Source organism: Natator depressus, chromosome 10, assembly GCF_965152275.1.
Source record: "Natator depressus isolate rNatDep1 chromosome 10, rNatDep2.hap1, whole genome shotgun sequence".
In the NCBI taxonomy this organism is placed as follows: Eukaryota; Metazoa; Chordata; order Testudines; family Cheloniidae; genus Natator; species Natator depressus.
The window spans coordinates 46,727,852-46,799,156 of NC_134243.1; the positions used below are offsets into that span (position 1 = coordinate 46,727,852).

At 47.8% G+C, this 71,305-nt stretch overlaps 2 protein-coding genes across 3 annotated transcripts; one reads left to right on the forward strand and one right to left on the reverse strand.

Moving 5' to 3' along the window:
• The first annotated feature begins 26,365 nt into the window (after positions 1 to 26,365).
• C10H15orf39 (chromosome 10 C15orf39 homolog) lies at positions 26,366 to 56,389 on the forward strand. 2 transcript variants are annotated; one of them, XM_074966021.1, is made up of 4 exons: positions 26,366 to 26,764; positions 39,534 to 43,178; positions 49,572 to 49,605; positions 52,686 to 52,825. In XM_074966021.1, the coding sequence occupies exons 2-4, from the start codon at positions 39,593 to 39,595 to the stop codon at positions 52,687 to 52,689; spliced, it is 3,624 nt and encodes a 1,207-aa protein (XP_074822122.1). In that variant the 5' UTR covers positions 26,366 to 26,764; positions 39,534 to 39,592; the 3' UTR covers positions 52,690 to 52,825. The 2 variants fall into 2 exon arrangements, with proteins under 2 accessions (XP_074822122.1, XP_074822121.1); XM_074966020.1 differs by lacking the exon at positions 49,572 to 49,605 and having other exon boundaries at positions 52,686 to 56,389.
• Positions 33,410 to 33,721, reverse strand: LOC141994492 (histone H4-like). The gene has a single exon (XM_074964726.1). The coding sequence runs from the start codon at positions 33,719 to 33,721 to the stop codon at positions 33,410 to 33,412; it is 312 nt and encodes a 103-aa protein (XP_074820827.1).
• Positions 56,390 to 71,305: the final 14,916 nt, after the last annotated feature.

Genomic DNA, 71,305 nt, shown 5'->3' on the forward strand with positions numbered 1-71,305 from the left:
CTTCCGGGGGGCCTGGTTCCATGCACACCCACCCAGTTCTGAGAGCTACTCTCCTTGGAAGACTTGCCACCAGGAATTCTTACTCAAGCCTTAAACAGTGAGAGGAGGCTTGTGTTTCCCACTGGCAGGTTCAGTTACCAGACCTCACAGCCTCCCCGGTCGCTGAGCCCTCCCTGCCTTGGGCCTCCATGCTCTGAGCGCTTGCGGGTAATGCTGCTTGGTTACTCAAGGAAAGCAAAAGATGGCTGCCAAGAACCTGCGCCATTTACTGATGCGACAGGAAAGTCCTGTCACAACCCTCGGCAGTAAGAATCACTTTTCACTGCCACGTTGCTATGAGCTGTCCACCAACCAGCAGAAGCCATGCTTCCAGCTTGCCCTAAATCCCCTGCCCCTCCCCAAACTCGCCTTCCAGCCTTTCACAAATAGCAACAGGGACACAGAATGAAAAGGGAAGGAAACCAGAGGGAGTTACCTCCAGGTTTCTGATGAACTGTCAGGGTGAAACCAGTGATCAGAAGGCTTTCTATAAGGGCTTGGTGTTGAAGCGTGGGAGCCGGTGCAGGGATGAGCTTGTTGTGTTTTAGTGTGTCCACTGTCCTTGGGAAACTTGAAATAAATGCTGGAAGCAGGAAGAAATATGTTTCATTTCATTAAACCCTTGTGAGTTCAGGGCGATCAAGGTGCAGTGATAACCATCGGTAACCTCTCCTCCCCACTGTAATCTGGGCATGTGCTGACATTAGGGTGACCATATTTCCGAAAGGGAAAATGGGACACCATGCAGGGCTGGCTCGAGCCCCCTCAGCTGATCGGCCGAGGTGTCGTTCCCCCCCCGGCGAGACTGTTGCTGGTTGCTCAAGGGCCCCCCACCCCTGCGAGGCTGTCACTAGTGGCTCAAAGCCTGCCAGCCGCTCGCTCAAGTCTGTTGCTGGTCACTTGAGCCCTGCCTGCCTCCGCATGCTGGAACCCTTCCTGCCACCCTTCTCCCCCAGCCCTGCCTCCTTCCTGCATGGAGCTGGCATCGCTGCTCACCCCTTGCACATTCCTAGGTACTGCATCCCACTTTTCTGGCAAACTGGACAAATGCCCACTTTGGGCAAAAAAGTTGGGACAGCCAGGACAGGGCTTAAAAAAGGGACTGTCCCAGACAAAACAGGATGTATGTATGGTCACCCGCGCTGACCTGGACCTGGCAGCAATGTGTGCATCAGCATGATCACAGGGAGGTGGGGGGAAGGCTCACCTGTACTATACAGTACACCAGCCTTTTGACAGCTGGCTGCTGCCTTTATTCCTTTCGTGCAACCACAGTGAATCCTTTAAGAGGAAAAGGAGTACTTGTGGCACCTTAGAGACTAACAAATTTATTTGAGCAAAAGCTCACGAAAGCTTATGCTCAAATAAATTTGTTAGTCTCTAAGGTGCCACAAGTCCTCCTTTTCTTTTAGCGGATACAGACTAACACGGCTGCTACTCTGAAACCAATTAATTCTTTTAGAGTAACAGCCGTGTTAGTCTGTATTCGCAAAAAGAAAAGGAGGACTTGTGGCACCTTAGAGACTAACCAATTTATTTGAGCATGAGCTTTCGTGAGCTACAGCTCACTTCATCGGATGCATACTGTGGAAATTGCAGAAGACATTATATACACAGACACCATGAAACAATACCTCCTCTCACCCCACTCTCCTGCTGGTAATAGCTTATCTAAAGTGATCATCAAGTTGGGCCATTTCCAACACAAATCCAGGTTTTCTCACCCTCCACCCCCCCACAGACAAACTCACTCTCTTGCTGGTAATAGCCCATCAAAAGTGACCACTCTCTTCACAATGTGTATGATAATCAAGGTGGGCCATTTCCTGCAGAAATCCAGGTTCTCTCACCCCCTCACCCCCCTTCAAAGGAGAACTCCCCTTCTCGCTCTCTCCTTGCTGGTAACGGTGTCTCACTAAAGGGTAGTGAACAAGTACAATCCCTCCAGGAGATGTCTAGGGGGGAGGATCACAGTCTCCCTCTCCGTATTTGGCTTCCTGCACCACTGCAGACTGGGTGTATCCTTGCCCACTCTCTAAACCAACAGACTCCAAGGGCACCAGGAATCTGCCTGGGTGAGATTTCTGGGCATTCTGTGCAGGTTGGGGCAGGTTACAAAAAATCTGTAGTTTGCTGAAGAATTTATGATGTAAATGAAGGGGGGGGGGGAAGCCCTTCTGCATAGAGACCTTCCAGTATAATATGGGGCTATGCTGACTTGCGGTGTGAGGCCAGGGTCTGGTTTGAACTAGTGTAAATGGTGGATTTTCTGTAATCTGAAGTCTATGAATTGAGATTTGAGGACATCAGTAACTCAGCCAGAAGTTAGGGGTCTATTACAGGAGTGGGTGGGTGAAGTTCTGTGGCCTGTAATGTGCAGGAGCTCAGACTAGATGATTATGATGATCCCCTTCTGGCCTTGAAGTCCATGATTTAGAGGCTGATCCAGAACCCATTAAAATTCATTGGCTTCAATGATCTTTGGATCAGGCCCTTCCTGAATCTGCAAAGACTGAAGCAGGGACTTTCAAAAAGGGGCCTGTGAGTGTTAGCTACTCCAAGCCCATTGAGCAGGGGTCCCAGACTCAATTTACCTTAGGGTCAGTGCCAGTCCTCAAATCCTCCCAGCGGGCCAATAATGTCACATGCCGCCCAGAACCTACGCCCCAAAACTCCACCCCCCACCTGCCTAAGGCTCTGAGAGGGAGTTTGGGTGGGGGAGGAGGTCTGGGGTAGGGGATTGGGGAGCAGGCTCTGGGAGGGAGTTTGGGTGCAGAAGGGGTGAGAGCTTGGGCTCTGGGAGTGAGTTTGGGTGGGGGAGGGGGTCTGGAGTGCAGGCTCGGGGATGGAGTTAGGGTCCTGGGTGCAGGCTCTGGGCTGGGGCAGGGGATGAGGGGGCAGGGGGTGAGGGTGCAGGAGGAGGGGGTGGGATTGCAGGCTCTGGGAAGGAGTTTCGGGCTGGGAGGGGGTGTGTGGGAAGGGGGAGGAGGTTCAGGCTCTGTGAGGGAGTTTGGGGGCTGGGGGTGTGTGGGGAGGGGGTGCAGGCTCTGGGAGGGAGTTTGGGGGAGGGAAGGGGCTGGGGGTGCAGGCTTTGGGAGGGGGTCAGAGGGTGCGGCGCTTACCTGGGGCTCCAAGGTGGGGCGAGCTGGGGGGCCTCCGCATGCTGCTGCCCCCAGGCACCGCCCCCGCAGCTTCCCATTGGCTGCAGGGGCGCTCGGGGCGGGGGCAGCACATGGAGGCACAGCCCAGCCCAGCCCTGCCCTGTCCTGTCCTGTCCTGTCCTGTCCTGCCCCGGGGCCGCAGGGAGGGGATGGCAGACACGTGGAGCGAGCAGGCAGGCACCGCTCAGCTCCGCTGTGCTGCCGGGGCTCCGGGCCATTTAAAATCACCTGGAGGGGGAGTGCCCGGGGTTGGCAGGTGGGGCCAAGGAAGAGACCCAGCCCCAAAACTGCTGGAGCCCCTCAGGCCACACTGGGGAGGTTCACGGGTCACAGATGGCCCGTGAGCCGTGAGTTTCAGACCCCTGCCATTGAGTGTCCATGGGAAATTGGGTGCATAACTCCGATAGGCCCTGTTGAAAAAGCCAGCCTGAAACAATAGCCCTGCGCAAGGTGGGCTGTCCCCAATTCCCACCCTGGGATGTTAATGCTAAATTTGAGCCGGTCAGAAACATTTGTGGGGATTTTTTCCCCCTTTTCTCCTCCTCAGAAAATTCGGGAGACGAAATACCTGTTGTTTCAGCAATGAGTAAACAAATCAGCAAGGTAAGTGAGGCAATATCTCTTACTGGACCGACTTCGGGGAAGGGACAAGCTTTCGAGCTTCACAGAGCTCTTCCTCAGGTTTGGGGAAGGCAACCAGGTAGCGTCTGAGCTAATTCCAAGGTGGGACAGATGGTTAAGGATAAAAGGTTCACACATGCTGTAGGAGACTGTTTAATGAAGTGAACAATAGTGGATTAGCAGGCAGCAGGGTATATTACAAATTGTTGTAATGAGCCATAAAACCAGTGTCTCTAAGGCCATGTTCTTCAGTGTCCAGCAGAGTTATGAATTTACATTCTTGTAGGCAGTTGAGCATGGCCCTGTTGGGGAACCAGTGTGAGGTAACTCTCCCTACCCTCCAGACACTCCAACACGCACCCTTCAAATCGGGGCCAGCCTTAGGGGCGGTCCAGTGGTCGTTGTGCACCAGCACAGAGGTGCACGCTGCTGGTGTAGTGTCAGAGACTGCTCCCTGGGGAGCAGTGCGTGGGAGGACCCACAGATTTCTCCCTGCTTCCTCCCAGTGGAGGAACATGGGGGCGGGGGGAGTGGTGACACACAGATACAGCTCATGCCCCTAATGTTCCTCCATGTCCCCCGAGGGGGCTGTGAGGGGGGGAGTGAGGAGCTCTGTGTATCCATGTCACTTTCCCCACCTGGGTTGTGCAGTGAAGCAAGCATCAGAAGCTGCTGCTCTCTCCCCACTTGGGCTGTGTAAGGGGAGGGCAAAGTGACCAGGATGCAGGGAGCCCTGACCTCGCTCCTTGCTCCCCCCTCACAGCTCCCTAGGGAGCTGTGGAGGAGCAGCGTTTGAGGGAGGGAGAGAGCAGCAATGCCATCTGCTCCGTGCATCCAAGTCAGTTTAATCATAGAATATCAGGGTTGGAAGGGACCTCAGGAGGTCATCTAGTCCAACCCCGTGCTCAACGCAGGACCAATCCCCAACTAAATCATCACAGCCAGGACTTTGTCAAGCCTGACCTTGAAAACCTCTAAGGAAGGAGATTCCACCTCCTCCCTAGGTAACCCATTCCAGTATTTCACCACCCTCCGAGTGAAAAAGTTTTTCCTAACATCCAACCTAAACCTCCCCCACTGCAACTTGAGACCATTTCTCTTTGTTCTGTCATCTGGTACCATTGAGAACAGTCTAGATCCATCCTCTTTAGAACCCCTTTTCAGGTAGTTGAAAGCAGCTATCAAATCCCCCCTCATTCTTCTCTTCTGCAGACTAAACAATCCCAGTTCCCTCAGCTTCTCCTCATAAGTCGTGTGCTCCAGCCCCCTAATAATTTTTGTTGCCCTCCGCTGGACTCTTTCCAATTTTTCCACATCCTTCTTGTAGTGTGGGGCCCAAAACTGGACACAGTACTCCAGATGAGGCCTCACCAATGTTGAATAAAGGGGAACGATCACGTCCCTCGATCTGCTGGCAGTGTCCCTACTTATACAGCCCAAAATGCCGTTAGCCTTCTTGGCAACAGGGGCACACGGTTGACTCATATCCAGCTTCTTGTCCACTGTAACCCCTAGGTCCTTTTCTGCAGAACTGCTGCCTAGCCATTCGGTCCCTAGTCTGTAACGGTGCATGGGATTCTTCCATCCTAAGTGCAGGACTCTGCACTTGTCCTTGTTGAACCTCATCAGATTTCTTTTGGCCCAATCCTCTAATTTGTCTAGGTTCCTCTGTATCCTATCCGTACCCTCCAGCGTATTTACCTCTCCTCCCAGTTTAGTGTTATCTGCAAACTTGCTGAGGGTGCAGTCCACGCCATCCTCCAATATCTTCATTAATGATCTGAACAAAACTGGCCCCAGGACCAACCCTTGGGGCACTCCGCTTGATACCGGCTGCCAACTAGACATGGAGCCATTGATCACTACCCATTGAGCCCAATGATCTAGCTAGCTTTCTATCTACCTTATAGTCCATTCATCCAGCCCATACTACTTTAACTTGATGGCAAGAATACTGTGGGAAACCATATCAAAAGCTTTGCTAAAGTCAAGAAATAACACATCCGCTGCTTTCCCCTCATCCACAGAGCCAGTTATCTCATCATAGAAGGCAATTAGGTTAGTCAGGAATGGCTTGCCCTTGGTGAATCCATGCTGACTGTTCCTGATCGCTTTCCTCTCCTCTAAGTGCTTCAGAATTGTTTCCTTGAGGACCTGCTCCACGATTTTTCCAGCAACTGAGGTGAGGCTGACTGGCCTGTAGTTTCACTATGTGGGTGCAGGAGGGGTATGAAGGGGGCAGTGTAGGGGCTAGGAGAGAAGGGGGGGTACAGGGGTTAGGGGCAAAGGAGGAATGGGGAGCTTATGGGGGCTAGTAGCAATGGGGGGCACCCCCCAAGAGTGCCAGGAGCAATGGGGGGGGCGTGCTGCGCCCATGGGGGCCAGGGATGCCAAAATATAAGTAGGCCAAGGGTGTCATTTTCCCTAAGGCTGGCTCTGTCCAGGTGCCTCATCACACCACAGCTTTAATAGCAGTTACTGCTGCTCATGAAATGCCAGCCCAGCCACTGCAGCAAAGTCATAGTAACAAAATGACAATATTACTGATAAAACGAATAAAAATTTAACCCGTGTCACCTTTGATTACTAAGTTGTGCTGTCCCTCCCTCTCCCCCCACCTCCCGCAAAAGGTGCCACAATCCAAAAATCCCTTGATCCAAACACACTCAGAGAACTGGAGCCAAACACCATGGCTCGGGCCCATCTAACTCTGTTTTTAAGATGTGCATTTCAGTTGCAGTCGTGTCCCTAATGGACATGTGTCCCCATCACAAAACCCACCACAAGTGCTTCCCATTGTGCAAGGCACTGTAGACACTCCCAGAAAAGGCAGTACTTGCCCCAAAGAGCTTACCATCTAAACAGACAAGACAGATACACAGTGAGAGAAAGGAAATATTATCCCCAGATGGGGAACTGAGGAATAGAGAGATGAAGTGACTTGCCCAAGGTCACAAGGCAGTCTGTGGCAGACCAAGAATTGAACCCAGATCTCCTGAGTCCTGCCACCCTCTGTGTGTGTTTGTTTGTGTAAACATCCTACATATTTACTCCTTGGGCTCCTCAGTGCATCCTGTCTACGGAGTGTCTGTCTTGCTTGGAATATAAACATCTGGGGGTTGGAACTGCTCATGCTTTGTGTGCTGTGAAGTGCTGAATACATTAGTGTTGAATAAATAATTGAGTAATAATAACCTCTGCTGCCTTTTTTGTACTCTTTATTTGTTTGTATATATTTAGTCTGAGTCTTTATGATGGAGTTTTTCAATAGTCTCCATGCAGTTTGCAGGCATTTCGCCATTGTGACTGTTCCTTTTAATTTCTGTTTAACTAGCTTTTCCTCATTTTTGTATAATTCCCCTTTTTGAAGTTAAATGCTACAGTGATGGGTTTCTTTGGCATTGTTCTCCCTACAGGGATGTTAAGTTTAATTACGTTAAGGTCACTATTATTGAGTGGTTCAGCTATGTTCACCTCTTGGATTTGATGGTGTGTTCCACTTAGGACTACATCAAGAATTACCTCTCTACTTGTGGGTCCCATGACAAGCTGCTTCAAGAAATAGTCATTTATGGTGTCAAGAAATTTTATCTCTGCATCCCATCCTGAGGTGACATGTACCCAGTCAGTATGAGGATAGTTGAAATCACCCATTGTTGTTGCATTTTCTGCCTTTGAAGCCTCTCTAATCTTCCTGTGCATTTCACAGTTATTGTCACCATCCTGGTCAGGTGGTTGGTAGCATATTCCTACTGCTACACTCTTATTGTACAAATATGGAATGTCTGTCCTCACAGATTCTATGGTACAGTTTAAGTCTTCTAGGATTTATGCTTTCTGTCACATATAATGCCAGTCTCCCAGCAGCACAACCTACTCTATCATTCCTATATGTTTGGTTCTCTGGTACTATCATGTCCCATTGATTGCCATCAAGTTCCGTCAAGTTTCTGCAATGCCTATTATATCAATATCCTCATTTAATGCCAGGCATTCTAGTTCACACATCTTCGTATCTAGACTTTAAGCGTTTGTACATGTTATCAATATTCAGTTGCTTGCCTTCATGTATTATATTAAATGAGTCTGTTACATTTGACTGTTCCTCACTAGCTCCTACCTGTACTTTTTGCCGACTTCTTTCCTATCCTCTTTAATAAATTCACCCCTAGGGGATATGTCTGCCCACACCGTGTGCTCCTCTGCACCAGTCAGCTTTCCCCCAGCCCCTAACTTACAAAAATCATCTGCAGTCTTTTTACTTTTACATGCCATCAGTCTGGTTCCATTCTGATTTAGCTGGAGCCCATCCTTCCTGGAGAGGTTCCTCCTTTCCCAGAATGTCCCCCAGAGACAGAGGTTTGCGAACAAGCAAGTAGAAATAATAGAAACAAATAGTTACATATAAAATAAAATGATAAGCTTTCTGGAGCCTAAACTTAACTAACAAGGCACTATCATGTCATATAGCGCAAAAATTCACTGTGACAGTCTGTGCCCCTGTAGTCACCCCTTGCACACTATTGTAATAATCTTTGTACACAGTATGCTTTGTGAGGTATCATTTGAATACTCATAATTTGCTGATCATTATTGTCCTGGTAAAATGTGTGGCAATATTGTACGTAAAGTTATAAGATTCCACTGTATGGTGATACTGTCACACTTCTGATTTGGGTCACAGCTGAGAATGCCAAATTCAGGAGAGACTCTAGGAAACAGGGCAGACACACTCCAAAACTGGGGGTATATTCTATTCTAAGATTTAACCAAGCCAGTAACAAAAGTGAGCTCTTGTAGAACTACACTAGTTCACAGAGAGCCACACAACAGTCCCCTAGGCACTCCATCCCCTGGTTACCACCCAGACAACTGGACTTAGTGATGGGAGGTTATTAAAACCAAACTCTACCATACATTCCAATCCTAAAGAATTATACGCTCACCCCCAGGTCAATATGTACTTTCAGGATATTACCAAATACCACGCTGCAGCCAATCTTTAGTAAACTAACTAAAGATTAATTTTTTAAAAAAAGACAGAGTGTTATTAAATGGTTAAAGGAATCATATACATTACAATAGATTTCAGGGTCTGTAGGTCAGTAAAATAGCAGTGATTGTAATTCTGCTAACTTGCAATAAATGTCTCCGGATCACCCAAAAAGATCAGTCCTTTGTTTAAATCTTCCTTCTTGTTTGAAAATCACAGTCCAGAGAAATGGAGCAGGATTGAAGACCAAGAACGAAGTCATAGTCTGCAATTTATACCTCTTAGTCCAGGTGCATGGAAAGTTGCTGGCACAAACATGGAGTCCTGGGTCACCTGTGCCTTGCTGAGTCATGAGGCATTCATTGCCTATGTGTTGCCTGAAGAGACCTCAGGAGGGGTCCCTGGAAAAGCTGGTTGTCCTTAATGGGCCATCAAGCAGGCTGGCTAGCCTTGATGTAAATCTGTGTTGGGGGTGTTATCCAGAAACACAACAGGTTTGAGATACAAACATCTAGCAACGTTTCATAACATACAATGATGATACATGCATAGAGAAAGGATAATCCTACTTAGCAGATTATAACTTTTCCAATGATACTTCCATGGCATACTTTGTATAAGACTTATCACAACTGTGCAACAGTGTGATGCATCAGTGTCACTTTTCTTTTATACAGATGTGACGATGTGACGCAGCAGGGAGGGGGGAGTGTTGACCTGGGAATGTGCCCTGGGGACGGGAGACCTGAGAGCCTGTCACCTGAGCCAGGAGGGGGAGGGGGAGGTGACACCTCTGCCCAGGAATGTGGATGGAGGCTGCAGCAGGGAACCTGCTCGGTGGGTTTAGTTTCAGTTTGGGGCTGGGTGGAGGAACACAGGGAACCCCAGGGCTGGGGTCTAAGCTCCCTGCTCCCCCAGAAGGACTTCACTGAGGGGTCCTGGGTGTACCCACAAGCTCTGTTTTGGACTGTGTTCCTGTTGTCCAATAAACCTTCTGTTTTACTGGCTGGCTGAGAGTCTCAGTGAATCCCAGGAAGAGGGGTGCAGGGCCTGGACTCCCCCACACTCCGTGACAACTGGTGGCAGCGGTGGGATCTACTGCACCCCGTGAACGGCGCTTCCTGCAGTAAGTGACTGGGGAACAGTAAAACGAAGGGGGATTGACGGGGACCAGGCGTGCTGAAGATTCAGAGAGAGACGGTTTCAGGGGGCGGTTAACCCCTGGGAGTGTGTGACCAGAGAGAAGGACTTTTGCAGTAACAGGGTCCCCCGGGGGATTGCAGCGAGCGGTCCCAGGGGCGGAGGAGTCTGCAGCTCGACCCTGGCAAAGAGGTGGTGACCTCAAGAAGGACTGGCACACTAGGGGCTTTTCCTGGAAACCGTGGACAGCTGCCCGGCCTGCGAGTGGCCAGCCGGGAGATGTACGCTAAACGCCTTAAGAGCGACCTGGTGGAGCTGTGCAGGCAGAGGGGGCTGCGCGTCGGGAGGTCCACCAAGGAACAGCTGATTGCCCAGCTGGAGGAGAGGGATCGCTTGGATGACCCGATCCCTGTCCCTGAGGGAAGCCGCCCGGCGGACGCAGCGTGGGCCCTGGGGCCTGACCAGGCTGGGAGGGGTCAGACTGCTGCCCAGGACACCCCGAGACCCTTCCTACCTATGCCTGGGGGAGGGGTTGTGGGAAGCCCAGCGAATACCGAGGGCCCCCTGACCCCAGCATCCAGCAGGGGATCCTCCCAGCGGAGCTCCCCATCCCTGGAGCGGATGCGGCTGGAATGGGAGAGGGAGAGGAAAATGAGGGAGCTGGAGGATCATGAAAAACAACGTCAACATGAGGAGAAACAACGTCAACATGAGCAGGAGGAGAAGGAGAAACAACGTCAACATGAGCAGGAGGAGAAGGAGAAACAACGTCAACATGAGCAGGAGGAGAAGGAGAGGGAGCGTCAGGAGAAGGAGAGGGAACGTCAACATGAGCAGCAGGAGAAGGAGAAACAAAGACAGCATGAACTGGAGCTGGCCAGGCTGAGGAGCAGTGGGGCCCCGGCTGCGGTGAGTGAGGGGGGACCCAAGACTGCAAGGAGCTTTGATAAGTGCTTCCTGGCCCAGCGGAAGGAGGGGGAGGACATAGATAGCTTCCTGACGGCCTTTGAGAATGCCTGCGAGCTGCACAGGGTTGACCCTGCAGACAGGCTCCAGTTCCTCACCCCCTTACTGGACCCCAAAGCCGTGGAGGTCTACAGCCGGATGACAGGGGCAGAGGCAGGGGACTATGAACTGTTCAAACAGGCCCTGCTCCGTGAGTTTGGGCTGACCCCCGAGATGTACCGGAGAAGGTTCCGGAGTCAGCGTAAAACGCCTGAGGTCACCTACCTACAACTGGTCAACAGGATGCAGGGATATGCCCGCAAGTGGACAGCGGGGGCCCAAACTAAAGAGGACCTGCTTGACCTGTTTGTACTGGAGCACCTGTATGAACAGTGCCCTTCCGACCTGAGGCTGTGGCTGGTGGACAAAAAGCTCGCGAACCCCCAGCATGCAGGGCAGCTGGCCGACGAGTTTGTGAACAGTCGGTCAGGGGGTAGCCGGGAGGAGTCCCAAAAGAACAGGCCCCCCCCGATGCAGAGAGAGAGTCACCATGGGGCCTCCCAGCGGGGAAATAGGGAGAACCCCCTCCAAAGGGGAACGCCGGGTGTCGGGCCCCTCCGACCCGTTCGAGGGGACCAACGTGACCTGAGCTGCTATCACTGTGGCCAGAGAGGCCACGTACGGGCCCAGTGCCCCGGGCTCAGGGACAAACTGAGCAGACCCAACCTACCCAGGGTTAACTGGGTAGGGACTCAGCTGGACGAGGGGCAGGCGACCCAGGAAAGGGGGGCTACCAGTTTGCCACCTGCTCAGGAGGGAAGAGTACCCCCAGCCAGCCCCGCCAGAGGGCTGGAGGCTCTGGACTCAGGGTGCTCGGTTTACAGGGTGGGTGCGGGGCTGTCCCTCCGGAGAGAGTGCCTTGTTCCCCTGGAGGTGGATGGGAGGAAGGTCAATGGATACTGGGATACGGGCGCGGAGGTGACGCTGGCCCGGCCCGAGGTGGTGGCCCCAGATCGGGTGGTGCCCAACACCTACCTGACCCTGATGGGGGTGGGCGGGACCCCATTTAAGGTGCCCGTGGCAAGGGTACACCTGAAATGGGGGACCAAGGAGGGCCCCAAGGATGTGGGGGTACACCACCATTTGCCCACTGAAGTTTTGATGGGGGGAGACCTAGAGGACTGGCCAAGCGACCCCCAGACCGCCCTGGTTGTGACCCGTAGCCAGAGCCGGCGAGGGGCACTGCGACCTGACCCTGGGGAGGGTACCACACTGGAGGCGCGAGACCCTACTCGGGTGGGGAGGGAGCGCCGAGGGGCACGGCTCAGAGAGGCTGCGGCCTCAGACCTGGCCACGGAGGGGGAACCGGGCCCCATCCCTTCCCCAGCCGCTGAGTTCCAGGCCGAGTTGAGGAAAGATCCCTCCTTGCAGAAGCTCAGGGACCTGGCCGACCTCAGTGAGGGACGGACCATGAGGAGAGGCTGCCAGGAGAGGTTCCTGTGGGAGAAGGGGTTCCTGTACCGAGAATGGGCTCCCCCAGGGGAAGGGGAGTCCTGTGGGATCAGGAGGCAGCTGGTGGTCCCCCAGAAGTACCGCCGCAAGCTCCTGTCCCTGGCCCATGACATCCCCCTCGCAGGGCACCAGGGAATCCGGCGCACCCGGCAGAGGTTGCTACAGAACTTTTACTGGCCCGGGGTCTTTACCACCGTCCGGCAGTATTGCCGATCCTGTGACCCCTGTCAGAGGGTGGGGAAGGCCCGGGACAAGGGGAAAGCGGCGTTGAGACCTTTGCCCATCATAGAGGAGCCTTTCCAGAAGGTGGCCATGGACATCGTGGGGCCTCTCAGCAAGACGACCCGGTCGGGGAAGAAATACATTCTGGTGGTGGTAGATTTCGCCACCCGCTACCCCGAGGCAGTGCCCTTAGCTTCCATTGAAGCAGACACCGTGGCAGATGCGCTCCTGACCATTTTCAGCCGAGTGGGGTTCCCCAGGGAAGTCTTGACAGACCAAGGCTCCAACTTCATGTCGGCCCTGCTCCGGTGCTTGTGGGAGAAATGTGGGGTCCGGCATGACTGGGCCTCAGCGTATCACCCCCAGTCCAATGGGCTGGTGGAGAGGTTTAACGGGACGCTAAAGATGATGCTGAAAACCTTTATGAACCAGCACCCGCAGGATTGGGACAAGTACTTACCTCACCTGCTGTTCGCGTACAGGGAGGTGCCCCAGGAGTCTACCGGATTTTCGCCTTTCGAACTGTTATATGGAAGGAGGGTGAGGGGCCCCCTGGACCTGATGAGAGACGAGTGGGAGGGGAAGGCCACTCCCGATGGAGAGTCAGTGGTGGAGTATGTCCTGACCTTCCGAGAGAGACTGGCTGAACTCATGGGCCTGGCCAGGGAGAATCTGGCCAGAGCCCAGAGGAAGCAGAAGGTCTGGTATGACCGCACGGCGCGGGCCCGTGCCTACGCCACCGGGGATCAGGTGATGGTTCTCATCCCCGTGAGAAAGAACAAACTACAGGCCGCCTGGGAGGGCCCGTTCAAGGTCGTCAAGCAGCTCAATGAGGTAAACTATGTGGTGGAGCTGTCGAACCGGACCCACCACCGCCGGGTGTACCATGTGAATATGATGAAGCCATATTATGCCAGGGGGAATGTGGTGTTAGCTGTGTGTGGTCAGTGGGAGGAGCAGGGAGATGACCCTTTAGTAGATCTATTCCCTGGGACCAGAGCTGGTTCCCCCCTGGAAACAATCCCCCTCTCGGATCAGCTCACCCCTGCCCAGCAAGCTGAGGTCAGGGGGGTGCTGCATCCGTACCGACAGCTGTTTTCCAACCAGCCTGGACGCACTAATCTGACTGTCCACCGGGTGCAGACAGGGTCGCACCCGCCGATAAGATGCTCTCCCTTCCGAGTCACAGGGAAAACTGCTCAGGACCTGGAAAGAGAGGTCCGGGACATGCTGGCTTTGGGGGTGATCCAGCCATCGGCCAGCCCTTGGGCCTCGCCGGTGGTGCTGGTCCCCAAAAAGGATGGGTCAGTCCGGTTCTGTGTGGACTATCGGAAGCTCAATGCCATCACTGTATCGGATGCCTACCCCATGCCCAGGCCGGACGAGCTCCTAGACAAGCTGGGAGGAGCTCGGTACCTTACCACCATGGACCTTACAAAGGGCTACTGGCAAGTGCCGCTGGATGCAGATGCCCGGCTGAAATCGGCCTTTATCACCCCTCTGGGGCTCTATGAGTTTCTGACCCTGCCTTTCGGCCTCAAGGGAGCGCCGGCCACCTTCCAGCGCCTGGTGGACCAGCTCCTGAGGGGGATGGAGAGTTTTGCCGTGGCGTATATTGACGACATCTGTGTCTTTAGCCAGACCTGGGAGGACCACGTGTCCCAGGTTAGACAAGTGCTGGACCGACTCCAGGGGGCTGGGCTGACTGTCAAAGCGGAGAAGTGCAAGGTGGGGATGGCTGAAGTATCTTACCTGGGCCATCGGGTGGGGAGCGGCCGCCTAAAGCCGGAACCGGCCAAGGTGGAGGTGATCAGAGACTGGCCCGCTCCCCACACCAAAAAGCAGGTCCAAGCCTTTATTGGGATGGCAGGATACTACTGAAGATTTGTGCCCCACTTTAGCGCCATAGCCACCCCCATCACTGAGCTATGCAAGAAGGGGAAGCCAGACAAGGTGGTCTGGACCGAGCAGTGCCAGGAGGCTTTCCGGGCGCTGAAGGAGGCTCTGGTCAGTGGCCCAGTTCTAGCAAACCCAGACTTTGACAAGCCCTTTGTGGTGTTCACCGACGCCTCCGACACGGGACTGGGGGCGGTGTTAATGCAGGAGGATGAAAAGGGGGAGAGACACCCCATCGTGTACCTGAGCAAGAAGTTGCTACCCCGGGAGCAACACTACGCGGCCATCGAGAAGGAGTGCCTGGCCATTGTGTGGGCCCTCAAGAAACTAGAGCCCTATCTCTTCGGGCGACACTTCACCGTGTACACCGACCACTCTCCCCTGACCTGGCTGCACCAGATGAAAGGAGCCAACGCCAAGCTCCTGAGGTGGAGCCTGCTCCTGCAGGATTACGACATGGACGTGGTCCATGTGAAGGGAAGTGCCAACCTGATAGCGGATGCGCTGTCCCGGAGAGGGGGCCCCGAACTTCCCCAGGTCACTGGTCACAGTGACCCCGCTCAGTTCAGTCTCGAAGGGGGGAGAGATGTGACGATGTGACGCAGCAGGGAGGGGGGAGTGTTGACCTGGGAATGTGCCCTGGGGACGGGAGACCTGAGAGCCTGTCACCTGAGCCAGGAGGGGGAGGGGGAGGTGACACCTCTGCCCAGGAATGTGGATGGAGGCTGCAGCAGGGAACCTGCTCGGTGGGTTTAGTTTCAGTTTGGGGCTGGGTGGAGGAACACAGGGAACCCCAGGGCTGGGGTCTAAGCTCCCTGCTCCCCCAGAAGGACTTCACTGAGGGGTCCTGGGTGTACCCACAAGCTCTGTTTTGGACTGTGTTCCTGTTGTCCAATAAACCTTCTGTTTTACTGGCTGGCTGAGAGTCTCAGTGAATCCCAGGAAGAGGGGTGCAGGGCCTGGACTCCCCCACACTCCGTGACAACAACCACACAGTTACTAAAACACATTCCAAATCCGGGGAGTGGTCAAACCAGTTCCTCAGAGACAAAGGATAAACTGGTGCCTCAACCAGGTGTGAACAAGGTCAAATGGCCCATCACCTGCAAAGTGGCTATTCATTGGCAGAAAAAGGGACATGGGCAAAAAATCTACCTCTAAGCACAGAAATAGCATGGAGTTTCCAGCCACAGTCTGTCTGTCTCCATGTTCCCAGCTGGAGAGGCTTCTCAAAGAAGGGAGAGGACTATAAAAAGGAGGAGCAGACACCCCAAATTATCCTTCCCTTCTCTCTGCCTCCGGCAGTCACAACACCTGAGGAACAAAAGAAGCAGCATTCAACTGGAAGGGCGGAATCCTGGCTGAACTTCTTTCCACCAGTAGAATCCTGAAATGGGGTGAGGGAGACTTTGCTTTCAATTTATCCCAGTGTGTTAAGTTAGGCACTAATTGTGTTTTACTTTTATTTTACATGTAACCAATTCTGACATTTAGGCCTCATTACTTGTGTTCACTTAAAATCTCTTTGTAGTTAATAAGCTTGTTTTATTGTTTTACCTAACCCAGTGTGTTTGAATTGAAGTGTCCCGGGAAACTCCGCTTGGAATAACGGAAATGATATGCACAAATCTTGTTAATAAAATGATGAACATGATATGAGCTTGTATTGCCCAGGATAAGGCTAGGCAGTGCATGACACACATTTCTGCAGGGAAATGAGGGAGTATGCTGATGTCACCCTGCGGTATATTTCAAGCTGGTAAAAGCGTGAGTGTGACTGGCAGTTTGCAAGTGCACTGACATAGCTGGGAGTGACTTACATGCTAGAGGCTGTTTGTGAGCAATCCAGGAGAAGAAGCAACAACAGCAAAGCAGTGTAAAGGGCACCCCAGGTGAGAGGGCAGGGGCCGCAGCTACTCACTAGTCTAGATTGTATCCTGTCTATGTCACATTCACTCAAAATCCTTCCAGTGCATTACAGCCAGGTTTGACTGTTATCTTCCATTCATGAGACATCACATTATCCTCCTGCCTTATCAGTAGAAAGATCCCCTGTGCCTCTTTGCAATCCTAGATATATCACAACAGTCCTTTGATCTTTATTCATAAAGAGGACACGCCCTGTTGATTGATCTTCCCTGTGGCCTCCCTCTCTTCTAATTAGCATCTGGCTCCACATGCAGATAGGCTTAAATTGTGAGATGCACAATACACACCTGACTAGACACAGAGAGAGAAGTGTCGCCTATCCCCTGCCTGAACAGAATCCATCCAGGACTGGTCACCTCCTCGTGACTTGCCTTTAACTTCAAGACTTTAAGAACATAATTTCCAGTGTAGATAGATACAGACATTTCACAATGACTAGGATGCGCTGTGCAGTACTGGCTGGTGGTAGAGACCTCACACGCCACCCTTTGGCACACTATTATGTATACAGGCCTAGGGGATTCCTGTAAACCCCTGTGTCCTCCCACCCCCATGCCTTGTGCCATTTGGCACCAAGAGGTTCCTGTGTCACACACAGCTTATGAAATATCTTACTCCAAGTAGTAGGGAATTATCTCTAGAGGAAAATTGTTGGTCAGGACTGAAAAAAAAAAGCAGAGTCACAGGTACGATGGAGACTAAGACAGGGCAGTAGTTCAGAAGGAACGGAGGCCAAGTGGCAGAAATCTGAAGCCAGTATGGTTCCTGAATGCTCACAGAAAGCCTAAAGACAGCAAACCACAGATAAAGTCACCCAAGCTGAAGATAGGAGTGATTGCTGCAGTGGCTGAGAAGCCTCAGAAAGAAACATGGAAACCATAGCTCCGGAATTTGACAACCCATGCCTCTCCTGCTGCTTTTAGCCCAGTCACACATCAGACACGGTAAGTGGCTTGGCCTGCCTACACTAGGGATTTTTGGATGTAGCTCTCCCAGTGCTATCCCAATGTAGATGCATTGCATTAGTTTAAAGTGGGGTTCACACTGGTTGGACCAAACCTGGTGTCATACTGTGGGAAGCCCCGCTATGCACCTATGCAGAGCATCTACGTTGGGGGTGTGCATCGATACAGCTACAGTCCCATGAAAAAATCACTAATGTAGACAAACTCTTAGGCTTTGTTTTCTCTGCTAAAAAAAAGATGTGTTTTCACCAGGGGCTAGATAACAATCACACATTAACTATCCTGCTGTGAAATCATGGTGGAAACAAAGCTCTGAAGTTGTACCAGGAAGTAAACTAGGTTGAGGTCAACCCAGTACTCTTGCCTAGCTACTGCACTATAAACAGTACAGGTGACTAACACGGCTGTTACTCTGAAACTTGTCTTGAGATAACCACGCAGTGTCAGTGATCTCTCTGTAACTTCCTTCCCCTGCCCCCGTACCTTTTTGGCAGTGATGACATAGCTTTAGAGAAAGAGGGGCAGTTTCTCAGGCCATGTCTACACTACCAGCTAACTTGGCACTCCTGCGGTCGATGCAGCGGTGTCGATTTAGCGGGTCTGGTGAAGACACGTTAAGTTGATGGGAGAGTGCTCTCCTGTCAACCTCTGTACTCCATCTCCCCAAAAGATGGAAGCCATGTTGACAGGAGACACTCTCCCATCGACATAGCGCAGTATAGACACCGCTGTAAGTTGATTTAAATTACGTTGACTTCAGTTACCACGTAATGTATGTAACCAAAGTAGCGTAACTCGCATCGACTTACAGCATTAGTGTAGACTAGCCATCAGATAGACCATGGAGGATCTTGAGACGGAACGGACAACAAAGTGATTACAGAGGGGTATGAACGCTGATTTAGTGAAAGCAGTGCAGATGCCTTTGTGGACAGTCCTATTTAAGAATGGCTTATTTTTGGTTTAAGTTTAAACCTGCGCCTCATCAACTAAAAACTAAACTGAAAACCTGGTTTAAACTGACATAAGATCATCCAAACAGCCTTGAATGTTAACTGTTCACTAAACAACGTAGCTGAAAGTCCATATGTGGAACATTCACGGATAAAGGTGCTGAGCATCTCCTGTGAGATGCTCAATATCCTCAGACTTGCATTGGAGTCAGGACAGAAGCAGGCTCTTAATCAGTTCAAAAAAATTAGATACAATTTCAAGCTCACGTTACTCTCATTCAAGAATACAAGCTTGTTGCTATAATCATAACTAGAATGAATGGCTGTGGCTGATCCAGATGAGCTAATCAGAGGGGAAGTGATAACTAATCATGGTCCTGAATCAAACTCTCAGGTCCAAATACCTCTGAACTCTGGAGAAGTTTGGATCTGTCACTATATCAGTCTGCCTCACTGGATCACAGTTACAGGATCAGTGTCTAGGAAGCATGCACTTATTTGGATAAACACTGACAGAAAAGAAAGATGCTTCGGATACTAGAGCGGTGGGTGAGGTACAGGAACTCACATTCGATTATAATAGGCCTTAATAATTCTATGTCTCAGGAGGAAATTTTATGACAACAAATATTTATTTCAGAAAAAGTCAAAATAAACTGCATCTGTTGTTTAGTACTTCTCTGGAAATCTGGGGAGGCTTTAGGGAGGACCTTTGTCATACCCAGCTGTAATCAAAAATTCTTTATAAGGAAAAATATAATTCAAGAGGTGAAAAATAAACCTACCCAAAGTAAAACTACTAAAAATGAGGAAAAAGCTGACCTATTTAAATAAAGTCTTAATACTGTTATGAAACGGGGTACTACATAAATAGCTGGAAATAAATGTAAATTTGTAACTGGAAATATTCATAAAAATGTACTACTCCGTGGACAAATTTTCTAGGGAATCACCAAGAGACAAAAGCATGGACTACACCATAATGCTGTTTTCACACAGTCACTTCTCACTGCAGAAAGGCACGTTAGGATCTCAACTTAAAAACTGGCTGATAGGTTGAAAATAATACTAACAGCAATAGTTACCAATTGCTCACATAGCTCAGTTTCCCCAGAAATCTGAACCAGATGCATAAGAACATAAGAATGGCCACACTGGGTCAGACCAAAGGTCAGTCTAACCCAGTATCCTGTCTTCCAACAGTAGCCAATGCCAGGTGCCCCAGAGGGAATGAACAGAACAGGTAACATCAAGTTATCCATTCCCTGTCGCCCATTCCCAGTTTCTGGCAAACAGAAGCCCATTGCTTCTTGTCCTATCCTCAAAGGTTAAGAAAAACAGTTCTTCTCCCTCCTCCTTGTAATAACCTTTTACATACTTGAAAATTGTTATCATGTCCTCTGTTAGTCTTCTCTTTTCCAGACTAAACAAACCCAAAAGAAAGATCTCTTGCTTGAGTGGTAACAGCTAATTTAGACCACATCATTTTATATGTATTGTTGGGATTATGTTTTCCAATGGGCATTACTTTGCATTTATCAACATTGAATTTCATCTGCCATTTTGTTGCCCAGTCACCCATTTTGAGAGATCCTTTTGTAGCTTTTCACAATCTGTCAGGGACTTAACTATCTTAAGTAGTTTTGTATCATCTGCAAATTTTGCCACCTCACTGTTTACCCCCTTTTCCAGATCATTTATGAATATGTTGAATAGGACTGGGGCCAGTACAGATCCCTGGGGGACACCACTATTTACCTCTCTCTCAGAAGAGGCTTTTGAGTGTGTGGAGTGGATCTACAATTCATGGTGGATGTTTTAAAGAGATTTGGTTTGTGAGTACATTTTCTAACTGGCTGAAGAATATTTTATGCTTTCATCTTGTCTAGTGGAGTGCTTTCATAGTGCATTCATAGTTGCAAATAAGCTTAAATGATGTATTATTATACATCTCAAATATAGATAGATTCTCATCTGTCATACTAAATAAAAGTGAAATTTTGTGCGATAATTAAATTACAGTAAACACTGATGATATCAGTACATGCAAATAAGAAACCTTATCACCTTCCTACTTGTTGGTTTTAATGGGTGTGAATCCAAATTGCATATCTGTGTATTAAAAGTCAACAAAGACATCAATGTAAAATTATGTAGTTGACCAATTGCAAGAAGACACAACCGGGTGGTAAAAATTACCTCTGGCATATCTAGGAAGAGCTGAGATTCTATGCAGACTCTTCCAAACTATTCCACTTTCATTATCAGAATCAGACCTTACCGTCAAACATATTAACTAAATTTGTTGAAAAAAAACAAAGTTTAGACAAAGCCCCTGAGTCTGCAGATAGAAGGACTCAACAGTTTTTAGGCCCCAATTCAAGAAAGTACTTCAGCACATATTTAACTTTAAGCACATTCTTAAGTTATTTGCTGAAAAGGAGTATAAAAGAGGTTTGAACTGCTTCAATCATCTCAATAGGGTGTTAAATATGAAATGTAGTTAGGAGAATTTAAATGTCAATTTTGTTAACTATTCCACTGATGATAACTTTAGCAGAAACACTCTGGGATTGTCAGAAGAGTTTGGGTTTGAGGGTGGCATTTAGGTACAATATTTCCACCTCTTAGTCCCTCCCACATCTGACTCCTGACACACAACAGGATTTTCAGTACACCTAAGTCGCAGAATTAAATACAAAACCACAAAAGTGGTGGGAATACAGATCAAACACATTAAACTGTCTTCGTGAGCAAATGTAAACTTACATTTGCATTAAGTAACAACTAGCCCTTTACTTGACACCTTTGTGTACACATTGTTCTCCTCTCCTTCCTCATTACTGATCTATAACAACATCAATATCCTCAATAAAAATTGATGGGCCACAATTCGACTGATCGAAAAAGGTAAGTATATTCTGTGAAAAAGTTTGAATGAGATAAAAATTCATTTTATCTGAAGTTTTTCATGGAATTTTTGAATAAAACAAAATATGTCATTTAATTTCCAGTCACATTTTTTGTTTCATTGAAGTTTTGGGTTTTTTAGAAAAAATTCTCCCACTGAAAAGTGAGGAAAAATAATTTAAAGAAATACACACAATGAAAACTTTCTATACTTATCAAAACATTTTGTTTGGTTGAAAAAATTCCAAAATAAATGGAATCACCTCCTCCCCCAAAAAAGCTCTTGAATTCCTTCAAAAAGCCAGTTTTCATAATTTTTTATTTTTTTAAAAAACGCAATAATTTCTAGCCACAATAATGCTATATTGAATCAGTAGCCAAAAAATAATATAAACCTTGAAAACAACATATTTTTCATATAATCCCCATTTAGAGGTTGGTAATTTAGCTAGTGTCAGCCACTTTTCTTCTTTCCCTCACTTCTCTTGGACCCCACGGGAAGTGAAAAGGGAATGGGGGAGCTAGAGAAATGAGACACTACTGAGTTTCTCTGCCTAGAACAGATATAAAAATAGGTCTGAAAGAAGTGTGAACTGATCTCATTCATCACAATGGAGTGTTAACTCAGAAGCCTGGTACTGGAAGGGTGAATGCCAACATGGCTAATTTCTTCACTGCTGATAGTTTTATGGTTGGTCTACACATAGAAATTGCAGATTCAACTAAATCAGTTACTAAATCAATGTAATTAAATCTCTTAATTTAAGGCACTTAAATTAAGTAAATTGCATCAATTTTAGCCACACCTAAACTGATTTAACAGTGTTCCCACATGGGGGTGACACCAGTTAAACACTAGTCTGTGTAACCAATCAATTGCAATACACCTGTATTGTTGTACTCAGCCGATCTCCGGTTGAGCAGGGGTTGGACATGCAACAAACCATGGCTCCTGCCCCCTCCTTCAATTTAAGGAAGAGCTACCGCTGCTGCTTAACTGCTAATGGCCTTCTTTTCTTTGTGCTTTGTCACTCTACAGGAGTAGAGCTCAACTCCTGCAATATATAGGAGAGGAGGAGCCAGGAGGCAGCACATAAAGAGAAGGAGCTGACTGATAGGCAGCTCTCCTTCAATGCTGTTCTAGATCTGACCTAGTGGCAGCTGATGGAGCTTAAACAGAAGGTAGGTGAAATGAAGTAAGACCCTGGGGGAGTGTGGCAGTATTACCATCTAGCAATGAAATGTTGTCCCATGACAATTCACCATCAGCTCTTTAGTGTTCTATATAATGAGAAAGACACAGCATGGCTGAGTGGCAGCTGTGAGTTCTAATCCTGCCTTTCCACTGGTTTAAAGTGTGGGACAAGTCACTTAACCTCTTAATGTCTCCTCCTGTAACACTGACAATACTTCCTGGAGTATAGTGAGGGTTAATTGTTGGTTAGCTAATGTTTGCACAGCCCTTTGCAGAAGTAAGGGCTAAATATCAATGGCAAGAAATGCACTTAGGGCCTGATGCTCCACAGCCTTGCACTTTGTGTAGTCAACTTTTCTTGTGCAAAGTGCATGTAAATAGCTGCCAGATCAGGTTGGGAGTTTTGTGTGTCCTCTGCATGGAGGTGAATGAAGCAAGGCAGTGAAGAATCAGGCCTTTAATGTCTGTTTGAAAAGTGATGTTGCCCTGACTTCCCCTGGTTTAACCGCAGAGTTTAAAGGCCTGATTTGCAGGGGCACTGAGAGCCCCATTAACTTCAATATGAGCTGTGGGCACTCAGCACTTCTGAAAAACAGGCCCTTGTCCTAATATATAATCATCTGCACATCTGTAAAAATGTTCGGGGGGGGGGGGGAGAGTTTATTCTGAGCTCCCTCTTAATAAATATTGCAGGCTACTTAGGACTTCAAAAGAAAAGTCCTAGATTTCATGGGTCTGCCCACTTAGGTCAGTACAAGTCCTCAGTTTATTTAGGGCTCCCCCACAGTGCCAGCACATGACCTCTTGGCTCCTAATAGGATGTTGCACCACTAGGCAAAGACCAGACCTTTTCATGGACTGATGCAATGTCAGGAAGTAGCATCACAGTGACGCAACTCTTTCCTCCCACTGACTAAAGACAAAATAAGTAGTCTCATGTCTGGGAGTATTTAAAAATACAAATATTTTCTTGGGGGTGGGGGGAGAGGGGAGAATGATCTTTGGCCTCTACTTGGTTATCTTTCCATTTATAGCTCTACTTGTGGAGCGGGAAGGATTGTTTTCCTGTGTGTGACTACATTGCTGTACTTATCAGAAATAAACCACATTAGTTCCTGCTGTCATGTAAGCTCGTGCCCAGAAATCAATTTGGCGGGGTTGGACAGAGTGAAAGTGTGTGTTTTGTTCTAACTGAGCTCTTTCCAAAATCAACAAACTCTCTATGCAGTCCCAGAGTAGCTGGATGTTTCTCCTAATATATGACATGAAATAGTTACACAAGAAGTAGGCTCCAGAGTCAACACATGACTGAGATGAACAGAAAATAGATCTAAGCAATATACAACTCAAATGATAATTCAATCTGCCGATTCAGGAAGACACACTGTATGGTTCACATTCAGAAGGGGTTTTTTTGAGTGAAAGTTTAAATTCTCAGAAACTGATGCCCCCTGCTCAGCCCACTTCCTGCTGATGTTCTAGGGTCATTCCTGTATGTGCCCCAAGAGAAAAGTTAGTTAGCTCTACAGTGAGATCACTCTTCAAAAGAAAAACAATCCTAGCCCAACCCCAGACTCCACCAACTCTCACTAGCACAGAAGGGAGGTTTCCTCATTTCAGGGTGGTTCTACAGCTTGTCTTCACTGCAGTGTTTTGTTCCAGATACAACTCAAGTGTTGTCCTTCGTCTGACTCCTGTCCACAACCACAAATCTCCAGCTGAAGTTAAATGGTGCCTTAAACCTGAGCTAGCTATCCGGTCATTAGTGGGTTGAAGCTCTAGTACTATTTGTAGTACGTGGGCAGGTGGATCTAGGCCTACTCCCTTAAGCCACACCACAAATGATTTCTGGGGACAACAAATGGAAAAAAAACACCCCACTCATGGGAGTGAGGTCAAAGGTAAAAAATCAGGAATCCAGAGGAGGACACTAAGCAGAGATCCCCCGACAACACCCACTGCTCCTCAAAAGTATCTAAGGCATACATGGACGCTGCCTACAGAAACTCTGCTTGGAGACCTGACCAAACAAGGGAATGGAAATAAACTCTACAGTCACCAAGCACTCCCCCATTCAGCTTCCTTCTCCTGGTATGATGGATGGCATCTTGGCCAGCACCAGGAGGAGGTTGATGAGGAGGTCCTGTGACTTTGTGACGGATGTCGTGTGTGTAGATCAGGAGATGTGGGGAGAAGTGCAGCAAGGATCTCAGTAATAGGTTTTGGAGGAGCCGGAAGAGGGGCTGTAACCTAAAGCATTCTACATAGACATGCACCAGGATCTACCTCTCATCACAAAAAGGACAGGAGTCAGAGGTCTTCGTGGACTGTGCCAGGCTACATGCCTGTGCTCATAGCCCTGTGGAGGAGCCACCAACGAATATCCTCAGTAGGCTGTGGAACCAGAGTGGAATACAGGCTGGTCCACTAGGTTCCTCACTAGCCATAAGTAGCAGAACCTGCTGTCAGGGCAGGACATAAGGGCAAGGAAATGGAATGTGTGAAGCATGTGCATGCACAGATATTCTCTGGGTGTGGTTTGGAGGTAGATGGGCTGGATATTGTGCAGCTAGCTCAGATGGTGTGCTGCGGGCCTCATGGGGCATGGGCCTGATGGCATGTTCTGGAGGGTGAGGGGTGGGCAGTGAGCACCCTCCTGCAGGACCTGTGTGAGGAAAGCAAGAGAAGCATGAGTCAAGTCTGCCTTTGCCTCCTGGATCACATGATGGGATGCGTGGGGTGGAGAACCTCATGCACTGGCCAAATGCTGCGGGGTCCACCCAGCCCCTCTGAGCGTGGTTCAGAATGTCTCAATCTGGGGGTGCCAGTCAGGACCAACCTCCGGCACACCAAGGGGGACTCCATCACTTGCACACGTAGGTGGGGGGTTGCGTAGCAGAGGTTTGGTATGGAGATCCTCCCCCTTGACAGTTGCTATGGACCTGGGTGCTGACACTAGCTTCCAGCTCCTGAGGAGGTCCTGGTGAAGAAGATCTCAGGGGAGGTGTCTCAGGTGGAGATAAAAGAGCTGCTGGTCTCTGAGGTGGCTGAGGAAGGCATGTGCCTGCACACTCTACCTGCACTGCTGAGGAGTCTCTGCAGGGTCTGAAGGTGGAAGGTGTAGACCTGGCTGTGGATGCAGACTAGGCCCTGTCTGCTTTCCCCACAGGGAAGGCTCAGGACATCCGCAGAGACCCAGTGTAGCCCATTCCAGAAAAATTCCTTCTGGAGGCGGGCCAGGGAGCATGGGGTGGGCTCAGCTGCTGAACCACTGCCAGAGCACGGGCAGGACCAACTTGTTGAGCACCAGCACCCTCCGCTGAAGGGAAAGACACCAAATCAGCCCCATCCACCACTGCAACCAGTCAGACACCCTGGCCTCTAGATTGATTCAGTTCTCCAGCGGGGAGGAACTGGTGGCAGAAGGGTACACAGCCAGATGGAAACCCACCAAGGGCCCCAGGCACGAGCGGGAGGTAGGACGTTTCAGTGCCACGCCACTGATGCTCCACTGAGTTGGCCAGGCTCACGGGCTGCTAATGCCATGGCTTTGCCGCGCTCATCCTCTCTCACGCTCTGTAGCTTTGGCTTGAGACTGGCCAGCTCCGTCAGCGTAGTGGCCCTCACAGCGAGCGGAGGCAAAGTCTCCATGTGGCCGCTTGTGACTGAAACACTTCGCGAGTCTCTTCAATCCCACGCCCAGGCTGGGTCACAATCTCAGCCCATGCAGCCTGCCCTCACCCTGAGTCCCGGCTCACGCCTGCCAGCACTTCTTTCCCTTTCAACTCCTCCCTCTTCCCCACCCTCTCCCTAGGGCCCCCCTTATCCTCCCACCCCCCTTCCCCTTCCTCCCACTGACTAACTTCCTCTTCACATTCACAATGCAGCGGGTTCTCAGCTCTGGCCGGCAGCGGCTCCAAACCCGTTCCTGCGGTGGGGTGTTTTTCTTCCCCTCTTGATCCGGAGCAGCCCGGGAGGAAAAGCCTGTCAGGCTGAATTTACAGCCCTGGATGCCTGCCTGCCCCGATCGCTCTCACGGGGACGGAGTGGGGCTGGGACCAGCGCTCCCTCGCTCGGAGGTGGATGCGGCGTGGCCGGGAGCGCACGGCGGGCTTTGGGAAGAGAGGTACCCAGACGTGGCTGCTGAGCGCCCGGCTTCACCGCCCTGCCCAGCGCAGAGAGCCCCTTCCTCCGCCGGAGCCCCCCGCTGGCTCTGGACCATGCGCCTGGGGAGGGCCAGTTTACCTGCGGGGAGCAGCCGGTCCCGGCACCAGCAGCCACAGGTTAGCCCAGCCGCCCCCCACTCACAGCAGCCAGCCGGCTACGTCAGGACAACGTGCTGGGGGTGAAGCGAGACGGTTCAGTCTCTTGTTTGGCCATCCCTGGCTGTCCCCGTGCTCAGAGGAGAGGGGCACTGCCAGACCGTGGGCTGGGGGGCAGAACAAGTCACTCTGCCAAATTGCTTCGTCTCTCCATTCCCCAGCACCCCCCTTAAAAAGCACCGCGTAGTCTGTCGTGTGAGGCAGGGAGCGGAGAGGAACTGAAAGATCTGTTATTGCATCAGATTACTGGAGGCTGGGGGAATAGAAACAGGAGAGGTGAATGTGGTTCCTCCCTCTGTGTGGGAGACTCAGCATCGGCTGTGCAGAGGCCTGGGTGGGGATCTGAGATGGAGAATTCCTTGACCATCCCCCCCTTTCTTGGGTATTACCAAGGCTTTTAGCTAGTTGTTTAGTCTACTTGGTGGATTTGGGCTAATGCCAAAAATGTGCTTCACAGAATGATTCTATAATGTCTCTTGGCAAGTTCCTTCTTTTTCTTACGGTTTGGAACCATTTGTCTTTAAGAAAACTCTCCATTTTAAAAAATAACCCTCATGTTTTATTTTAAAAATGCCTTTTCTATCGTTCTGAGGTGCCCCAGCATGTGTGCAAGCACAGCTTCTAGAGAGGAAGAGTTCGCAAATTAATTTTTTCTGTGTATAGATTCTTCTATAGTTTGTTAAACCTGGTTCACTAGTGGTATTTATTGTTTCTCATTTCCCTTCAGTTTTATCACTCCTTAACAGTGATAAAATGACTGGACTGGAGCCTGGCCTGTGGCCATGAGAATAACTTTCAGCAACTGGCAATATAATCCTTTGTAAAAGGGGCTGGTTATAATCCGCCTCTCTGACACAACAGTTATATATTTTATATAGTATAGTGAGTTTTCCCCAAGCCCCCCCCGACTGCACTGAGTTTTTATTAATTTCCACAGATCATCTGGTTCTTGTTGGATGGTTAAGAGCATAATGGGCTTCAGGCTTCAGTTACAGCTTCTTACCCATTTATGGAGAGTTTAGGTTCCTGTGGTTTATGTACAATGTGTATGTTGGGCCAAATGCTGCTTTCAGGGACGTATTCAACTCTCATTTAAATCAACAGGCATTGATGAACAGTAAGTAAGGTTTATTTTTTTTGGTAACTATAGTACTTGCATCAACAAAGGGGCTCAGTGGGCAGAACTTAGGAAATACCATTTGTGTGAATGTGTGTATTGAATAAAGGACATTTGACAATAGTACATGCACACATACATGAGCTTTTGGTTATGTTTCGGTTTCAGCTTTTCTTAATTCTTTAATAGATCATTAGAGCAAGTATAGTTAGACTTAAATATTTAGTGCTTTGTTGTTTTGTGACTGCCTGTAAGTGGCCACCAGCTCTAAAATGCATATGTCTCGGCTTGTTATATTTTAAATTAAACTGGTATGTTTGAACCAGATCTGTGCATAGGGTATTCATTTGCAGGTGTTGTCCTATCTTTATAGCTTATTTGCTACAAGCATTCAGATAATACTATCTGTTTCTGGAATCAAAGGACGCTTAATTGTTCTCCTGCCTTACTGGACCAGCTCCACATCCAGGCATAGAGCATTCTTCCTTACTTATGGTACTCTCCGAGTGCTCTTAGAAATAATTCTCCTATTTCCAATAAAAATGATGCACTCCCCTGCAGGTAGGGGAGTGAGTGAGTGAGTACACAACTTCATAAACATCAACTTAAAACAAATGAATTTGGTTAAAGGGAAAACTTGGCTTTGCCTCACCATTTGAAAGATCCAATAGTGAAGTGCTTCTTCAGGAGAATAAGCTGTGCAATGTGAGTAAGGGCTTGAACCTTAACATCTTCCATACCTCATCCTGCCACTGACCTCAATGCAGGCTCGAACCCTAAGTCAAAGACTGCTGAGAGGTTACTGGAAGGCGATTTCCTTTGCAGGGGCACAGGGTCTCTGAGATCATGAAACCAGCATTGCAACTGGGCAGAAACTCTCATAATTGTAGAGAGAATTCCAGTAGCTTTTGGGCAACATTTTAAAAATATTTACACTTTAAGACTTTGACCCTGCCTTTACAGGCTGCTTGTTTCATATGGTGTCAGTTTTGTTTTTACGTGATAGCTGCCACCAGTGTTCTCCAAAATGGTGCCCACTGTCTTATAAAATGCATATTTGCAGGTTATAAATGGATCCAGGAACTGGCAATAGGATCAAGTGCCTCCCACCTCTTTAGGCTGCCAGTTCAAATCTGGCCTGTGGTGCTGGCTAAAGCTGTTACCATCTAGTCACCAATGTCGGCTGTAGAGAGTTGTGTGAGCTGTCAGTCCAGCACCATTTGCATGCGTTAAAAGCAGCTTTTAACAGTGTATTCTCAGTGAGAGGGGCTTCTAACAACAAGGTGCTTTTTGTCTTTTTGAACTATCAGTGTTGAGCTGAGCAAAATGCTGGCCCAAAGAAGAGCTCTATGGAGCTCAAAGGCTTGCCTCTTTCACCAACAAAGTTGGTCCAGTAAAAGATATGGCCTCGCCCACCTTGTCTCTCTCAAAAGGGGTACAGATCTTTTGAGGCTGGAGTTCTCCCCCATTTCCCACCCTTTGGCACCCCTTCCTCTATCTTGCCATCCATGCCTCGTCCCTGCCCCAGAATCTTGTGTGTCCTTTCCCATATGCTTGATGGGACCCAACAGCACAGATGGAACTTCAAAGGAGGCTCTGCAGTAGTTGGCAAAGCTGCTTATAAGGAGTCTAGAAACTGAGGAGGACCTGGCTGGGAGGGACTGAATAAATCTCTTTGAATGGATGGCGAGAGACAAGGAATGAGAACGTAATTCTGATTCACCTAATTCCCTGGCCAAGTACTGATACTCTCATGGGAGCTGTACGCTTTAGCGTGAGGGCAGCTGCTTCACGGGGCTGCTAGAGGAGCACAAGTGTGGTAGGACTGTAGGACTCCTGCCCTTAGATCTGGACAACTGGCGCGTGGATGGGAGTTTAAAAAGGTGGCTGGAAACCTCTTGGCTTGTTGCTACCTGTCTCTTTTGGATTGGCTGGGAGTTGGTGATTACCTCCTCATACCACATGGGGGTAGGAGGAGAGAGGCTGAAATGAGAGACTTACACTTCTTGTTGTTTTTCCTGAGTTGTTGGGCATCTAATCATGTGGAGGAAGGGCAGGGCGGGCTGTATTGTGTGGTGTGGCAGCCGCGTGATGGCTTGGCCCCTGAGGGTGAAATGATCGACACAGTTGTACTTGTTCTGAGTTATCAAAACAAAAACAAATGTATGAAACCTCCAGAGCAGGCTCTGTGGCTGGGGGTGGCAGCCCCAGTAGACATGTGCTGGATGGTTTCACTTAATTCCTTTCATTGTGGGGGAGGCGGTGGGGTGGGAACCTCACCGGTGCCCTTTTAAAAACCTCAGAAATGTGCCGGATAAAGCAGATTGTGACCAATCAGTTCTTATAATGAATATGATTTTCTTCACATTTCCCCACTTTAAAAAAAGAGAGCATTTCTTTTCTTCTCACCTCCCCCCCACCCCCCCACAGCTTCTGGGAAAAACCCATCTGAAAACAGGAATAAATCTATTTAATCCGCCCACCTTTCCCCCCCCCCCAGTCATTAACTGTGAGTGGTTTCAAAATCGCTCACAAAGGACTCTGCACGTGCTGAAATTCATTCAGGCATTTCCCTTGCCTCCGCTTCCTACACGGATGGTACGATGAGACAATAGCCTTTGTTTTTGTAGCTTTATCTGTGCCAGGTGCTTATCAGTCTTGTAACTGTTAAGACCACAGTCTTATAAACCTTTCTTATTAAAGTAGTTCCATTGGCTTTGTTGGCACTACTTGTATGTGTAAGGCAGGATCTGGGCCTAAAGCTATAGTCCCAGTGGAGGCAGCTGAACTGTATACAAGGAAAAGAAAAAGGGCTTCTCCCCTGTCCCCCCACCTCAAATAGCTGTGTGTTCATATATTGCTTATTGTGCACGCAAACGGCTTTTAACAACACTTAGCGCTTATTCAGCTTTTTCATCCTGGAGTGCTTTATAAATAATGGAAATGGACAAGTAGCCTGAGCAATATATTACAAAGTTCAAACACAGATTAAATATCAAATGGGCTGTTTATTTGGGATTTGTTCTTAAATGAAAAATATTTACCCACAATGCTATTCAGGAATCTGGCCTAGTGGCGTGGGATGGCAGGAATGATGTCCTCTTAACGCGCCTCAGGAAGGTGGGGAGGGAGAAACGTCTCGCAGTTCAAGCTTCAAGAATATTGTTTCAAAGTCTCCTCATAATGACAGATTTCAGAGTAGCAGCTGTGTTAATCTGTATCCGCAAAAAGAAAAGGAGGACTTGTGGCACCTTAGAGGCTAACAAATTTATTTGAGCATAAGCTTTCGTGAGCTAGAGCTTCAGCATCCGATGAAGTGAGCTGTAGCTCACGAAAGCTTATGCTCAAATAAATTTGTTAGTCTCTAAGGTGCCACAAGTCCTCCTGTTCTTTTTCCTCATAATGAGTTAGACACTGTTAGTTCAGTGACTGTTAAGAACTGCTAAATTTGCAACAGCCTTAAAATAAATGTAACCAAATGGAAATACTGTGATAATTCAGTCTACCAAAAAACCCTATATGCTGGAACACAAATTCATTAGGAATTGGGGAGAGGAAAACGTCCTTTGTGCATGTCAATTAATAAACTTACTGTTGCAGTAACGTAGTATTTTGCACTTAATTTATTGTGGGGTTAGGGTTTGGTTTTTTTCAGTTAAAGAAATTTGTTGTGCTTAGTCTGATCACTTTAAAAATAGCATTTAGCATTAGAATAGCTTAGGTTTTGACATTCATACCTCCATCAAGGAGAACGGGGGGGGGGGGTTCAAGGAAAAGGGTATGTTTTCCCTTCTGTTAGTTTTCTGCAAGGCTGGGTTAATCCCAGCAGCCAGCCTGTCTTCATTGTGAAGATTACCTATGTGAGTTGGGCCCTGCCTACTAAAATTACCGCCGTGTTGTCAGGATCTTATTGTGCTTCTGGGCTTCTGTGTGGTTTGGAGATGGGGTGATGCTCTTGTGCTCGCTACAAAGTTGAATTGTGTTTGCTGCTTGGTTGCATAATTTTCTTTTTAATTAAAAAAGTTTGGAGTTTCCAAAAAACTGAGTTGTAGGAAAAACCCATAGGAAGGCCCTAAAATCTTAGGATCCACACACTCTCTTCACCTCAATTTTCCAGAAGGTGCATCATGACCATGTGAAAATCGGAAAGGAAAGATAAATGGAATCTCTCTACAACCTCAGGTACAGAATTCACTCCTGAGTGGTCACTATAGATGGATGTCAACATAAACTCCTCTCAAACACATGCCAAAACACCCTCTCTGTCCAGAATTTGGACACTCCAACTGAGTACATTCAGATCAGGGTCTGCATTTTGAAATTTGAGTCTCTTAACCACCACTTGGGCAACAAGATGGCATCCAATACTCGCAAATTCAGAAAAGCTGCTGTGTCTGTCAGACCTGCTAATCCATGAAGTAGTGGTTGGGGGCATCACTTGGGTCTAATCCCAGCTCTGCCTAGTAACTCCATTGTGACTTCAGGCCATTCACTTCCTATTTTTCAATGACTTAATTTCTCCATCAGCACACAAGGTCTGATAACAGGGGTGTTGTGAAGCTGAATTGATGTTTGAAAAGACCTTGCAGACCCTCTGATAAGAGTGGCAACATGTTTATCTAACTGACATCTGACTTTATTAGCTTCTCCTCCCTCAGGGGCAGTAGAAGACTTCCAGGGAATGGGGGTGTGGAAGGTATCATAGGTCATCTGGCAGTCAGGTATTCTTTCGTTGAGGACTTTAGCACTGTAAACAGCCAACATTGTTAAGGTGTATTTTAATTAAAGGAGGTTAAAGGTAAATTGCCAAGGAGCCTCCTGATCACATTATCTCAACCAATCCCCAAGTACTGGCTTCCAGTGAGAGCACCTCTGTAACAGAGGGGAAAGGTGAGGTAAACAAACCTGTCAGAAACAAGAAGGGCGAGGAGACACCCAGGTGACTGTGCTGTCAGAGTCACTCCATGTTACTGAACTCGTGAACTACATAAGGGCAGGTGCATGAGTCTTCTTGCCGCATGCCATGTAAATGCCACCTGGCAACCCTAGAGAGTCTCTCCTGCCTGTCCTGCTTCCATGTGCTCAGAGCAGAGACTTGCTCCCAAATACAGTCTCTGTCCCCTTGCCACGTGCTCAGCTGGAAAACTCTAGCTGTCTCTCTCTCCAGTTTCTCACCACCTATGGACCCCTGTAAAGAAAACCCATTGTTCCCTTGGGGGTGGGCCAGCCATATAGCCAATCAAAGTCAGTGGCTCCAAATCACTCTGTGATGGCTTCTCAGTGATGGCCCTTCACGAGGTGTCAAGTACCTTTCCTGGGCAGTGCCACTGTCTGGAACTCAGTACAGCTGGCTGCCTGGGGCAAGTTTTAGGCATGTGTTTAGCACAGAAAACACAAAAGGAGCTCATAATCTGATACAGACGTGGCCCACTTTCTCGCACCGGGGACTGGCTTTTGCGGATGTTTCAACTTTAAAACCGGATGGAAACTTAGCCCCCGAATCCGTAGAGAGTGCGACCCTGGCGTTTCAGAGCATAAACTATGTCCATAGCAGTCACAGTCTTTTGCTTGGCATGTTCGGTGTAAGTGACAGCATCACGGATCACGTTCTCTAAAAACACTTTCAGCGCTCCTCGGGTTTCTTCATAGATCAAGCCAGAAATACACTTTACGCCACTACGGCGCGCCAAACGACGAATAGCCGGCTTCGTGATACCCTGAATGTTATCAAGGAGCACCTTGCGATGGCGCTTAGCACCCCCCTTTCCCAAGCCCTTACCACCTTTGCCGCGACCAGACATAATGCTACGACCTTGGAACCACCGCTCTCAGAAAACCAGAACTCGGACTAACAATCACCTATTATTCTCCTGAAGAAGCGGGTGCTGCACACAGCTTCCTAGCGAAAGGAAGAAACCGAACCATAAAGCCCATGCTCATGCTGTGGCAGTTCCTGCTGCCTTTGCTATGAGAGAGAGGTTTTATCACCCTCTTTCTTCCTCTTTTCTCCACCTTCCCCCCCCCACCCCCCCAACTCTTTTAGCTTTTAAATCCTGTGGACTTGTGTCCTGCTCCAGGGTATGTGTGTGTGTGTGGGGGGGAATAGTGATCATGTGCAACAGTGGCGTGCACGACCAACTGCTTCAGAGTAAGGCAATGGGCCAAATGAATTCCTGACTTCAGTGGAGTTTCTCCATGGATGAATCTGCCCCCCTGAGATCCCACCACATGGTTTGCTTCAAGGGGAGATGGAGAATCTGCTCAGTTTAAAGACCCATATGTCTGACAGGGTAGTGGTATTCCAGTTCTACATGGCTCTAAATAAACCAGTTGTTGTACAGGAAGGCGTTTCATAGACTTTAAGACCAGAAGAGATCATTAGATCATGTTGTCTGACCTCTTGTATAACACAGGCCTGAGGATTTCGGCCCGTTGCCCTGTAATTGGGCCCAATACATTGTTTGGCGAAAGTGCATCTTCCTGGAAAGGCATCTAGTCTTCATCTGAAGACATCAAAAGGTGGAGATCCACTGTTTCCCTTGATACGTTCCAGTGGACGTAAAAGGGGGAATCTGGATTCTCAAACGTGAGGGGAAAAGTTAAATAATTGCAGGGGGAAAAAAGGGGGGGGCTCCCCAATCTCAAGTACAGATGGTGACTTGGGGAAATAGTTTCCCTCCCAATAAGGAAAAGTTGCTGAAATTAAATAGGGGGAGAAACAAATTGGAGAGGATTTTATATCCATAGTTAACTACCAAACTCTTATTCTCAATATAAATCTTACTTATAATCCCTTTGCTCAGGAAAACTAACTACAGAGTTTTGGGGTGAGAACTGATATATCTTAGAGCAGCAGACTACTTAAAGGGCAAGTAAATCAGTTGACCAGCTGAGTAAGGGAGGAGCTGTCATTCCAGTTTCGGCTAACCAATTCGGGTTCAGAATTGATCTTTGCAGGTTCTGTGTAGGGAAACCACCTTTCCACTTCTAAATCTCCACAGTCAGTGTGACTCTGGTGGGGATATTGCAAAGAAACAGCCTTTTCTCTCTTTGATGGAAGAATCCTATGTGGTATTGAAAACTGAATGGTACTCTGGGACAAGAGGGAAATGCAGTGGAGGGGGAAAATCAGACTCAAAGCTTTTAAATGAAGGTTGGATGTCTTATGAGAAGATTTGGCTCTAGTTTGACTACGAACTGTTGGGCTAGATGCAGGGATCACAGGGTGAAATTTCTGTGGCCTGGGTTATGCAAGAGTTCAGATCATAATGGCCCCTTAAAGTGTTTTGCTTTTTTTAATCATGTAAAGTGGGGTTTAAAAAAAAATCACTTGGGCCTCTTTATTAAATCATTAAAAACTTGACCTTTCATGTGGGTTTTGTTTAATCCTTTGCAGGTCATCCTTTTAAATGCTCCATGGGCGTGCCTCCACAGGAAAATTGACCAGAATAACTATTCTTCAGTAGCTCCCTGTGTGGATGCTGTAGTCTGAAGTAAAAGTGACTTTATTTGGAATAAGTATTCCACTCATAAAGCAGACTGTTTGGAATATCATGTCCAGAGGGGGGAGTTATGCCAGAATAGCTATGCTGGTCAATTTCTCCTGTGTAGACAAGACCTTTATTTCATCCCCACTTTCTATTTCCTCCATGTTTCCCTCCCAGTCACATTCTGTGAGCACTAGATCTTGCCAAGAAAAAAAACTCAGTTCCAGATAATAGATGGAAAGAAATTCATCAGTATGGTCTTGACCAGAGGTGGGCAAACTTTTTGGGCCGAGGGCCACATCTGGGTGGGGAAATTGTATGCAGGGCCGTGGCAGGGGGTTGGAGTGTGGGAGGGAGTGCAGGGTGTGGGAGGGAATGCGGTATGCAGGAACGGGCTCAGAGCAAGGGATTGGGGCAGAGGAGGGGTGCAGAGTGTATGAGGGGGCTCGGGGAAGGGGGTTGGGGTGTAGGAGGGGTGTGGGGTGCGGTGGGGGCTCAGGGCAGGGAGTTGGGGTGCACAGGGGTGCAGGCAGGCGGCTTAGGGCAGGAAGTTGGGGTGCAGGGTGCAGGCAGGGGGCTCAGGGCAGGGAGTTGGGGTGCAGCAGGGGTGCTGAGTGCAGGCAGGGGGCTTAGGGCAGGGAGTTGGGCGGGGTGTAGCAGGAGGGCGGGGTGTAGGCAGGGGGCTTAGGACAGGGAGTTGGGGAGCAGGAGGGGTTCAGGCTCCGGCCCGGAGCCGCTTACCTAAAGTGGCTCCGGGGTGGCAGCGGCGCACACCAGGGCCAGGGCAGGCTCCCTGCCTGCCCGCCCTGGCCCCACGCGGCGCTGCTCCTGGAAGCGGCCGGCACCATGTCCCTGCGCGGCCCCTGGGGGTGGGGTGGGGGGGCCACAGGGCTCCACGCGCTGTCCTTGCCACGCCTCCAGGTATCTCCCCCGAAGCTCCCACTGGCTGTGGTTCTCTGTTCCTGGCCCTTGGGAGCTGCGGGGGGAGGTGCCTGGAGGCAACGGCAACGCACGGAGCCCTCTGCCCCCCCCCGCCCCACCACAGCCGCAGGGACATGGTGCCAGTCACTTCTGAGAGCGGCGCAGGGCCTGCAGCACCACGAGGGGCAATCCCACGAGCCGGATCCAAAGCCCTGACAGGCCGGATTCAGCCCGCGGGCCGTAGTTTGCTCACCCCGGTCTTGATATTGAGTGGCATTTCCAGATGTCCTGCAATCATTACTGTGATGGTCCTATAGCTCCCTCTGCTGGAATGATAACCCATTGTAACAACTGAATACATTGAGCCATATGAAAGGCATTAACTGACTTTGCTGAACACTAACACAAGAAGTCCACAGCTGCTGGGGGGGGAGAGTGAGAGAGATACAGTGTGTGTTGGGGGAGAGTGTGTGTGTCAGCATGCTGTCTCTTTAAGTTGAGAGCCGCCGGAAGCAACCAATCTGAGGCAGAAGCTGATGCATAGACAGCTGATGTCCTCCTCACCCCATCTCAGCAGAGACCGGTACATGAGTGGGTGGAGGGGGACACCCCAACATCAGCCTCCGCCTCACTCCCTGGTTCTGCACAGCAGGTGTCTCTTCCCACCCCTCCCAGCAGCAGCCTGCCCTGCCTGCCTGCTGCTGTGGTCCTAGGGCCAGAGGGAGCAGGATTCTGCGTTAATTTGATTCCCTCAGAGTTCTCCCACAGGCTCCTCTCCCCACGGACCCAGGAGATCTATCTTCTCCCCTGTAGTTCAGATAGGAGTGTGTTCGCTGCTGGCATCCTCAGCTGGGCAGCAGCTATGTAAGCTCTCCAGGTGGAGCAGTTTCAAAACTTCCTGGGGCTTTGAAAGGGGAGGAGCACATGCCTGTGTAGCTGGATTCAAGGCAGTGCAGTTCAAAACGGTGAGCAGAGCAATCACAGTGGGCATTGTAGGATACCTCCTGGAGGCCAGTTAAGGTGACATAAAGAACACAGCATCTACACTGGCGCTTTGTTGATCTAATTTTGCCACAAAAAGCTCTATGCCTCTTGTCGAGGTGGTTTTATTTTGTTGGCAAAACAGGAGCATTTTTGTTCGCAGGAGGAGCATTGTAGTCTGCACACCTCCACTGTTTTGTCGACAAAAGCTGCCTTTTGCTGACAACATTGTCTAGTATAGACAAGGCCTTAGTTGACTGTAGGGTCTTGGTTTGCTCTCAGCCAGTAAACCGTGATATCACAATAACACTGTCAGCACCTCAGACACTAGCTCAAAATAAGAAATTGAGGCTGGTCATATTAAAGGATATCTGGTTGTTTCTAACATTTGGTTTAAAATGAATATAGTAAACTTTAAGGTTAATTAACCCAATTATCTGTGGTTACACTTAACTGAATTCTAGGAGTAATATATGCAAATGTACAAACACAATACAGTTGCAGATTATAAATTCCCCAAAATGTTTGGAGGATTAAGAAAGATTGGCCTAGAAATACTTTTGAGAAAACATTTTAAATCATTAAAAGAAATGGCTCAACTATCTACACGTTTCCCACACCCCCAAACGTTCAGTTGAATCATGACAGAACCATCGCATACTGCTATTGCGTGTTTGCATTTAAAAGAGGTGATGGCAAATAACTAACTCAGCTGAAGTTTTATTTAAGACAATTGATTGGTACTGAATACAGCACTGTGCAGACTACAGATTGAAAAACATACATTACCAATGTGAGAGCGGAGAAGTTTGTAGCTCACTTTGCTTCCAATTAACATCCCCAAATTCATTCCTTATATATTGGTTTAGGTTAGGAGACAGAAAATCCTTTGAGGAGGGAAAAGCTACTTTCCCATAATGTATCCTAGTGTTTCTTCTCTCTTCAGTATCTCAATTTACCTCAGTACTTGATGGAATTTCTTTTATGGTATCCCAGTTTATATGATTGATAAGCGAAAGGAATTTCTAATCCAGTTTTTATTATTAACAGCTGTGGTAACAGGGAATTTCTAATGAGTTAAAAACATCTTTCAATGGGTCATGTTTTCATAAATCACAGAAAACATCTGCAATAACAAATACATCTTATCAATCACAGAACTTAATTGTATTATAAATAAGGCCCTACTTAATTTGTGATATTGTGGCTCCTGCAATATTAGACTTCCTCTGCAATTTTGGTTTTAATTAGCTTACTTTGCATAGTCCACAATTTTGCATACAGTAGAACCCATTTATCCAAGCTGATAGCGGTGGGGGCTCAGGCTGTCAGTTGCAGCAAAATGTCTGGTTATCCAAAAACAACCCCGCTTCCCACCACCACCAGCCAGGCATAGCATAATACTTGAGTGTTTATATTGTTCCAACAAATTTTTCTTAATCAAATAGGTCTACTCTATTCCAAATCACTGCAATTAATAGAGGTCCATTATTACTTTTCTGCGATTTTCCATGTCTGGTCTGCAACTCAGCTGTAATTATTTGACAATCATCCCGCAATTCAAGTAGGGCCTTAACAGAGTAATTGATGATGGATGCTTAAAATTATGTTCATTCTAGCACACTTCTGTAGTATGAGGCATCCTTTGTTATTGCCAGGGGTCCCTTCTTGGACATCTAGATTAGATCAAGGGAGTTAAAAGATCCATACACATTTCCTTATGAGTACATGCCTTTCCTTCATTTTGTCAATGAGGTTCAAGTTAACTACGGAGAACTTTTCAGCTGAATAGGTACAGAGACTAAATTATACAAATGCACAACATAAAAAGGATTGTGGTTAACATATAAAAGAACTATAGTGGATATTAAAACCCCTAACACTGCCAAGCCTCACAAGTTTATCAAAGGTTTTATGATATTTGGTGTTTGCTCATAAAACCCCAGTTTTTGGAATCATGGGATTACATGAAAATCTCAGTTTTCATTTAAACAGTTTATAGTCCTCATGGTTGCAGAGAAAAGGATGAAAAAAGTGACTCTTAAAGGTTTACGAAGTAGAAGGCAAATAAACCTAAAATGTACTCTCTACATTTTACACCCCTGGTTCTCCCCAGCTATTACCAAAATAACATGGCAAGACAATTTTGCATGGCAAGTTTCTGTGTGACTTGATTTTGGCCCCTTTTGCTTAAATCACTGTCTTCCTTTTTCTTCTCTTTCAGGCAAGTCAGAGTGAATCCCCTATTGTGCATTCAGGACACGAGGTGGAGACTGACTTATAATGGCTGGGAAACGACACTCAGAGGACCTGGACCCTGTGACCTACAACAAGTTACCTCGGCTGGAGACAGAGCCAAATTGTGTCCTCCCCATGGGCTTGTGTAAATCGAGCCCCTTGCCTAGTCATGGCTCTGAAAACCATTTCAGCTACAAGGGAACCTACTTTGCTTACCCGCTGCAAAGCCCCGATGGGACTGAGTCTCTGACACACTGGAGTCCAGCTGCATCTTACATACAATATCCAGGTAATGCTGTCAGCCAGCACATGAGGAGAGATGGTGCGCTGATGAACTGCCTGCTGTATGGACGAGAAGCTGAGAGCCTGGGGGTAAGACTACAGAGCTCTGGTGCTGACAAAGGGAAGGACAGCATGGTCCGAGACCACCTGGTTGTTCAGGAGAAGTGGGCAAATCATATGCAGCAGGCTCAGGGCCACGCTTTCCCAGTGCAAAAACCTGCGCTCATAAACAAAACAGTTGCTCAGGCACCTTCAGGTTATGCTACCTTGGCAGTGCCCAAGCCAGTTTATAGAAGCCCTGTTTGCTATGTGGACCCCAGGGCTTCTATGTCCTTACAGACTCAGATGGAGAGCATGCAGAAGAGGCCGTTGGAAATGGAATGGACTGTACCAACCCCAGTATCCTCAGGGCACCATATCCATGTAAAAGACCAGCCATGTGGGACTGCTTTACCCAAGAGAGCCCATCACCCTGATCCCAGGTTCCTGCAGTTACACCAAGGCACAGGGGTTCCCGCTAAAGAGATGGTAGCAGCCTCTGTAGGCTTTCCACCTTACCATGCAGCATTTGAGAAATACAGAGCACATCAAAGCACCTCCTTCCTTGAAGCAAACTACCCTGCCGTGTACAACAACCAGAAAAGGGTCAAAGATGTACATGGGAGCAGCTTATCCCAACATACATGGTCCAAGCTACAGCCTTCCGCTGACAGCCCACTGGCCCATTCCCAAACAGCAGCCTATCGGGATAGATCTCCAGCTTGCTACTCGGTGTCTCACTACCCACTGACCTCACACAAGCAGATGTTCCTTTATAAGGAGACCCCTCATGCTGAGGAACAGAATGGCACTCTGTCGACCTTGCCAATTGCAGGTGGCTACAAAGGAACCAACTTTCCAGGAAGTGGGGAACCTCAGCCCTTTTGTAGCACTTACCTGAGGCATCATTCCCCGAGAGGCTATTACACCAGCCCTCTGGAGAGCTATGTGTGTAGCCCAGCTGGTTCAATTCCAGTGGCCTCTCCAGCTTTGAAGCCTGGAGTTTCTTCTAGAGAACCTGAGCTCCAGCAAAATTCCAGCTGCAAAGTGGACTATCTGCAGCAGAACCCCAGTTTTGTTTTTGCCCCTTCTGACATGGCTTTGTACAATGCCTCCGTAGCTAATACGGATGCTGGTCATGATCGACACATTGATAGCAGAGTAGCTACTTCTCATGGGACTCAACTGGTGAGGGAGAACCCCAGAAGCAAAGAGGTTGCTAGCCAGCACAGTGCTTTCCAACCGATCGGTGCTCCAGATAGGCTACCCAACAGCTCCGAAAGGCTCACTGAAGCGCTACCTAAAGGAGAGCCAGGCTATGGGTTGGGCCTGTGTCAGACGGAACAACCCAGCCTGCATAGAAAGGAACAGTCCCACTCAGAGAGAAGGTCCACTTTATCCATGAAAGAGCCTACGCACAGAAACACAGGGATTCATGAAGCTCAGTTAGGAGCTCCCATTGTCATTACTGATAGTCCAGTTCCATACCACCACCACCACAAAAAAGGAGAAGCCCTCAAGGTCAAAGACAGGCTTGTTTCCTCACCCCAGATCATTTCTTCTGAGGAGAGACGGAAAAGCCTGAAAGATGCAGAGAATTCTCCCTCCTCCCCACCTATGCCAGTTATCAACAACGTCTTTAGCCTGGCACCATACCGGGACTACATAGAAGGGTCCAAAGGGTCGGCAGAGATTCCCTTCTCAAAAGATCACCAAGAGGAAGAGTCCCCCTTCCGAAACAGCCTGGCAAGTGGAGACTGTAAGGCTATCTCAGAGTCACCTTCTGCCAAGGATTCATCAGAAAAGCCTATTGGGAAAGAAGCAACCCAGGCCCTAAAAGGAGAGATGGGGATGGGTGAAAACCACAATGCAAAACAGCAGGAGGGAAGCTGTGAGAGCTACAAGCCAAAGATTCTGTCATGCACCCTGCCAGTGAGAAGTGAGCCACAGAATGGCAGCATCAGCGCTCCAGCTGCCACTGGGAACAGGGAACTTACTCAAGATGATGTAGTGCTAGACCTCAGCTTGAAAAAAGAGCTAGTGAAGCCCAATGATCCTCTGAGCCCAGCTGGACAGACTGAGGTGACTCCTAAAGGAGAATGTGGAGAGGAGGAGGCGAAAGAGGGACCACTCAAAAAGCAGAGGGTGTTCGAGGGTTCCAAGACCCAGGCCTTGCCTTTGTCCGTGGAAAATAGCTCTGGGGACAAGAGCAACTTCCAGAGCTCAGCAGCCTTCATGTTCAAAAAATACAAAATCTCGAAATCTATCCCGGCACGTGCAGTGCCCCCAATACAAGCCAACAGTCCCCCGGCAGCTGCCCAGGCCAACAGCCCCCCGACAGCCACGCAGGGTCCCCTGGCAGCCGCCCAGGCCAGCAGCCCCCCGACAGTGACTCAGGGCCCCCCGGAGGCCACCGAAGCCAACAGCCCCCTAAAAGTGACGCAGGGTCCCTCGGCAGCCACCCAGGCCAACAGTTCCCCAGCACCCACCCAGGGCCCCCCAGCAGCAACGCAGGGCTCCCCAGCACCCATCCAGGCCAACAGTCCCCTGGCAGCGACACAGGGCCCCCTAGCAGCCACCCAGGCCAATATCCAACCCTTGCAGATGACGTGCCTTTATCTGAAACTGCCCGACATTTCAAAGTCCCTGCCCCCCAGTGCCCCAGAGGCTTCCCCGGCACTGGGAGAGGCCAACGTCTCGCTGCCCAGCAACTGTGAATCCCCTGCCCAGCAGACTTCATCCAGCCAATATTTCACTGCATTGCACATGTCTCTCTGCAACAGGATTTCATATTTTGTGTCCGGAACATCTCCAGAGCTCCTCAAGCAGTGGCTGAGGAGGGTGGAGCTGGACGGGGAACAGAAAGAGAGCTCAAAATCTCCCCTCAAACCCAAGAATGGTTCCCGGATCCTGGAAGTCCAGAAACCCTCCAAAGGCAAGGAGATCTGGCTGGGTTTCCAGGATGTCAGTGTGCTCCTCAGCAAGCTGCTGTCTCAGTTGGAGACCTTCATGTTCACTCGCAAGTGCCCTTTTCCACATGTGGTTCGAGCAGGTGCCATCTTCATTCCCATTCATGTGGTAAAGGAGAAACTGTTCCCCAATATTTCTGGAGTATCTGTGGACCACGTGCTGCAGGAGCACAAGGTGGAGCTGCGCCCCACCACCCTGTCTGAGGAGAAGCTTTTGAGGGACTTAGAGCTTAAGTGCTGTACTTCCAGGATGCTGAAACTGCTCGCCCTGAAACAGCTGCCTGATGTCTATCCAGACCTTCTGAATCTCCACTGGCATGACTGTATCAAGCACTATCTTGGTAAGTGGTGCTAAATCTCCAGTAAGCCCTTTCCCACCCCTTAGATTGTTCTGCCAATGGGACATTTTCCATATATTAGTAGCTCTCCAAGAAAGGGGTCAGCTGTACGTGTTCAGTAATGGGCATTTTATTGCGTAGCTGAAAATCTGATGTGCTGAAAAGAACATTGATCCTGTCTCTCTTCTGCATTCCCTTTCCCACCACTGCTAACTAGCTGACTAAGGTCAATTGATGTACCCTCCTTGCCAAGCAGCCTGCCTCCCCCTCCATCTGACTCATCCAGTGGTGTTGGGTCACTGGCCAGTGTTTGTAACATAATGCATTCCCCCGGAAACTATCAATCTCGCAGTTCCTGAATTGCAAAATTTCCCACTTGGCCAACACATCCGGTGCAGGTGGATTAGAATGGAGACCAGTTTCTGTTGATACAGGGATAAGTTGGAACTGTGGGAAAAGAAATAAGGAAATGCAGCTTTCTGGGAGAGATACAAGGTTCTTTATAGAAACTGGCCTAAATGTTGTAGTGGCTCTGTAATGCCCAGGCTTTCCAAAATGACCAGTGACTTCGTGTGTCACCATTTTGTGTACCTGCCTTGGCACGCCATAAAGGGGATTGACCTTTAGAGGGCACTTCTTCTGAAAAAGGGTCTCAGGGTGGGTACTCAAAAAGAAAAAGGCACCCAGAATCATTAGTCACTCTTGAAAGCCTTCACCTCAGTCTACAGTGGACAACTTGCAGGTGTGATTAAGTGTTCCCTGTGTGGGCTTGCAAAGTACAGTAACATATACAGCTAGGTGAAGATCCAGCTACTGTCTGGGTCCGGGAGGCCTCCCAGATGCTAATGCAAAGGCGCATTGCATAACCTCTTGGCACCAGGCTCTTGTGGCCTCGCCTGTTGGCAGAAGTGAAACTCATGTTGGGAATTCATAATTGCCTGGAGTGACGTCAGGAAACGATTGTTCTGTACCGAGCTGCAGTGTTCCATTGTATGCAATGCATCTGAGACCGAGCACTGCACTCTGCTACTGGGTGCTCTCTGAAGCACGGAGTGGCTAGTTTAATACCATTTTGTGTTCCTTAAGGAGACCACAGAAGTTGGATAATCACTGGCAGCAACTGGGGGGGCAGGGGGAGACTTTTCCTTCCTCTTCCACTCCCTGTGTCTTGTCCATTTTGGAGACATGAGTTAATAAGCATTAAAATGTTTACAAGCATATTGAAAAGAGCAGTAAGTGGAGAGGAAGAGGAGAAGGATAGATGAGAGGGGAGTGGAAGAAAAGGATAGCAAGGGATGGGGAGGGCAGATAGAAAAGGGAATGATGTGAGGTAGGAAAAAAAGAGAGGGTGAGATTTCCAAAAGCTTTCTGCACTGAGTTAGGGCCGTGCAGAGTCCTCTTGGAAATCTGACACACACAATTTCTTAAAGGTTTTAAGCCACCAAAAAAATTGACAGATGGGAACTTTCAGCAGGTTTTTTGGGTCTATTTTATCTTCTTCTGTAAGGCCCCATCTAAGCCCACCTTCAACCATAGCATGAATGAGGCTGAAAAAACTCTAAATGGGAAGTTTTTTAGAGTTCCCTCTTAAACCTTTTAAAATTTAAATTGTGTGGGAGGCAATCACGGCTTTTCTGTAGTATTCAGCCATGACCAGCTACGCCCCATATTTTAACATTTAAATGGGTGGAGGGTCCAAAACTGCAATTTCAGGAGGCTGAACAATATTAATGAGGTCTGATTCTCCTTGTAGTTGACACATGCTATCATTAGTGACAGCCTTTGGGCATGCCATGTTGCCACTCGACGAGATGGATGGGTCTGGAATGGCTGTGGGTTAGGTTCTGATCCCACCCTCTAATGATTTACCTCAGTTGATCAAGTGTTGGGTGTCTCCTGTGATGCTTGTGAATGTGGCCATCCCCTCACGTCTGCCCTCAGGCCTGCTTGGAATGTCATGCATCATGCCAGGCAGGATTCCATTGCCGGTTCTGCTCCTGACCCTACCCAGGGGCTGTTGTGCCAGAGGAATTGAAGGCAGCCAGCCAGTTTTCCCGCCTGGTTCCAAACCTGCATGGAAGATGTTGCAGCCAGCTGCCCCAGTGTCCTGCTAGCAAGGGAGGGAAGGGAGCTGAGAATGGAAGGGGGTCAGGGTGTATGGCATAGGCAGAAAGGGGACAGAGCAGGCAGGGGTATGTTTGGTGGATAAACTAGTCCATTGTATAACATGTTGAATTGTGCGCACACAGTCTGGCCAGAAGGGCCTATGAGTGCCTGGCCTTACCCTCTGATTTTTCTCTGGACATGGTGACATGCCTCAAGAGAACAGCTCTTTTGCTGTCAGAAATGTCATAGGATTGGCAGGACGGTAGAAATTGAAGGGCGTGGCAGATGCCTCATGGCAAGGTGTAGTGATCTTTGCAGTGGAATCTCTCTAAAAAGAAATATCAAGCCTGCGGCTGTCCGATCCTTGCCACAGAGCTCTATGAACTCTCTCCTGTACTGCAGTATATGACGGTCTGGTCAGGGCTCAGGGGTGCAATCCAGACCAGTGAGGGGTTATCACCCTTGGCCTGTAACCCTGGATGCCTCACAATGTTTTGTAGCTCCCAGCCTGGGCCAGTCACAACCAGCCTGCCACCATGTAGGTCACACCTTGAGTGTCTGTGTGCTTAGATGGCCCTTGTTCAGCAGCTCTGACCCCAGCAGCCAGTCTACAGCCCCATTCTGGTTTCCACCAACCTGGGTTACAACCAGCAAGATGATCCCAACACACTCCCAATCCCAAATTTCCCCCAAACCGTGTGCTCTGCAATGTTCAGACCTCTCCTGGATGGTTCAGAAGAATAATATGGTTCGTTTGTTCCTCTAAAGACAAACACATCACAACTTATTAACTTAACTTGGGGGCAAGTACAGCCTTCTGTTCAAACACAGCAGAGAGCTGGTTTATGGTCAGAATAAAATCTGCTTATTAACAATAGGACATAAGTGATGCCAAGTAAAAAGAATAAAGCTAGAAAGGGTTACAAGTAAAACAAAAGTGAAAACACGCATCTAAAAGTCTAAACTTAATCTAGCAAGATACCGGCTTTGTTCAAGATGGTTTCTCACCTGTCATTCTTTTTCCTATTCATGGTTGACTTTCCGTCAGGACCTTCCACAAAAGTACAAGGTTCTGGCTTCCCTTGTCATCTTAGGTGAAAGATCTTTGCATAAGCAAGTTTCTGTCCTACATTCAGTTCTAGAGATTTCAACCTCCCCTTTGGTTGAAGGACCCATCCTTCTCAGCTTGCAAGGGCTCTGTTCCCTTGTCTGTCTAGCAGTGGATGCCAAAGATGGCTTCAAGTCTTTGCTTATATCTTCCAAAGTTCCAATGACTTTTTGTTTCAAGGGACAGGAAGGCCTCCTGCTATTTTCCCTTCCTGTGATCTTCCCACCCCATGGCTGGTTTCTATGTAAATGGGGCTTCCATTGTTTTTAGTCACACCTTGCTTAATCTCTTTGGAGACAAATAGCTGGCCGTGACATTCCCTCCTGTCTGGGCAGACTGTACAGCCTAATATCAATGAGCATCCATGATTCCCTATGTAGTGTTTAATACATACCGATGACATGGGTTTTAGCCCACGAAAGCAAATGCTCAAATAAATTTATTAGTCTCTAAGGTGCTACAAGTACTCCTCGTTCTTTTTACAATTCATAATGATATTGATCACCATGTGTTCTTAGTTTTCAGAAGAGACCTAGCTTGATATGTTATAACACAGTAATATTGTAAACAATTGCTTGATTCAATTGCTTATCACTTGAGGTTCAGTGCCCCCCAACCTGTCTTTATAGACCAGTAAAGCTTTGCAATGTATTCTTTGAAAAGTAAAACCCAACCCAGTGTCTGTCTCCTGCTGGGTGTAGACGTCTTCTCCCTCACCTGTTAGTGTGAGATTTGCCTCCACCTCTTGTTAGCTTGATGGGTCTGGTTCTGTGATGCATAAATACATTCTCATTGACTTCCAAAGTACTTGAGAAGTAACTCCCAGGTGGGGAAAACACATTCCTTTTGTCTAGGGCAGACCTGTTTACCGACTCTTCCTGGCATAACTGGTTTACATACACTTGAGTCATAATTTCACTCTTAATACACACCACATATTGCACAAGGATATTAATGATCAGTGTGTTAGTTTTCAAATAATACCTCACAAGGCATATTTTGTACAAAGATTATGACAACAGTGTGCAGGGTGTGAATACAGGGGTGCTTAGTGTCACAGCGGGTAAATGTGTGTAGCTTGGAGTGCCCTTAATCCTACCTGTGGCATTTAACACTCTTCTGCTCCTACCCCATGAAACAAGGTACCCTGCCCCTGAGCTCTATCAGTCTAACCAGTCATTCATGTTCTTGCTCACTGCTACCAGATACCATGGTGATGGGTAGTCTTTCAGACAGCAAATAGATAGATCAGAGCTGCAGAGCAGGTGTGAGAATTCTAGGTCAAGGCACTGCTTGGCATTCAGTTCAGAAGCCCCTTTTCCCCAGTGCAGATCATGCGGGGAATAGTCTGCTGTATTTCAGTCAGCACTCGCTCCAGGCTAAGAAACTAACTGAATTTTAAAACCAAACAGCACCCGAAGCAGAATGTTTGTTTGTTCTAATCCAAACAAAGTAGCTTTACCTTTTGGGTCCAAGCAGTTATTTAGCATGGGGTAGAGTGGGCCAAGATGGGCAATGTATGCTCACAGCACCTTTTGATTTTCTTCAGCATCTTCTATCACTGCTTGGATATGCGCCCTGTGTTGTGATGACAGAGACTTGCTGTGATCTGGAGAGGGACAGCTGGTCACAGCTCGGGGCATAGGGAAGTAGCAAACTGCTCCAATTTTACCTTAGCAGACTGTACAAGTGAGATATATTGTCCTGATCTGCCTATGCGCTGTAGATGGCTGTGTTCCCTTACTGTATTTTTTTATCTTAAGCAGATGGTTACATTCTTGGGATGTCCCTTAATTTTAAAGGGATGTATTCTGTCCCTGTGGGAGGGATACCTGCTCCAGTTGAATTCTCAGTGGCTGCATTTCTTTTGCATACTCTGGCTGTGAATGGCACCCAAAACCAGCCCTTTAAATAGATGCTCCAAGCTACTAACTGTCCACATATGAACCTGTAACAGCAGAGATTTGGAATAAAAAACAGGGCAAAGGAGCCTAAAAACTCTTGACCTCTAACTGCTGTGACTGTACAATCACCTGCTTTTGTGGCAGTTAAAATGTCTTTCTAGTCATTAGGGCCCTGTTCAGCAAAGCAATTAAACACATGTTTAACGTGAAGCATGTATAGTCCATCGATGTGCTTTGCTGAATAGGGGCTTTGGTCATCTCTAGGTTCCATTAATGAGAAGGATGGAGGTCTTTGCTGTTATCCCTCTCTTCTGTACATTTAGATGTCTTTGAAGGTGTCTTCACTGGCATTAGCATCTCTTTTCGAGTGTTAAAGATAAATCTCCCACAGAAGGTTTGCGCTTGCCCCTATGATGTCGCAAGGCAGTAACTGGAGGAGCACTGCATCATTAGAGGCCCTAGTGTTGGGATGAGGTGTTGAGGTCTGTCCTTCCCATTCCCCCCATGGAAAAAGTCAATGGAAAAGTTACTGAGTGTGTTATTCAGGTCAACCCTTGCTGACATTTCTTTGGGAACTTTGGTTTGCTTTGTCTTGTGTAGGCAGAGCCAGTTGGCCAACTTTGACCAGAAACAAAGGGTCTGATCCCTATATGGAACATGTAGATGGGATTCTGTGCAGAGCTAACTGGACTTATTTCCACTGAAAGCCTTAATTACCAGAAAGATGGTGTGTTCCCAGCATGTGCACCCAGACCCAGCCTGTGTTTCTGCAAGGGAAGTACCTCTTGCAATTTTTTTGGAGTGACCCACACAGAAGGTATATTAAACCAGGCCCCTGGCACAATGAGATTACAATTCCCATTTTATTCTCAATGGAATCACCATGCTTTAGAGCCTGGCCCTGGAAGGTGCTGAGTGCTTTTGGTTTGGAGGTGTCCTGTCCCTTGTGGAATCAAACCCTCAATTCCATATCAGTCACAATGCAAATCAACCAAGATTTTGCTAGGAAGTCCCAGCTCCTCTGGCCTGGTGAAATCCCTCTGCAACCTTAGCAATAGGTTGTGCAGGGCTCTAAGTGATTAGGGGAAAAGAGATTACTCCGATTTCCCCAGGGGATCAGTTTGTACCCTGAAGAAACCAAGCATAAGTCTCTCTTTGTTTCAAAGTAGAGACTGTGATCCTACCGTAACTAGTTCCAACTGCCCCTTCCTAGTAGCCTTTGAATAGTGTCATCTTTGCTGCACTTCAGATGATTACCAATAACTTTATTTCTTACAGGTCCAAGTTCACAAGCTGGCCAGCATGCCTCCAAGTAGGTATTTGTTCTTTGTGTGTGTTTTTAATATATTAAAAACAGTTGAAACCATGCTGTTGGGGAGAACCCCCCAGTTATTTATGGGGCACACAGATGAAGTGGCACTGGTGTCTGAGCAACTGGCCTTCCATCACAATACTGGACAACAGATTACCATCTGCCCATGTGTATGTAACAGTCTGTCTGGAGGAGACAAGAGAGGGAATGACTGGCCTAGAGTGTGTTGGCAAAACTGGAATAATTCTTGACAAATTATTCCTGCCTATTCCTCCCCTCAATATGCCTTTAAAATCCCATCCAGAACAAATCACTTTCAAAGGAGCTGAAGGGAGTTAGGTGCCCAAATCCTTTAGACTCCTTGGAAAATCCCACCCCAAATAATTGGACACTATTTGGTCATTAGATACAACGTAGTTTTGAACACTTACTAAGAGAACATTGACTATCTTTGCTAATTCTGTTTTTAAATTGTATAGGGGTAAAAGCCCCTACTCCAAGAATAATTCTCAATGGTTCATTGTTAAACTGGGAGGATGCACCTAGTGAGGTATTTAAAGGGTATGTCTGGGTCTGGTACTACTCAATATTTTCATTTGCAACATAACTGATGGAGTGGAGGCTCCACTCACAAAATTTGTGGATGACACTATGCTGGGAGGGGTTGCTAGCACTTTGGAGGACAGAATTAGAATTCAGAAAGGTCTTGACAAATTGACGAATTTGGTCTGAAATCAACAGGATGAAATGCAATGAAGACAAGTGCAAAGTACTAGACTTAAGAAGGAAAAATAAAATAACAAATACAAAATGGGGAATAACTGTCTAGGCAGTAGTGCTGCTGAAAAGGATCTGGGGGTTATAGTGTATCTCAAATTGAATGAGTCAACAGTGTGATGCTGCAGTGAAAAAGGCAATTGTGATTCTAGGATGAATTAAGAGTGATGTATGTAAGACACAAGAGGTAATTGTTCTACTTTACTCAGCAGTGGTGAGGCCTCAGCTCCAGTCTGGAGCACTGCACTTTGAGAAAGATGTGAACAAATTGGAGAGACTCCAGAGGAGAGCAACAAAAATTTATGAGGTTTAGAAAACATAGCCTATGAGTAAGCCCCTTCGTTTTCAGTTCAAACCGATTTTTACTGAAAAAATCTTCGATTTTATAAAAAGCGTTTGTTTGTTTTTTCCAATTTTCACCCTACTTTTGTAGCATTCAAATATATAAAAAAAGTACTTGTTTTATTAGGAAAATACAAGACATTGCATGAGATATATGTACGATAATACATTAGTCTGTGTGTGTGTGTGTGTGTGTATGCAAAGCTGCCTGTTGAAGCAAGGCTATGTATTCGTTTAGAAGAGACACCCAATAAACAAACAGGCACGCGTGCAAGCTCTGAAGCGTGTGCGCATCTGAACATACTGATGAATCTCACGCTCACCACGTATACATTTCAAGCTGTTAGCAGATAAGTTTAAAGATCTGACACACTCAAATGGGAAGGAAACGAAAACCTGTATCAGTATGTGTTTCAGAACACAAGGAAATATTCGAAAGTTTAAAAAAAACAAAAACAGGAGAAAAGGATGAAGTTGAGTGTATGCGCTGCAAATGGTGTGGCCCAATTATTACATGTAAATATTTATAGGCTAACAGTTCTAAGTCTGCAACAGTAAACTGTTTGTTCAAATTAAAAGTTTTATTTGGAGATTAGAGAGATACTGTTTTCTTAAAATCAGAGGTGGCATTGTGTATTAAGTTCTGTTTTTAGTTCTGCAGCAAACCACATTGAATTCCATTCATCAAAGCATTAATCTACTGAATACTTCCCCCTCACCCCCATCCTTCTGTCCACCAAAATAAAACCTGATATTTATCCAGAAAAATTATTAATAGTTTTTTCCACCAATTTTCACCTGTTTTTGTTGTTGTAGCAATAAACACCGATAAATTCATGGAAAAATTAAATAAAATAAAACCTGAAAATGAAGGGCCCTACCTATGAGGAAAGGCTGAAAGATGGGGGCATGTTTAGTCTAGAGAAGAGACGGCTGGGGGAGATCTGATAAGTATGTTTTAAAGAGGATGGTGATCAATTGTTTTCCATAGCTGGACAAGAAGTAATCAGTTTAGTTTACAACAAGGGAAATTTAGTTTGGATTGTGTGGGGAAATCTTTCTAATCACAAAGACCATCAAGCACTGGACGAGGTTACCAATGGAATCCCCAGCACTAGAAGTTTTTAAGAACAGTTTAGATAAATGGGGATGGTCAAGGTATACTTACCCCTGTTTCAGTGTGGACAAATGGACTAGATGACCCCTTGAGGTCCCTTCCAGCCCTACATTTCTGTGATATCCTAGATCAGATCTCATCAGTACATGATGGCTTCCATTTCCTCATGCTCTAGGCAAAAGCAGGGGCTAGAACAAGGAGAAGCAGTGCAGAAGTGGCCTCCTATCCACGCTCTGAAGGTTACCCTGTTCTTTTAACTTGATGGTAATTGACTCAGAGCAACTGGAGAGTTGTAGAATAAGCTGATCTTGTTTAAATCGTGAGGGTGGGGCGTGGGCAGGAGCTAATGGAACCCAGTTTTTTGACAGTAGAACATCATTGCCAGAAACACTATAATCTGGAGGTAGCACTTCCATGACAGCCATTTAAAACCCATGGCAGAGCCTCCACTGGTAGCTAATGGCATAGGTTCAAATTCCTCATCCTAGTCATAGGCTGGTGGGTAACCACAGTGCCACGGTATACTCTCTTCTCCCTCATAAGCATAATGGAATTCTCCTAGGCACTGCTGTCAGAGGAATACAGCAGGGAGTGCTCCATCTCTACAGGTGCTGGATCTGAAGGGACCTTTTTACCAGGCTCCCTTTCAGGTCACTGGAAGTAAGCCCTAAAGAAGGAGGAAATGGAGCCCATTGCATTTTGGCTAGTGACTAGGGTTGAAATTATATGGTGTGCCTATGGCTTCAGTTCTTACAGATGTCGGTCCACACAGTGCAATGAGGGCTTTATTTTAAGTAGGTGAAGGCGCTAACTTAACTGACCGTGTTCTCTCTTCCTCACCTAGGTGAACCTGGTGCAGGGACTCTGACAGATGAAGGCAAAGCAGTAGCAGTGGATTATGTGAAGAAGAAAGCAACTGGAGGCCTGATGGCTGCAAGAGCTGGAACGTCGGCCAACTTGTTCAAGGGAAAGCACAGGAAAGGAAAGTTTCTGATCTCGTCTAAGCAGGCGTCTTCTTTCCAGGAGGTGGCTGCTGCACTGGGACCAGAGAAAACCCAGCCGCTTGACGAGAAGCCTCAGGGAAACTGCTCCCCTCCTGATGGAGGGGATACTTTGCTCAAGGATGGGAGATCATCTTCCCAAGTTGTTCCCAGCTCCCTGGATTCAAAACCAAATGGACTCCCACTACCCTCTGGTGCCAAGAGGCAACTTCTCCAAACCCACAAGCCTTGTAGGACCCTTCAGCTGAAGCTGACCAGTAAGTCATCCAGAAAGACCAGGAGTACCTCAAGGGTTCTGCACCTCCGGAACTCAATGGTCCGGATCAAATTCCAGAGGGTCCTTCAGGGAGCACAGAGGACTCCTCGCCATGACACTAGGGGGATGAGGGGGAGGGGTCCAGCTTCAAGGCGAGGCTGCTCCCTCCTCACCAAGACCTTCAGGCACGATGCAGAGAGTCTGACCTCCCCATCCAGGTACCCGGAACTGGTGGGCAAGCGGATCAGACATCTGTATGAGGAGAATGACAAGACAGAGGCCTGGTACCAGGGAGTGGTGCTGAGGATCCACAAGCGTCACAAGGACCCCCTCAAGACCGTGTATGAGGTGAAGTATGACAGCGAGCCCGAGTGGCAGTACTACCTGGAGATCCTGCAGGACTACAAGAAAGGCTGGCTGAAAGTGGATGAATGAAAGTGAACCTTGGCCATTGCTGGTGGCTCGCAGCACTAGTGGCTCCAACTCAGTAAGAGTAAAAAGCTACAGGGCTTGTTTATTGTCTTCCGCACCATGGTCCCATCTCTATCAATGGACTAAACGCACCCAGGTGTCGATGGAGAGAAATGCCACATAACTAAATGAGTTCATTCCTTCCTCCTCCGCCACTCACTCTGCACCTTCTGAATGGACACCAAAGCACTGCTGTGCCTTGTGCCTGTAGTGGGAAGTCCAGAAGATAAATTCCACATGGAAGGTCACTGGGCTTGGTTCAGTGGGAGAGGAAAATTGCATCTATTCAAAGCAATATTTCCCTCAGGCTGACCATTCTCCCCTAGTCCATAACTTCCCATCGTTCCTTACTGGCACAGATATCCCCCACCGGGGAGAGCAGTCTCCTTCCTGGAGGCTGGGCTCTCCCATGGAGGCCACCTTCAGTGTTCAAAGGGGACAGGCCCTCCACGTGCACAACCCCAGCAGCCTATAGAGGGCACCACACCAAGCACATGTAGCTCAGGAATAGGAGCAGGGAAGTGGTGTCACTCTGTTTTTCCACTAGGCACCTTTTCTTTTCATCTCTCTTTACACAACCTCCCAGCCATGCTCATCCCTCGGTTTTCAGATGGAATGTATTTCTGCTCTTATGCTCCCCTGACTGACAGTTTGTGTGGGTTTCTGTTAAAAATGCACCCTATGAGCAATCCCCCCTGGGTCTAGCTGGTGTCTGCTGGAGATACAACATCCTTGAAACTGAGGTGCAATTGGACGTGTGGGGCTTGATTCTGCTGCCAAGGAGTCAGTGGGAGTCAGGCCATGGCTTTCCGTGAAGCAGGATCTGTCTCTTAGTCAAATTTTGTGATTTCCTGCACTCTATGCAATCCCCTTGGCGATGGTTTGATCTTGCACAGGATCTAAACTGGTCCTGAATTTGGTCCTTATACATCTCCCCCTGTCCGCCAACACACACAGCTTCTTAATTTTTTTAATATTTCTTTTTAGTTTAATATTCTATGGGGGATTTTGAAAGTGCATTTTCTGTGGAGCTGGAAGCTTTACAAGAGACAGACTAAGCTCACTCACGTTAGCTGCCTCATTGCTTCCAGAGCAGCTTGCGTGGGCTTGCTGATGGGTGCTTTTAAGAACACTTCAGAATGTACAGCAATGATTGGCTGGGACAAGGGCAGTAACTGGCTCTGTTTTCCATTGCTAATCTTGTAAACCTTTCCACTTTCAACCAAGACTGGCTGATCTGTATCTGATCTGCTTTGCAGAAGTAACCATGTGTTTTGTTTTGTTTTTTTATGGGGAAGGGGTTCTTTGGTTCAATGTGGGTTTTTTGAGGGGAGGGGGAGGATGGGGACCTTTACTTTCTGCCGCTAAAGGAAGAAAAGCTAACCATGAGGGGAGCTGCTCTAAGAACTACCATCTACATCTTCATTGCAGTGCTCCCCATCACTCAGCCAACTTTTGCTTCTCCCTCCTTCTTTACACATACTTTATTCATTTAATATAGCTTCTTGCTTTAATACCCTGCCCTTTTTAATCATGAAGGGCTACAGAGATTAAACAGAACATTGGGATTATGACTTCCATAGTTACAGGACTGATTTTGTTTTGAATGAAAACATTTTAAAAATGTTATGAACTTACCTTTGTAAGGAGCTGCTGCCTTGAGGTTTTTGTTTGTTTTATTTAAACTTTTGGCTTCACTTGTTAACTTTGCTGAATCAAGGTGGAGTGAGATAGTGTCACCGCTTAGTAGCTCGCTTCTTGTGTCGTACCTAAGAGACATTCTGAGTGGGTTTTAAAGACTGATTTATTTTTATTTTTTTAAACCTGATTACAATGCAAGTCCTGGATGCTCACTCCTGGGTGTCTTTCTTAAGGAGCTCTTAGGGAATGCACATGCTGGTGAAAATCCTTTATACTTGACAAGGAAATGGGGACGATCCTAATGTAACAATAAAATGGGGGTGAGGAGAGAGACCTCAGATATGTCTTCAGAACAGCTATAATTTCATTTCCTATAACACTGTCATGATTCCAGACACAATACTGAAGTCTCCCTCTCATCAGCTGAAGTGAATGGCTAAGAACTGACACATCTATGCTCCACCAGGCAACCAAACGGGACTGGCTATTGTGCGGTGGAGAAGTATAAAAGCAGACTCTACACACAGGTATTTTCAGCTGGTCGGGGGAGCAGAGGAACAAGTTAAGAGAAAAAATTTTTTTTCACTACAAGAAGTATTTATTTTCAATCTACAAAACTAAAACCAGTGGACTAGTCTTTCCAAAACGGTGTTTTCCTGCTTCTGGAGGCAGTTGCTGCTGCATTGAGTACCATTTTATTTTTAAAATGCTTGTACTGAACACGCAGGCGACTTGGAAAGAGGGGTTCTCTGTGCCGTTCATGCACTCTCTTGCCACGTGCAGTCTGTGAGTAGCATTGTAAAGTGATTCGGAGACCAGTGTTTGTAAATAATATTGTAATTTTTTTGTATAGAGTTGAAGTGGGAGAAAGTCCTTCATGTTATTTAATATTTTGTAAGAATATCACCGTAAGAGGTGCCTCGCCCTGATTAAAGTGTTTGTTTTGTTTTTGAATACTCTGGATTTCTCATTATCCATGTTATTACAGTAGCACCCAATCTGTTACTGGCCCTGTTGTGTAAGGCACTGTATGTACCCAGAGTACGAAATGATCCTTGCCCCGATGAGCCTGCAATCTAAATAGATGTGACAGATGAAGAGTGGGAGGGGAAACAGGAACAGGCCGGAGAAACAACTTGCCAAAAATCTGTCCATGACAAAGCCAGAAATAATACCCAGATCCCCAGAAGCCCAGGTCAGTGCCTTTATAAATCAGACTATGTGGCATAGGCTAAATCCTGTTTTGCTTCAGTGGGACTGCTCCTGTGATCAAACGAGCAGGATTTGACCCTGTGTCTGATAATTGTCTGTCTTACATACACAAACAAAGCTGCCTGTGGAGTTTTATCCTGTTTCCATTGAAGCAGAAGGGTGTTCTATTGTTGATTGCAGTGGGAACCGGGGAAGATCTATGCTATGCTGTTCTGCCTTTCAGTATTGACTGGGTCTTATATTCGCACTTTGCCTTCACCCACTTTGGAAAAATTTGTTGCACAGAATCAAACTGCACTTAGTCCTGCTGGACCTCAGCCATTGCTACTCCACAGCTGTTGACCCTCACCTCTGTGTTCTTAGGGGAGGTCTGGGGAGGAGGTGACCATATCACGGGACTCCATGTGCAGCCCCCAGCTATGTGCTGCTCCAGTGGTACAGAGGGGATGCAAAAGTGCTACAAGGGGCCAGGGGACAATTCCCCTGACACAGGAACAGCACAAGGCCACTGTTGATTAAGTGTATAGTCAATTGCTTGACCACGCTTTGGTTTGATATGAAATCAATTCAAGAGACCAAATAACCAATATCAGTCAGCGTTATGGCTAAAAACCAATAATGCAGTCCAGGACAAAGGTTCAATATGATACCAGTCTGTGGGAAGCCATCTCATGCAACGTTCTTCCCTTCACCTTCCATAGAGGGTATGCTCCCAAAGTTACGTTTCAGCTTAGAGCATTGACAGGATGATTTTACAAGTTACAAAACTCCACGTCACTAAAATCCAACCCATCAGTTCATCCCAGTCACTTAAGGAAGGTAAAGGTACAGAATAACACGTTATCTGTGGTTTGGGTATTAGCATTCCAGCTATTGGTCCATGAAGGTACCTCCCTAGTTCATACTAAGATGTAGAACAAATCAGTCTTGATTTTTGGCAAGTTTCCTATCTTTTTATGCCAGATACTGAGTTGTACTTTGCAGGTTAGTGTGGGAAGTAACTTAGCCTGAGTGAACAGAACTCTGCGAAAAACACACGCCAATTCAGCTCTTAGTACCTTGTACAAGGTAGTATATACTCACCTAACACCACTGTGCCTGGCCCTCCACCGCTCCCTCACTGCCTTCAGTGTTGGCGGGTGCTAAGGTTGGGAGGAGAAGCATGAGAACAGCCCATATGCGCCTGGGTAAAGCCTTTGCCCCGCCCTTTGAGCTGAACCCTCTGTATGGTGCCTCCCAGAATGTGCAGCACAGAATCTGTCCCCGGGTCTTTCTCTCACAGCTGAATAAAGAGCTAGTTCTTCCTGCCAGAATTCTTCTGTTCCCTCCCTTGGCCTATTCCATAGAGGAGGAGTAGACCCAGCTCCTTGCATACATCAGTCTTCATCTCTGAGGTGTTGATGTGCAGTCCTCTTTTTCTTCCTATGAGAGAGAGACAGACACACCCGCCCGCCTGCACCTACGTGTACCAGCTGCACTCGTCCATACTGGCCTCTAAAAATCAAGACTTCACTGCCAGTGTTGAAGGAAAGTAGTAGCCCTGTGTTCTCTGAGCTCCACACTGTTCAAAGAAGCAAGGATAAAAGAGGCCCTGGCAGGAGTGCTCAGGGTTTGTTGACACAAACTATTAGACCAGAGCGAGCTGTGGTGTGAAGCTACCATATTCTAGCCTGCCATCAGTATGCACCTAGCTGACCAGCACTAATGGTTGGAGGTGGTCCTATTTCAAAGAGGACTAGATCAAAACACTCGAATAAACTTAAGATGCAGTGACATGGTCCCTCATCAAAGGCTCTTAAACAAAGTAGGCACTAATGGGATAAGAGGGAAGGTCCTCTCATGGGATCAATAACCAGCTAAAGATAGGAAACAAAGGCCTGGTCTACACTACAGAGTTAGGTCAACATAAACTCTCTTATGTCAAGCTAACTCAAAGCGTCTACACTAAAATGTAGCTCCCATTGATGTAACTCGCCCACTACACCAACTTAATTTCACCTGCATGAGAGGTGTAGCACTTAAATCGATGTAGCTAGCTCAACGCAGTGTCAGTGTAGATACTGCATTGCTTACATTGACTTGCTGCCTTTCAGAAAGTTCTTCACACAACGCACCGTCAACCTGTGGAATTTGTTGGCAGGGGATGTTGTGAAGGTCAGAAGTATAATGAGGTTTAAAAAAAGATTTAGATCAGTTCATGGAGGATAGGTCCATCAATGGTTATTAGCCAAAACGGGCAGGGATGCAACCCCAGGCTCTGACTGCCAGAAGCTGGGACTGGGCAACGGGATGGATCTGTGGATAAATTGCACTGTTCTGTATGTTCCCTCTGAAGCATCTGACACCGTCCAGAGTTGGAAGACAGGATACTGGACTAGATGGACCATTGGTCTGACCCAGTATGGCCGTTCCTATGCTCTGATCAGCAGAGTGTGCCAACATGTACAGACAGTTGGACCATGGCAGGCTACTGCGGGGTTGATTCACACCCCAGCTCACCATGATCTAATTCATGTAGACCAGTGTTTTTCAACTTTTTTTTTTTCATTTGCGGACCCCTAAAAAATTTCAAATGGAGGTGTGGACCCCTTTGGAAACCTTAAACATAGTCTAAAGTTGAAAACTACTGTTCTATGGTAATGCCAAACTTTTGTGGACCCCTTAGACATCGGCTGAAGACCACAGATGTAGACCAGGCGTTCTCAACCTTTTTCTCTCTGAGGCCCTCCTCTACACGCTATAAAAACTCCACGGCCTGGGGGGGCCTTGGGGCCGGGGCCTTGGGCATAGGCATAGTTTGACTTCTATTTTTGGGGGGCAGGGGCTAGCAGGGCTCAAGCCACCTCCGCATGGCAGGGTCCAGGGAGGGAGCGCCACCTCCATCTCCTGACTCACCTCAGCAGGCCACCCAGCCTGTCTGGGTTGGGCTGGGGGGACGCAACCAAAAGTTACAACTCAAAGGTGGGTAGCTTAGCTCAAAAAGTTTGAAAACAGCTTAGTGTGCAGGGAGGGGGTAGCTGGGGCTGTGTGCACGTGGGGTGGTTGTGGGTGCAGGGAGGGGGTAGCTGGGGCCATGTGCAGGCAGGGGGGGTAGCTCAGGGTGCCGGGAGGGGTGAAGCTGGGGCTATGTGCGGGCAGGGGGGTAGCTCAGTGCAGGAAGGGGAGTAGCTGGGGCCGTGTGCAGGGAGGGAGTAGCTCAGGATGCAGGGAGGGGTGAAGCGGGGCTGTGTGCAGGCAGGGGGGTAGCTCAGGGTGCAGGGAGGAGGATAAAGGGCTGTGTGCGGGAAGGGGGTAGCTCAGGGTGCAGGGAGGGTGTATGGAGAGGGGTATTAGGGGCTGTGTACTGGGAGGACTCCCCTGTGGTCCCTGCTCCCAGAGGGGTCTGCCAGCCACGGAGCCGGGTCTCCCAACAGGGGGTTCTTACCTGCTGCCTCTGTGGGAGCACAGGGGGCTGGGAGCTGAGGAGCAGCTTCAACCCGGGGCACCAGCAGGAGAGGAGGGAATGCTGCCACTGCCTGCTCCCTGGCACCAGCCAGAGCAGCAGCTACCCTGCACTGCCCGGCTCCTGCTTCCCGCTGCAGTTTGTGGGACAGGCAATGCGCTCCATGTCCCCAACTCTGCCCATGAGCTTAGGGCTTCTGCCTCACAGACAGCACCAGGCTCGGGGCTCCGGGATTCAGCCCCGCACCTCCCAGCTTCAGCCTTGCGGGGGGGCGCCGGGGTTCAGGCCTTCAGCCACAGGGCCCTGCGGACCTGCTGAAAGGGCTTGCAGACCCCTCGGGGGCTGCGGACCCCAGCTTGATAACTGCTACTGTAGACAAGCCCTTAAATGACCCTCTGCAATGAGTGTCTGAGGAGGGAGGATGTCGTCTGACTCCAGATGAAACAGAGCTAGGGCATCTGAAATAAGGGCTTGCCTTCACCTTCTGCTTTAAGAAGAAATGGCATAAGCTAGCCATAGCTTTGAACCATCAGTATGGAGTTAGACAAGCAGTTCATACTGATTTGACTTACCCCTAAAAACTGCTTGGTATTCCCCGTTCAAGAAATCTCTCTCTTGTGTATCTGTCACTAAGATGCAGACGTGACTGAATGGTGGGACTGGGACAAAAATTGTTTTGTTCTCTCCTTGTGGCATCCAATGGTGTTGCATTAGAGGTCAGCCTTGCTTGGGCCAATATCACTCCCACAGAAAACAGGTAGAATGAAAGAAACTGTCTTTTCAAATTCTGCAAGGCTTGTGGGAGGCTTGAGTACATGACCAGGGCCCTCCATTTGAGTTCTTGTTCTAAAAGACTGCAGTTCCCCCTGGAGCAATTTATGGTTTCCTTCCAAATTTCAGCGGTCAGCCATCAGACAGCGTGTAATACAAAGGAGAATGGTTGAAATGAGGTAGTGCTGAAATGGGAAAGGAGGCGATGAAATGTTTTTGGAGTGTCTGAGGCGTTCTGGATGAAAGTGTATTATCAAAGCTGTGTGTGAATCACTGAGCTTATTTTAGATCAACCCTTTTCCTGCATTCAGGGTGACTGCAGTCTGAAATAGATACTTTGGAAAAGATGAACCTGGACCAGTGTATGTTGCTGCCATAAAAGGCATCAAAGCCAATGCCAAGTGGAAAAGGATGGTATCCTACCGTGGCATTTTCACGTTGGCTCCTCACTGGAAGCTACAGCAACCCCCACTGAGTTTGATGTCTTTTTCTTGATGATGTTCAGACAGATGGGCATGCATACTAACCATCACCTGTGTAGGAGCAGAAGTAGAGTCCCAAGGTATCCTGCTGAGGTTTTATTTTACAACATACAGAGCACGGCCAGCAGGGGGCTTGATGCAAAATGTCTGTCTGTTGCCACTTCTTTCTCCATTGACCAGTTTAATCCAGTTTAATCCATCCCATCCATTGCATCGTTCAACAGCTAATGGCCCAGTTCTTTAAAATACTGTCAGCCAAATACCCTGAGTGAAATATTTCAACAAAAGTTCTTTGTAACAGCTGGAAGCAGCTTTAAAAAAACCAAGGTGCTGGGAGAGGGGGCTAGGCCCAGGGGAAATTAGGGTGACTCGATCCAGCGCTGTCTGTGAGGAAATAGCCATGAATCAATAATATTAGCGCTATTGCTGAGCAACAGGGACTGTCCAGTCTGACATTCATATTTTTTTCTGCTGGCAGTTTTAGCCCCTTCACGGGAGCTGCTGTTTTGTGCTTACTTGAGGGGAACCTCAGCATTCTGTTAAAATCAGGACCAAAGTCTTTGTCTTGTCTTGTCTGAAGCTCTGGTGTTACAGCGGAGCCAGAAAAAGGAATCCAGGAGGGCCGCATGAGTTGAGAATCAGTTATTTTAATTCTGGCTGATGTCCCTGTAGATAGTTGAAGAGCAACACCCCCTCCCCAGCCATGATAACAATGCTCACTGTTATTCAAGCCTGGGGTCCTCAAGTAATTCCACTTATACAATTCAGCCCTGACCCCCTCCTACATGACGAATTGGAGCCAGATCTACCTCTGCCATGATACCTTGTTTTGTAGCTAGGTTATCCCCTAGCTATTTCCCTATTGGGCCCTAACACAGATTAGCCCACCATGCCCCTTAACCTCTATGTTTCAAGATTTCTGCCCTGCCCTTCCTAACATATAGTAGGTTTTAAGACCGTGCTTCTATGCAGCCTTCTGATAACTAATTGAAGAGTTCACCTTCCTTAGCCATGAAAGCCTGCCCCAGCAACACGGTCATTCATGAGAGGAAAACCTGCCCAATATGGCAGGAAATCCCAAGATTTGTGGAGGAAGTAGCAGCCTGAGCCAGTCTCATCCCTAGACCAAAGAAAATCCTTCTTCAGCTCCCCAGTAGCCAGTGTGGCAGAGAGAAGCAGTACCTCGAATATCCTGGGGTCAATTAAAGAGCCTAATGTCAGCCTACCAAACCCCAGCCAGGCACTGGAAAACTCTTCTGTAAATGACAGGTTTCAGAGTAGCAGTAGTTAGTCTGTATTCGCAAAAAGAAAAAGAGGACTTGTGGCACCTTAGAGACTAACCAATTTATTTGAGCATAAGCTTTCATAGCTACAGCTCACTTCATCGGATGCATTCAGTGGAAAATACAATCTCCCCATTGTATTTTCCACTGAATGCACCCGCTGAAGTGAGCTGTAGCTCACAAAAGCTTATGCTTAAATAAATTTGTTAGTCTCTAAGGTGCCACAAGTCCTCCTTTCCTTCTGTAAATGGTTCTGAGTCCTCCAATCTTCATGGAGAAAGAACAATTTGAGGGCCAGAAGGCAACCACATTTTTCTGGCAGGAGCAAGGACCTGGGCAAGCTGAGTCTATAAAGTTTTGTCCCCCACTAGCAGATTTGTTTCAAATTTCCCACTGTTGCAGTCCCTCCAGTGGTAGCATTGGTGGGAGCCCTAACGTAGCCACTGGCATTTTAACTACCATGTCCTCTAGACCTTTCTGAGCAAGTGTAACTCAGTGGGGAGTGTGTGATACAGGTCTCCCCGTGCTGATCCACAGAGGACATGAGTTATTAAAGCTGTCACACACACAGCTTTAGCTCAAGCTGGAGTGGCATGTGCCTTTTAGCTCTGGAAGTGCCTTGTTCGAGCCTTGGCATGTTGGCCAAGGTGGCTGTAAATGGGGGCTCAGCTGGGATTCAGACTGCTGTGGGTGTCAAATGCTTGGGACGTGCTTCCTTGGAGCAGCAGAAGCATGCAATATAACTCCCTGGTCAGCGTGTGGTAAAAGTCCATCTCTCGGCCAGTCTGCAGAGGGTATGAGTTGTTGCAGCTCCTGGCTCTGGAGCCTTGACTGTAGCTGTTAGCGGTATTCACGCACACTGTGTTGGCCAAGAAGGTGGCGGACACGTAAGCATTTCTTCCATCACCTTTGTTGTTGCAGGCATGAGTCCCACGTACACTTCTGCTTATTGATGAATGGCAGCCCCATGCTGTTTCAGATCTGATCTCCTACACATCTTTTCTGCTGCACCTCAGCTTTGACCTGCAGCGCTCCCTGCTAGTCCAGTCCTGGGCCTGTCTTAAATGGAGACTAAAAACCACAATCATTATGGCAACATTTTCTGCCTGTGACCCCATACATGTGCACACATCTGGCACCTGACTTCAATTAAAAGCGTCATTGTTTCCTAGCAGATGGGTCTTTTGAGGTTGAAGGTTTGCCACAAAGAGAGAGACACAAAAAATACTTTGAGCGTGGAAAGAGCTTAGGAAGGAACATGCCCAGAACACATTCCCCTGACTTAGACAGGCACAGTCTTCAAGCCAGAAGCATACAGGTGTGCATGAATCCACTCTGCCTGACCCAGAACCTGGACTTTGGACTTTGGTTATTTCTCTGTCCTTCCACCCTAAGGATGCTTTCCTCCCCCTCCAGGTGAAACCAACACAGCTGTGTGTAGAAGCACTGTAATAAAGCCCTAGCTGTTACACATATGCACTCCAGATAAACCATAGCATGGGGAACATCCTCAGGACCTACCACTTCAAGCCCCTGCTGTTGGAGCTAAAGCAGAGCTGCCAAGTGCTTCGTGTTTCACATGGCGCTCACAGATTGGGCAGCTCCATCACATCAGCTTGCTTCCCAGCTGTTTTACGGGCCATCTAACAGAGGATCCCATGCAACTGTTTTCTCTGGGCCCTCAAGTGCTGCTACGGGGGTTGTGTTGGCTGCCTTTCCTCCTCTGCTCTCTATGCTTCCCTGCTGGAGCCCAGGCACAGACGTATAAGGTGCAATTATAGTGAAGGGCGATGGTGGATTAGTGGGGGGAGGGGAGACAGGACAAAGGTACAGTGTGGAGCAGGATTGTAGAAATAAAAAGCAAACTAAGGGGCAGGATAGGAGGGTAAAATGGGGGGACAAAGGGCAAAATGGAGACCCAGGCCAGGTGGTGAGAAAGGGCATTTTTGCAAGGTGTGACAGGCAGCTTAGTTTGACAACCAGCCAGACAATTTTGACTGTTAGGGTTGGATTTGCAGCAGCACCTAACAAGTTAGGCACCTAACCCCTGGGAATTTAGATGCCAAATTCCTTTTGAAAGGCCCATCTTTAACGCTGTGAGAGTGCTGAGATTAAAACAGCAGTTTGTTGTTGTTGACTAAAGCCTCACAAATCCGGGTAGGAACCCTGGGCTCCTGTAATCTGAGTGTGAAACACCAGTTGCAGGGCTGATGGTGTTCCCCAGTAGGGGGAGAGGCTATTAACAGCAGCAGCAGGGGCCAGCACAAGGGGTGGGGGCCGGATGTAAGATGGCTGCTTGTCTGAGTCTGCTTCTGTCGCTCCAGAAAGACTTTTAACCTGTCCCATCCATTGCTCCTTTCCTCAGCGAAAGGCCTAATGTCGTTGGAGGACTGTCAGCTAGTTATGCTGAGTGAAATATTTCAACCAGCATTTCTTTATGACAGCAGGAAACAGCCATTAAAACCTTAGATGGCAGAGAAAGAGGGAGATGGGCCTAGGTCCAGGGTAGGGAGCTGACTCTATCCAAATCCATCTGTGTGATTTTAACAATGAATCCACTATATTAATGGAGTAATTGGTCAGCAGAGATTTCCTAGTACCCAACACAACCTTTATTTGAGTGATATAATTTTATTTCCTCATAGCATTGGCAGTTTCACTGCAACCCTGTGGAAGTCAGTCCCAAAGTTTTGACTGTTGCATTCTTTGTAGCTGGTGGAGTTATGGTAGGAACCCAGGAAAGTCCAATAAATTGAAAAGCAGTGATTTTTATTCTGGCTGTTTATCCTCCCAGAGTTAGCTGCAGAGCAAACCATATCACCTCATGCCTCCTGTACCCCATCTGAGGCAGGGCCATCAATAGGCTTAACAGTGCTACAGAGCTGGCTAGAAGATTTAAAAGAAGCTAAGAGGAGCAAGTCTGTTGGCCCACCGAGGCTCTCATGCCTCATAACCAGAAAGTGGGGCTATTTAGAGTCCCCAACCCTCCACACCTGCTTTAATAATGACATAATCAGCAGAACAGCATTACCATGTAATATATAAAGATCACATTAATGGTTAACTAGCAAATTAATGTTTCTGTTTGCCAAAGCAATATAATCCAAGTTACAGTTTCGGACATTGGGCTCTGAAATTGTGAGTATGCAGCAGCGTCACACTAAGGCCCTGTGATACCCACCAGTCAGGAAAGACACAAATCCACTTTCATTTCAAATTTCGTGCAACACAGACACCTAGAAAGAAGTGGGGCTTAAAATAACGCCTTGCATAGCTATAGTGCCATCGATCTCAAATGTGTTTGGCAAACGTTAATGAATTAGGCCTCATAAAACCCCTGCATTGTTATTCTCCCCGGTACAGATTGAGTGACTTATTCAGGGTGGTACCAGAAAATTGGGGTCAGCCAGGAGCAGGACGCTGATAGCGCTGGTTTATGCTTTAGCTAGCAGCTTGTATACTCAGCCATTTAGGAAACTGACCTGTGATTTGCTGTAAAGTACTGAAAATATATTTTAGAGTAGCAGCCATGTTAGTCTGTATCAGCAAAAAGAACAGAAGTTCTTGTGGCATTTTAGAGACTAACAAATTTATTAGAGCATAAGCTTTCGTGGGCTACAGCCCACTTCATCGGACTCATAGAATGGAACATATAGTAAGAAGATATTTATACATACAGAGAACATGAAAAGGTGGAAGTACCCATACCAACTGTAAGAAGCTAATTAATTAAGAGGAGCTATTATCAGCAGGGGGAAAAAAACTTTTGAAGTGATAATCAAGATGGCCCATTTCGGACAGTTGACACGAAGGTGTGAGGATACTTAACATGGGGAAAAAGAAAAGGAGTACTTGTGGCACCTTAGAGACTAACCAATTTATTTGAGCATAAGCTTTCGTGAGCTACAGCTCACTTCATCGGATGCATACGATGCATGTTATGCATGTTAACATGGGGAAATAGGTTAAATTAGTGTAATGACCGAGCCATTCCCAGTCTCTGTTCAAACCTAAGTTAATGGTATCTAGTTTGCATATTAATTCAAGTTCAGCAGCTTCTCCCTGGAGTCTGTTTTTGAATCTTTTTCTGTTGCAAAATTGCCACCTTTAAGTCTGTCACTGAGTGATTAGAGAGTTTGAAGTGTTCTCCTACTGGTTTTTGAATGTTATGATTCCTTGATGTCAGATTTGTGTCCGTTTATTCTTTTGCATAGAGACTGTCCAGTTTGGCCAATGTACATGGCAGAGGAGCATTGCTGGCACATGATGGCATATATCACATTGGTAGATGTGCAGGTGAACAAGCCCCTGATGGCGTGGCTGATGTGATTAGGTCCTGTGATGGTGTCCCCTGAATAGATATGTGGACAGAGTTGGCATCGGGCTTTGTTGCAAGGATAGGTTCCTGGGTTAGTGTTTTTGTTGTATGGTGTGTGGTTGCTGGTGAGTATTTGCTTCAGGTTGGGGGGCTGTCTGTAAGCGAGGATTGGTCTGTCTCCCAAGATCTGTGAGAGTGAGTGATCATCTTTCAGGATAGGTTGTAGATCTTTGATGATGCGCTGGAGGGGTTTTAGTTGGGGGCTGAAGGTGACGGCTAGTGGCGTTCTGTTATTTTCTTTGTTGGGCCTGTCCTGTAGTACGTGACTTCTGGGTACTCTTCTGGCTCTGTCAGTCTGTTTTTTCACTTCAGCAGGTGGGTATTGTAGATGGGAGCAGTGCAAATGTAATCCACTGGGGAGTGTGCATTACAAGTCCCCCTTTTTAGTGCTCCACAGAGGATGTGAGTCTGCTACAGCTGGGGGATGGGGGGAGTTGGCTGTAGTAGCTTGTGCTTTTTATTTTTTTAGCTCTGCAGGTCCCAGGTTCAATCCCTGGTGTGTTGGCCAAGAGGGCACCTGTCGCCCAAACTTCCCCCACCAATCTACTGTAACCTTTGGAGCAACCACCTCTAGGGTTGAGTGGGTAACTCACTGGCCATTCGGTCCTGGGTTTTCCTCCAAAAATTGCCAAGAATGGAGTCAGTTAGAATGGCAGTTGTGTTGTTAACTTGGTCACCTGTCCAGTAGGAGCCAGACCCATTTCACATGAGCGTCTGAACAGCTGTTAACCATCCTGAGTTTAATCTAATGTCTTAATGAAATTTTTACCCTGTTGCTTCAATTTTCTTTTATTCTTACAACATCCTACTAATTTTTCAAACACTGACAGGTATACACCTTGGTCTCATAACTGACCTACTCTGGGCACACACTTGTTACCTACTAATGCAAAACTGTAAGAGCTAGTACCAGTCCCCTGAGCCATACAATCAGCTTCCTTTAGCCTAGCTCTTTTAATCCCACACTAGACTTATTTCCCTGTTCCCAGCAGCACTGAATCGTGTTCCCAATTCTATCTTTACTTTCCAGCTCTTCAAGCAATAAATAGTGAGGAAGCAGCGGTATGTTGCTGCCTTCAAACTCCAGGCACCCCCTCCCTTTTGTAGTTAGAGAGGCCAGCTGGTGTTTCCCTCCTACCCATACTCCAGGGCAGTAACATATAGAGGGCCTGTCTAGACAAACGTGGCATTTTGAGGAGCATGTGTTGTGTTTTGGGGTCAGTGGGCTGGAGGAACGTAACACACACACACATTCAGAACCAGCAAAGGCTGACCACGCACTTCCCAATTCCTGTAGCCAAAGCATCACAGGAAAACTTGCATTCCTCCTCCTTCTCGTTCTGGTGGGAAGAGGTTTCACATGGAGAGGTGCAAAGTGGGTTAATGAGGAACCTGGCCATCTGGGACTCAGCAGGTACTTCCTGCCTTGCATTCCCATCCCCCATGCCAATGAAATAAAAGAGCAGGCCTATGGTCTGCTGCTTTGTACCCTTCCCCTTTGTGTGGGTGACTGGTCAGTAGCTCTAAGGTAAGACTAGGTTGGGGCTTGTTGAAAATCAGTGCCCTTGGTTAAGGGGATTGGGTGAATGGTTGCTTAGACTATGGCTCTCACTCTGAAAGTATCATTGCCTTCTTGTAAAGAAGTTCTTTGGGTTCTGCTGTGGGTGTCTGGCTATATGTACTTCCTTAAAAGCAAAATTAGTCCCTTAAGAGGGGTTGCTTTAATGTCAGCCTGGAGTGACTTGCAGGGCTTGACTGGCCTACAGGGTTCTGGGGTGCTCATTTTGCAGCATGATTCCTATGCCAAATGGGTATGATAGCTAGTGGTTCCCTGCATTTTCTCTGCAAGGTATCTAGTAAATACTTGTCATGCTAGCATTGTCTTAGGCAGCTAGCCTAACTAACTGGCTGTATGTAGAAGGCTTGTTGAGGAGACCTGGGATAAGAAGAAGTTTAGGGTGGCAAGGCCTGCTTTTGAGAAGTGAAAGTTAGTTGACAAACCTCTGATCTTGGTTTCTCTTCCCCTGCTGCCCCCGCCCCCTGGGCCTGCATTCATGAGCTGCTTGCTACTAGTGCACTGGGCATGCATCTGAAAGTGGTGGGGGGGAAGAAGCCATAAAAGCTGTCCTGGGAAAACAAGCTAAAGTCCTGCAACTGCCTTAGAAAACAGCTGAGTAACTGAGAAGCAGCAGCTAGGTATTGGGAGTCCCTAGATTTTATCTTTCTCTTCTGTGCATGCCTCTTCTGGTGGCCCTGGCCCTTGCATGTACTAGCCCACCCTGGCTTTGGAGGGGGCAGCCTTATCTTGCTTAGGACTGTGCATGGCAAGCTAAGTGTAGGCTTCCTCACACTGGTCCACTAGCTAACTCTAACCTAGAATGCCTAGTGTCCATGTCTAGAGTGCTCTCCTATTGTGTGATCATGAGTTGCCTATGGTTGACTCTCTCCAGTGCTTGCCACCTAACTTTTTAGTAAAGCTTCATCACAGTTAGCCCCACAGCAAGTGTAGCATTAACTTGCCTAGAATGTCTTCCACTAGCTGTAGATGCTGTTTCAGCTCTAGCCTTGCTGTGCCTACAAGACACACTTCTGCATTAGACTCCCATCACAAACCTCCAAGATAAAAATGCTGAGCCTGAGGTTGTTATGGGAGCTGCACTTATATACCTGCTGTAGACCTAGGAGCTGGTGGGTGCATAGCATACTAAAGCGATTGTGCCTACAAAAAACTAGGGGCCTGTATCCCAGTTTGCATACACCACTGTTATGCACAAGTATGTGTAGGTGTGGTAGAATGGGCAGTGGCACCACAGCTTAGCCATGTTGAGTAGTAACTGGCCTGACCCCTGTGGGTGGGTAGCTAGTACAAGTATGTGTATGTGAGCTGGGAGGCTGTTGTGTAGATGTAGCCTAAAGGGTCTCTAATCTGGGCTCTGCCTCAGGATTTGGAATGGGCACCCACTCACCCTTCCTCAGCCCCTCTAGTGACTCTGCAGAGTGTTTACCTTGTGATGGTTCCACCACTGGAAGGTGGGTAGAAGCTGCTAAAGCTCTTAAAGTGGCTACTTGGCATAGACTCTTCTTCATGGCTCCTAGGTTTGACTTCCCTATCAAGCCTACATATTAACTGTAGCTGACAAGTTCTGATCTGCCAGCTGGGGTGCAGTGATATACTTGGCAAACTGTCCCACATCCCTCTCTATAAGAATAAGGTGTCCATTCCTCCCAGTTTCTGTAACTGTGGGGAGGAATGAATGTAGTATTTTTTTGGGGTGCTCTTTTTTTTGGACACTTCCTTCCTCTGTCATCCCCTCCAGAGCAGAGCTCTGTGAAATAGGTGATCTGGAGTAATGGAGGGCTGGAAAAAGAAGGCATCTCTCCACTCCTTGGGGTTTCTAATCTAGCCCAGTACTTGCAGTCTGCACTGTTGCATCTTCTGACGTCCTATCTAAACATGGCTTTAAGTAGTTGAGGGAACCCATTTAAAACAGGAACACAGCTATTTAAGAGCTGGTATGTTAATACTCAACAAAAGAGCATTGCCGCTTCAATAAGCGTGTGGTGGGAGACTGAGGCTCTGGCTCTTGATTGCTGTCAGAACTGACTAGTTAAAAGAAAACAAGCACTTGGCTAGAATAGTATCTATCCAATCTTCTCTCCCCCCACACCCCCTTGTTAAACAGGCTGTAGCTGAGATTAATTTGAAGAACTGCTTGATTTGAAACCAGCATAGGAAGGTCCTGGTTTAAAGTCCTAGTTGGAAAAGGCTGTATGTGTGTGTTCCTTTTTTTTTTAAGGGAGCAGGTAGCTATGGAAAACATTGCATAGCTTGACTAATAAACAGCAAGGACTAAACTGGCTCAACCTCTGGAGTGTCAGCCTTGCACAGGTTATTCAAGGTATTAGTTTAGTCTTCCATTAGCAGTTGGGCTAGTGGATCCCATGGGGACACGAGCTATCAAAGTAGCTGCTACTTTAATTAGGGAGGACTGTAGACTAAAGCAACTACTGTATCTCCTAATTCTTCACAGCTGAGCTGCCATGATGAGATTGCCCATGATAAATCATGGAGCAGGACCGCCACATATGGATAAGTCTTCAGGGCAAGACACTACAATGGCTTCCCCAAGAAGGAGAAAAAGCACCATGAGAGTAACCCCATGCCCTGCCACTGCCTTAGTGACTGTTGCCAAAAGGCATAGATGGCAAATCATATTGGCTACAGTGACCTGCTTTCTCGCTTGTACCATTGCATGTAATGAAGGGTCTTCAGCTACTCCTTGTCAGAACCCTCTTGGCACTGTGCCTACAACTTTACCCTTGCAGCCTGACTTATTGCTATCCCAGAATGCTACTGGTGGCATCTTGATGAAACCCAACAAATACTTACTGACCCACATTGTAAAAGGGCAAACTGACTTGCATGCTGCTGGGGAACAGCAACATGCTAGAAGCTTACGGGCAGACTCTGTAGGCACCGCAGACCAACTAAGCCTCCCAGAAGCCAAATGGCGTGACTTAAGCCAG

Bases quoted from the DNA above. Each gene is read 5' to 3' on its own strand.
- LOC141994492 (XM_074964726.1), bottom strand. From the start codon at position 33,721: ATGTCTGGTCGCGGCAAAGGTGGTAAGGGCTTGGGAAAGGGGGGTGCT.
- C10H15orf39 (XM_074966020.1), top strand. From the start codon at position 39,593: ATGGCTGGGAAACGACACTCAGAGGACCTGGACCCTGTGACCTACAAC. The intron at 43,179-52,685 runs GTAAGTGGTGCT...TTCCTCACCTAG, and splicing joins CTGTATCAAGCACTATCTTG to GTGAACCTGGTGCAGGGACT.